The 72089-nt window shown below is 41.5% G+C and overlaps 3 protein-coding genes across 4 annotated transcripts; 1 reads left to right on the top strand and 2 right to left on the bottom strand.

Moving 5' to 3' along the window:
• The first annotated feature begins 14458 nt into the window (after positions 1–14458).
• On the top strand, positions 14459–22219 carry LOC127583638 (small integral membrane protein 35-like). 2 transcript variants are annotated; one of them, XM_052039828.1, is made up of 5 exons: positions 14459–14537; positions 15547–15781; positions 17616–17729; positions 18495–18528; positions 20459–22219. In XM_052039828.1, exons 1-5 carry the CDS (start codon positions 14475–14477, stop codon positions 20604–20606), a joined length of 594 nt encoding a protein of 197 aa, XP_051895788.1. In that variant the 5' UTR covers positions 14459–14474; the 3' UTR covers positions 20607–22219. The 2 variants fall into 2 exon arrangements, with proteins under 2 accessions (XP_051895788.1, XP_051895789.1); XM_052039829.1 differs by having other exon boundaries at positions 14465–14537; positions 15547–15648.
• On the bottom strand, positions 22220–37947 carry LOC127583634 (interleukin-10 receptor subunit alpha-like). The gene is made up of 7 exons (XM_052039814.1): positions 37739–37947; positions 34143–34269; positions 30311–30492; positions 29317–29483; positions 27591–27744; positions 25127–25257; positions 22220–22881 (listed from the first exon to the last, which is right to left on the bottom strand). Exons 1-7 carry the CDS (start codon positions 37785–37787, stop codon positions 22306–22308), a joined length of 1386 nt encoding a protein of 461 aa, XP_051895774.1. The 5' UTR covers positions 37788–37947; the 3' UTR covers positions 22220–22305.
• Positions 37948–49537: 11590 nt separating this feature from the next.
• LOC127583712 (marginal zone B- and B1-cell-specific protein-like) lies at positions 49538–55661 on the bottom strand. The gene is made up of 4 exons (XM_052039985.1): positions 55325–55661; positions 53713–53834; positions 50707–50811; positions 49538–50267 (listed from the first exon to the last, which is right to left on the bottom strand). Exons 1-4 carry the CDS (start codon positions 55547–55549, stop codon positions 50102–50104), a joined length of 618 nt encoding a protein of 205 aa, XP_051895945.1. The 5' UTR covers positions 55550–55661; the 3' UTR covers positions 49538–50101.
• Positions 55662–72089: the final 16428 nt, after the last annotated feature.

Raw genomic sequence — 72089 nt, 5'->3', positions numbered from 1 at the left:
CAATAACCTCACACTCAACATCCACAAGACCAAGGAATTGATTGGGCACTTCAGAAAAATGAATTTGGGAGAACACACACCAGTCTTCATTGAGGGGTCAGTGGTGGAAAGGGTGAGCAGCTTCAAGTTCCTGGGTGTCAACATCTCAGAGAATCTATCCTGGGCCCAACAAATTGATGCAATCACAAAGAAGTAGCCTATGGCTCTATTCATTAGGCGTTTGAGGAGATTTGGTATGTCACCAAAGACACTTTCAAATTTCTACAGATGTACAGTGGGGAGCATTCTGACTGGTTGCATCACTGCCTAGTATGGAGGCTTCAATGCACAGGATCGTAAGAGGCTGCAGAGGGTTGTAGACTCAGCCAGCTCCATCACGAGCACAACCCTCCCCACTGTCGAGGCCATCTTCACAAGGCAGTGCCTCAAGAAGGCGGCATCCATTACTACGGACCCTCGCCATCCGCAATATGCCCTCTTCTTGTTACTACCATCGGGGAGGAGGTACAGGAGCCTGAAGACCCACACTCAATGTTTTAGAAACAGCTTCTTCCCCTCCGCCATCAGATTTCTGAACAGTCCATGAACCCACGAACACTACCTCGTTATTCCTCTTTTGCACTATTTATTTATTTTTGCAACTTATAGTAATTTTTATGTCTTGCACTGTGCTGCTGCCACAAAACAACAAACTTCACGTCATATGTCAGTGATAGTAAACCTGATTCTGATTCTCCTGAAACTCTACTCCAGAATTTGAATAATCAACATCTTTCCCAGAATCAATGTCCACACCAACTCTTTACCAGTGCAATTCACTGATTCCATCCCCTGCCTCCCTCTTTGTAGCTTTGCAAATTTTTCATTGCCATGTTGTTACCCAATTCCTTCTGGAGCCAGCAACTACTACACTGGCAAGCACTGTATTCCAGATTCCAACCACACACTGTGTGCTTTTCCTCATTTTGCCATCAGTTCTCTTCTCTTTTATTTTATATTCTGACCTTTAGTCTTTGACTCCACCAACAGGAAGTGGCCAGATTCTCCATTAGTTTATATTCTTCTATCAGATCCCTCCTCGGCCTTCTCGTGAAAATAGTCTTGACCTCTCTAATCAGTCCTTATAACTGTAGTCTCTCATTCCAGGGACCATTTTAGTAAATCTTTTCTGGATTGTCTCTAATGCCTCCATTTCCTTCCTGTAATGTGGTGACCAGCATTGAACACGATACTCCAGATGAGGCCAGGCCAATGTTTTATGAAGGTTCTGTCTGACTTCTCTACTCAATGAAGCCCAGAGTTATGTTGGCCTTATCAACAGCTGTTTCAACCTGCCCTGCAATTTTCAATGATTTATATACCCATACCCCCAGGCTCCTCTTCTCATGCTCCCCTTTAGAACAGTATCCTCTCCTCATTCTTCCTACTAAAACACATCAACATTAAACTTCACCTGCCATGCAACTGCCTATTTGACCAGTCTATTGGTATCCTGTGGCAATGCATCACTATTCTCTTTACAATTCACAGTGCTGTCATGTTTTGTGTCATCTGCAAATTTGAAAAATGTGATTTGTACCTCAAGTCAAGGTCATTAATATAGAGTAAACAAAAAAGCAATGACTGTAACACTGATCCCAGGGAGCACCACAACATTGAAAGATTATGGTCAGTGCCCCTGCGATTTCCTCCTAAAATTCCCTCAAAATCCTGGTATGCAACCTTTCTAAAACCTCGGTGCTATCAATTTTTAAAACATCTAGTGCGTCAATTATCACCTCCATCACCGTTACTGCCGAAACGCCCTCTTCCCTGGCGAAGAGAGAAGCCAAGTACTCATTTTGTATTTTAAAACTGCCCTCGGCATCCATGTGCACACTTTGTCCTTCACTGGTCCTGCTACTCCGTGTACTACCCTAGTACCATTTAAATGCCTTAAGAAGATCTTTGGATTCCCAGTTATTTTGGCAGCTAACCTTTTCTCATTTGCTCTTTTTTATAAGATAAGATAAGATTTCTTTATTAGTCACATGTACGTCGAAACACACAGTGAAATACATCTTCTGTGCAGTGTGTTCTGGGGGCAGCTTTCACATCCTCCCAGATGCTTTTGGAAACAGCCTGGTTCTCACTGGTATTTACTGCCTGTTATAAACAGCCTTTTGTTTTTGCTCTGTACCACTGTACCCAGGGAGCTCTGGATTTGCTGCACCATCAAGGGGTGGATGTTATTGATCCCAGGACTGAGCTATCCAACATGCTTCCATTGATTTGAGAGGCTGTTTCTCTGATGGGAGTCCAGGGTTAGGGTTCATAGTCTTGGGATGCGTAGTTTGTTATTTTGGGCTGAGGTGAGGAGAAATCGATTCACTTATGGTTGTGGGTGTTTGGAATTCTCAACCTTCGGGCTATAGATGCTCAGACATGGAGTTTATTTAACACTGAGATGGAGAGATTTTTGAACACTGAAGGATACTTCTACAGCTGGAGTTGGTCCAAATGTTTAGCCACAGTCTTGTACAGGTCCTCCCTGGGTTATGGACACCCGACTTATGGACACCTTGTGCACATCATCAAGAGTTGGGAGATCAGCGGGATGCATTTGCCGACTGCTACAGGAATTTTCTGCTGGATGGGAATGGGGTATTTTCGTGTGTCTTCTCTCTTACCCCTCCCCGCCCCCCATCCCTTCACACCCAGGCTGCAACGATCGGGAGCTGGGAGCGCTGAGCAGACTCACTCGCTCACTCACAGTGAAGTCGGCTGGCGGCCGCTCTTCCCGCGCCTGCTCACTCTCCCATCACGGCTGTTTCTGTGATCCTCTCCCACGCACTGATTTTGCTTATTTCCAACTTGCGAGTGGTTTGGGTTATGAACAGTCCTCAGCAACAGGACCCTGCTGTAACCTGGGGACTACCTGTAGATTGGCAGAGCAAGCTCGAAGGGTCATAAGGCCTACTCCTGCTCCTATATTTTCTGTTTATCCCTCGATAAGCGCCTGAGTTTTCCAAAAACAAAATTCTTATTGTCTAAGGCATGAAGACATGGTGGCCAATAACACTTGAGATCACATTGTGATTCCTGTCTGTAATATTTCCTGTAAATCGCAAACAGAAACTGGGTGTGTGCCTTCTCAGGGAAACAGCTTCATACTGCATTGGACAATTTTGTTAATTCACCGTTGATTACGTACAATCACCTGTAAACACTGGGCATCAGAGGCGTACTTGAGTATGGTTTGTGTTCCCGTGAGACGTAGTCACCAACCCATCCCTGAAGCATTTCAGACTATTCAGGCAGAGATAAGATTCCACACCACAACTCAACCAAGAACATTCATCTTTCACCCTCAGTACATGTGATAATAATAAACCAATTCCAATTCCAATCTACCAGATAACCTGCTCAGTGATTCACCTGCCACTGGGATCTGACTATGCTAGTTGCCTGTCATTCACTTGCATTTCAACAACAGTGCCGAGAATGATTAGGTTGATTGAGTCACTTGGCCTGAGGGAGCTAAAACTTCTGAGGAAACGAAGGTTTTCATTTGAATTCACCTGAAACAACTGAGATAGTAAAGCAACATTCTAAAACTTGAAGAAACTTGGAGTTGAAAAGAAGAGAAATATATTCCCATAAAAATTGACTAATTTATAGGACAGAGTTTTAATTGGGAAGTTGAAGCTAAAAAAATTAAACTGCATATACTGGAAATCTAAAATGGAAACTGGAAATTCTGGAAATGCTCAGCAGGTCAGGCAGTCTCTGTAGAAACAGAAATAATGTTTTGGGTCTGGGACCCTTTGTCGGAATCTGACGAAGGATCCTGGTCATGAAATATTAACTGTTTCCCTTTCTAATGAAAGCAAAAGCCTGAATTCAGTTACAAATTAACTGTATATGCAATTGGGGTAATTTGGACTTTTTTTTACGGGCAAAACAATTTTTACACTGATATGAATGAACTTCCCTTATTTGTGTCAGTATCTGAACTAATTTTAGAATTTGTATCAATATCAGTAAATGTATCAGCAGTTCTATCTTTACCAGTATCCATAACTATTTGTGTACTTGGTATCAGTGTCTATGAATGTGACCATGGTTTGTAACTGGAAGTCAGCCTGTGTTAAAAACACCTACTAACAGATCTTGCAGTGCGGTATGTTTGGTACTATTTGTAGGAATTATCTGAATAGTATTTAATTCTCATAAAATATAATACTGGATGAAAAGTAGCCTGTTGCTACTCTAGTAAGGAATTTGACAACCACAATAGTACAGTAGTAGCTAATCCAAGCTTGGCTATTAGTTATTAGAGCAAGAAACTGCAGATATTGGAAATCCAAAATGAAACTGGAAAATGCCAGAGGCACTCAGCAGGTCGGACAACATGGCTGGAAAAAAGAAACAAAGTGAACTTTGAGGATGTTGGGGGAAATTGACGACTGAAGAATCACTTGAGACTCTGGTCTGTTTCAAGTGTCAAAGGTGATTGGTTATCACTGGTGGGGAGGAAGTCAGCAAAAACCTCAGGCAACCTCTCCACAGAACAAAGGGTAAATCTATTAATATATTTTCCAGTTCTTTGCTGTTTATTATAAATCAATAATAGTAATAATTGAATGTATGTATATACATACACATATGCTTACCCAGCCAGGTGTCTAATAAGTACAAGGAGATAGTTCTACCATCTCATAGACAGCTCTTAAGCCTGTCCCTGATGTTTATCAGACATCCTGTTCACTGTCTCTAAACCAGAATAATAAGCCTTGTTTATCCAGCTCAAACTGCCTCCGTATTGAAAAGGCAGGCTTAGCTAGTCAGTTCCACTTATGAAACCACAGAACTAAATTGTCCCCCACAATATCCAGTCGGTTCTCCATTTTGTAACATATCCTCCATTTTTGAACACATCTACTTGTGCATAGAACATTAGAACAGACTGGATAGGCCATTTGGCCCGTGATGTTGTGCCGGTCTTGATGCCAATTTATACTAAATGTCCTCCTCCTGTGTATCATCCATATCCCTCCATTCCCTTCACATTTATGTGTCTATCCAAAAGCTTCTTAAACTCCACCAAACTGCCTGCTTCCACAACTACCCCTGGTAACCCATTCCAAGCACCTACCATGCTCTGCATAAAAAAAACTTGCCCCTTATGTCACCTTTAAACATCCCCCCTGTAACCTTGAAAGCATGTACTCTGGTGTTTGACATTTCTACCCTGGGAAAAAGATTCTGTCTATCCTATCTATGCCTCTCATAATTTTAAAAACCTCTATCAGGTCTCCCCTCAGCCTCTGACACTCTAGGGAGAACAACCCAAGTTTGTCCAACATTTCCTTATAGCTCATACCCTCTAATCCAGGCAATATCCTGGTAAAGCTCCACTGCACCCTTTTCACAATCTCCACGTCCTTCATACAATGGGGTGACCAGAACGGCACACAATACTCCAGGTGTGGTCTCACTAAAGTTTTATATAGCTGCAGCATGACTTCCTTACTCTCATACTCAACACTCCTACCAATGAAGCCAAACATGCCATATGCCTTCTTTACCACCTTATCCACTTGTGCTTGTGTAGCCACTTTCAGTGAACTGTGCATTTTGTCCACTGTTGCAATGCTGCTTTTGCCCTGGCCACTTCGAACAAGATCAATGGCCCTTCATCACAACAGGAAAAGTGAGGAAAAATCATCTTTTAAGTTGCAGAAATGGGAGGGCTGGAGAGGTCTTTTAGTTAAATAGTGTTGAGTGCCAGCTGTGGTTAATGAGTTAGAAAACAGTGGGCTCATCACATTCAGAGTTTACACAAAATCTGAGTGATACTACAATGCAGTACCACTACAGGCAGTACTGTACTGATGGAGGAGACGTGTTTTGGATAATATATTGAACAATTGGTGTGGCCAGGTAGACACATTAGATTATATAGATTACAGGAAGCCAGGATGAGCTGAAAAATTCACCGGCAATATTGTAGACTGAGAGTTCCCCCAATGCCATAGTCAATGTCTGTCCTTTAAGTAACATTGCCATCCTTTGAAGAAAAGATTTATTCCTACTGAAAATGTTGGAAACACTCAACAGATCAGGCAGCATTTGTGGAGGGAGAAACAGTAAACATTTTGTATCTGGAACCCTTCATCAGAACTGGAACATTAACTCTTTCTCTTCCCACAGATGCTGCCTGACCTGGAATGTAGGAGATTCAGGGGTGACCTGATAGAGGTATATAAGACCATGAGGGTCATAGACAGGGTGAAAGCACATAGTCTTTTTCCCACAGAGGGAGTGCTAAAAACAAGAGGGCATAGGTTTAAGATCAGAGGCGAGAGATTTAAAAGGGACATCAGGAGCAGCTTCTTCACGCAAAGGGAGGTGCATATTTGGAATGAGCTGCCAGAAATAGTGGTTGAGGTGGGCACATTAGCAACATTTAAAAGCCATCTCGATAAGTACATGGATAGAAGGAGTTTAGAGGGCTACGGGCTAAATGTGGGCAAATGGGACTAGCTCGCAGGACAACACAGTCAGCATGGACGATTTGGGCTGAAGGGCCTGTTTCCATGCTCTACGACTCTATGAGTTACTGAGTGTTTCCAGCATTTTCTGTTCTCACTTCAGATTTCCAGCATCTACAATTTCCATTTCTATAACATCATTTGCAATCCCACAATCTGTAGAATGATAATGACCAGACCATTTGTTTTTAGTGATGTTGTTTGAGAGTTGAGTATAGTCCAGGACATCGGAAATATGCTGTACCGTATTGATACATTGTCATGGGATAGTTTAAGAAGCCTTTGTTAGACATCTCAGCTGAAAGATGGCTCCTCTGACAGTGCAACACCCCCCCCCCCAACTAAAAGCAGGACATTTGCTTCCACTGTTCCACCTTGGCCGAATTCAAAACAAACACAGCAGGTCAGTGTCATTAGCAGAATATGAAACAGCCCTGAAGCATTAGTGTGTGGAAGCCAATAATGGAGTGGTTTCTGAAGCACATGGGATTGTAGGAATTGCAACCACCATTGATAATGGATCAACAAGTCTGAAGAAATGGAGGAAAAGGTGGCAATGGAGGAACATAGAGTGATACAGGACAGAAATGGGCCCTTTAGCCCGCCACTAACCACCAACAATCCATTCACACTAATCTTGCACTAATCTCATTTTATCGTACTTTCCCATCAACACCCATCCCACTCCCCCCACTACCTACATTCCCACCTACACCCCTCGGGGTAATTTACAGTGGCCAATTAATCTACTAAACTGCATGTCTTTGGGAGGAAACCAGACCACCCAGAGGAAACCCACGCAGTCACAGGCAGAACATGCAATCTCCACAGAGGTGAGGATTGGATTTAGGTCACTGGAGCTGTGAGGCAGTGGTTCTACCTGTGGCTATGCCACTGTGCCACTCTTCTCTGAGAGGTGGGTGAGTCTTGTGTTGAATCCTCCCACCTGATTTCCCATTTCTGGGTCGTAAAATGAATTAACAGTTTGGGGCTTGTCCCTTGAGCCTATTCAGTCAATAATGTAACATTGATACTAATGATGTCATAGTTTCTGTCAGTACAGGGCTGCTGTGTATCCAGAGAACACAATAAGGTTTTTTCCTTTCTTGAGGATCCCTGACTGACTTTCTCTGCACTTCCTGCACTAAAGTCTGGGGGCTGAAAATCTCGAGTCACATCAATTCGTGAAGTGGGAGAACTGGTCTTGATGTAAACCCATTCTAGAGTCACAATACACCGCAGAAAGAGATAATTCTTTTCAGTGAGTTTGCATCAGTTTCTTTAAAGACAAATTTAATTAGTTTCATTCCTCTTCTCTCCCCCATATCCTTACATTATTTTTCTTAATTATTCACCCATTTTTCAAAGGCCCCTTTTGTATTTGCTATTCTATCAAGCCATGCACTCGAGAATTTAACCATATTTCCCTGCACTGAAACATCAGTTGAGCGTCACTAGGCAGCTACCAAGAAATCCTACAGGGGATTCAGAAAGGATTTCTTTACCCAGAATGGTGAGAAAGAGGAGGTTTCTGCCACAAGAGGTTGAAGTGTTACACTTAAGAAGAGGCTGGACAAGCACAACAAAGGAGAAGTAATAAGAGGGTTACATTGATAGATTTAGATGAGGAGAGATGGGGGAGGCTCACGGGGCAGTGTATAGGATCCAGCAATGAAGGAGAGAAATAATCACAGAGAAGCCTGCTCACTGCAGCCAAAGTGCATGGCTGTCCCTTGCCTGTTCATCTCCCTAATCTCTCAACTGGCTCTTTCTCCACAGCAGTGCCAACACTGGGGGGAGTGGTGGGGGGGGGGGGGGGGGGGGGTGGGAGGGGTGCAGCTGATGGAAAAATGAGGCTGGAATAAAGAAACACTGAGACAAGAGAAAGAAATTGAAAGGGTGGGGGGGGGAGAAATAACAGAAAAGTAGTTAGTACAAAGCAAGGTCTAGAAATAGATATTAAAAGTGAAACACAGACTGATAAAAACAGAGAGAGGAGGATGACAGAATGATATATTGACAAGAAAAGCACAAAATCGCCTGAAGGTGAGAATTGCGTAAACATTGGAGGAGAAACTAAAAACAAGGGGATAAGGCTGTCTGGTTCTGTGCCAGTCTGAGCCATTGTATCGCAGTCACAGCTTGGCCTTTATTGTTAAGGCGTTGGAATTTAGAAATAGGGAAGTTTTACAGCAATTGTTTAGGGTGCTGGTGACATCACACCTGGATTACTGCCCACAATTCTGGTGCCTTTACCTAAGAAAGGATATAGTAGCATTGGAGGTTGTTCAGCAGGCTAATTCCTGGGATGAGAGACTGTGCTATCAAGAGAGGTATTGATTGGAGGCTTGAGGGCTATGGGGAACTGGCACAAACAGCTGAGCCATTGCATAGATCAAATGTGATCATACGAATGGCAGGACAGGTTTGAATGGCCAAATGACCTACTTCCACCCTTTGTGTTCTCATGTAATGGTATCTCCATCTTCCAAAAAGGCTTGTCAGCACCTTGGTGCCTAGTGTGGAAGCAGCAAAGCATCACCCTCCAGGGTTCAGTTCTATCAAGGTTGCAGGGATCTTTGGTGCTGACACATGATGTGACACAGCGATTCAAAGCTCAAAGTCTTCTCGAACGGCTGGTGGAGGACAGAGGAGGATATTGGGACAGAGGGGATGGGGAGGGGAGTGGGAACAGAGATGGGGATGGGACTGAGTGGGGACAAGGAATCCAGACCAGTGGATATTGGCAGGAAAACAATGGGGACAGGAGTGGAGAAAAGGGATGGAAGTGGGGATGGAAAAAGGGGATTGGGAATAGGGAATGGAGGATGGAGAGGGTAGCGGGGAAGGAGAATGAATGTGGGCATGAGTGGCGCTGAAAAATAAATGAATAAAGAAGGGGACGAGATGGGGAATGTGTTGTCACGGGGAAGGGAGAGGGAAGGGAGTGAATGGGGCCAGAGTGGAGGGAACAAATGGGATTCGGGGAGGGGCTGAGGATGCAGACAACAAGTGGTGGAGATGGTCAGAGGAATTTGTGGCAATGGGCCAAGGATATGTGTGAGGAAATGAGGTGGGGGCACTGAAATTAATTATAATCACCATGATTGTGGGTTACATCATTCAGCTGAGCTGAGGCCAGAATGCCGTCTCTCCTCTCCTCTGCCAGTCCTTATCTCCAGGATGGTCAGCGTGACCCAAGGCACAGAATTCAACCTCAACCCATCACCGTCACCCTGTCGATGTGACTTGAGAACTCAACCTCAACCTCAACCTCAACCTCAACCAATCACCATCGCCCTGCCGATGTGACTTGCACCAGCACTTTCACTCAGGGACTGTCACTGTACAATCCATCTTGACCAACTATACCACTCTCATGCACTCAATTGTGCATGAGGATTCCTCAGAATGTCGAAGCATTTCAGTTACCGTTAGTCAAAAAACCAAACAGCCAGTGTCTGGTGTGGCTGTTTAACCCTTTCATGGATACCCAGCTACACACCTTTTCTTCTATACTTTCATAAAACATAGAACGAGACCATTTCAGCCCACAGAACCCCATTAATATTCCCTGTACTCTATGCTCCCCACATTCCCATCAACTGCTTCTAGATTCTACCACTCATCTACACACTCGGGGAATTTACAGTCACCAATTAACCTACCAACCCACACTTCTTTGGGAGGACTTGGGGGAAACCCCTGTGCCTTAGAGTTCCTTGTGGTCAAGGGTTACTTGCTTCTCCTCCAGTTCTGTAGGTGTCTGATAATGTGGGGAAGCAGCTGTTTTCTGGGGGAGGAGGGTGGGTTGTGACTAATGCACTCCTTCCACCATTTTCACTGGGCTCCCAACTAAGACTCCAGGTTCTCAGTGCCTTACTGGATGCACTTTCTTCATTTCTATAGGGCCTGAGACAGGGATTCCCACGAAATGGTGAGGACATTACAATTTTTTAAGCAGGCTTTGAGGGCATCCTTGAAATGTTTCCATTATCCAGCTAGAAATCCCTCGACGTGGCAGAGCTATGAATTAAGTGCCTGTTTCGGGAATCCATTATCCAGCATGTGAATGGTGCGGTGTGCCTATCAGCTGACTAATCATGGGTAATTCAAGCCTCAGTGCTGGGATGTTACCTGGGAGAGGGAACTGATGTTGGGCTTACCCTGCTAGTGGATTTGGATGGTTTTATGGAGACAGTGTTAGTGGTGCCTCTCAGCACCCCAAGGTGCCTTCTGTATTTAGTAAATATCTCAGAAGCATGCAGGGGGATGGAGATTTCTACTATCCAGTAGATTGTGAGCTTTGTGCTGAATCTGAGGTCTCAATCTTCAGATGCTCTTTTCCTCCGATGAGCATTCTCATGGGACTAGCTCAGAAGGACATCTTTGTCCGCATGGACCAGTTGGGCCAAAGGGCCTGGTTCCATGCTGTATGACTCTACGACTCTCTGACAAAGGCTGTGCTGGCACACAAGAGGCAATGGTAAATTCCACTATTACGCACCTCAGTGTTGGTGTTGGTTGATGTTATTTGCATTTGTTTGATTTTTAACTTGTCCCAGACAGTGAACTAAGTTGATGTTGTGGTAAGATGAAACACGATTAATGATTTCCCTGTTGCAACATCTAAGAAATAACTGGGTGTAACTAAAGAGTCAGAAGAGACATCTTTCTTTGTTTGGAATATTTGTTTTTCCCAGGAGTTACTGGAACCATATGAAACAGCAGACCTTAACTTGAAATGCAGCTCCCAAGCATTAATCAGGAGCAGTTAAACAGGCAGATTTGCAAAGCAATCATGGTGTACTTCAGCTAAGTGAGGCAATGAGGAGGGTTCATTTTATAAGATATCTTTATTAGTCATATGTACATTGAAACACATGGTGAAATACATCTTTTGCATAGAGTGTTCTGGGGGCAGCCTGCAAGTGTCGCCACGCTTCCAGCGCCAACATAGCATGCCCACAACTTCCTAACCTGTACGTCTGTGGAATGTGGGAGGAAACCACAGCACCCAGAGGAAACCCACGCAGACACAGGGAGAATGTACAAACTCCTTACAGATAACGGCTGGAATTGAACCCAGGTCGATGGCGCTGTAATAGCGTTATGCTAACCCCTACACTACCGTGCCATTAGACAAGATCCCAGGGCCTTGTTTGCGTTTGTCACGAAACCATCTCAGTTGTACATCCATGGAGCCATTCGTTCTCCAGAAGATTGGAATTATAGTCTGTTTCAGTATGCATTAACAATGGATTTTTCTGTGCCAATGACTGATGAGACTCTTGAAAACAACAGGAAGGTTTAGCAAAATGTGTGAAATCCTTTGTTATGCCAGGACCAAGCGAGGCACAAAGCCCTCCTCGACTATATAGCTGCGCCCCGCAGGAGAATCCTTTGGTGCTTCTCCACGGATTGGTTCACAGCCAACACCTGGTAACTGTCAACCCCTTCACATTTTGCTGATGTATCCAGGGGCTCTCCTTCGATGATAGACTGAGTGGCGGGCAAAGCAACATTGCTAAGTATTACTGTAAATTGTATGCAGTTTGAGCTCGATTTTACCAGGGAAGTGTTAAGTGAAAGAGTTGGGGTTTTTGGTCTTGTTTTTTTATTTTAGATTAGATTTGTAGCTGTGTTTTAGACGTTGAATGGGAGCTGCAGTTTCCTTTGTTTTTAGCTGTGCTAAATAAAGTTACTCGAACTTTCTGTGGAACTATAGTGTCTTTCATTACCAGAAGGAACCTGAAAGAACCTGAGTTCTGTTTTAATATAGAGGTTAGGGAAGGTTGGGTTCATGCATGAGAGGAAGTTAGACAATTAGTTGCTAGGGACTGTAAGAACAGGAGTAGTGGGCAGGATCAGGTATGGATTGGATTAATAATTGGATAGTCATGTAAGATTATTAATAACATCTGAAAATACAAAAGAATTCTCACGTAGATCTGTACAGGTAGAGTGGAAATTAATGGACCTTTCCTCAACTGCGTCTGATAGCTGGAATATTCAAAATGTGAGCTGCTCAAGGAATTGTATCAGTTCATGCTCAATTAAGAGCAGCCAATTTTAACACTGAACTGTATCAAAAGGTGTAATCTTAATTTCAGATGATCTGAGGAGGGACAGCGATTAAAAAGGAATAAAACTTAATTGGATTCCTCCTTGTAACCAGCACCTGGGTGTCTGTTGAACCATGTATAATCTACCTGCAGCCCTCAGTTAGATTTCAGACGGTAATTCACTCCTGGGTATCCCGTTATCTTTGTTGTTCTTGTCTCTCTTATTTAAAATCTGAGGCAGTGCACAAAATTTATTTGCTGAATCATTAATGAGTCAGAGCTGCAGAATAATGAGGAAGTCTAAACATGTGACCTTCTTCCTGTAGTTTCTGTTTCTCTGTAATGTTCAGTTTTTGGCTTTCCTCGACCTGATGTCAGTGATCAGTGCCATGGTCATACAGCATAGAAACAGGCCCTTCAGCCAACTGACATCATGCTGCTCGTCAGGCACCCATTTGTACTGATGCTACACTAATCCCATGTCGTTCTCCCCACCTTCTTGTCAACTCTTCTCTGATTCTACCGCTCACAATTTACAAGGGACAATTAACCTACCAAACAGGACATTGTTGGGATGTGGGAGAAAGCTGGATCACCAAAGGAAACCCACACGGTTGCAGATAGAACATGCAAACTCCACAGGGACAGCATCGGAGATTAGATTTGAACCAGAGACTCTGGAGCTGTGTGTTGAGAATCCCCCTGTTCTCTGGGGCTCCTTCATCTCAGACATCAGTTCAATGAGTTTGCACCATTATGAAGGGAATTTCATTCTTGCTGCATGAAGACTTAAGGAATGAACAGAAACATCACACATTTGTGGTAAATGGTGTATAAACCAGGGAGGTTGTTCAGTTCATTGGGCCTGCCCAAGGTTGCATCTCATGCCTGAATAATGACAGACAGAATTAACATATTTCATCTCCAAAAACAAAGGATGTGGCCGGAAACTGCCAATGTCCATTCCAGGACTAGATTTGTGGATCGTTGTGAATAAGGGAGCGTATTTGCCACTCATTCCCCAGAGTTGGAGGATCTGCCTTCACCCAGATGCAAAATCCAACTCTGATGCCAAAGATTCCACTGATTTATTTTGCTATCACTTTTAGGAAGTATGTTCCAATTTTTATTTTGTTTTACACTGTATCTAAATATTTTATTTATTTGGAGCAGTCTACTCTGGCTCCCCATTCTTAAATTGAAAATAGAACCTAATTTCACAAACAAGTAAAAAGGACACAAATTAAATTGTGCTCTCAGTTGCAGTCTGTCCCTGCAGTGCCCACTGTTCATAGTAGGTCTCAAGCATTGTAAGGAACTGTGTGCTCGCTCTCCAGGGATGCCCATGCACAAGCAAACCTTCAGAGGTAAAGCAGGCCATCAAGTCAGGCAGGTAGCCAATGGCCCATTGCCTGGATCTATGAATAGCCACAATGGCAAGGCCCAGGAGCAATCCAACAAAGTAGCCCCTTGACCAGCCCACCCAACTCTGCACCAGGTACTTAAAGGTCAGTAAAGCAGGGCTTCCTGTACAGGCCACTCTTGCAAACTCTCCAGTTCCTCCTGGAGAGAGAGAGAGGAAGTGGGAGAAGAATGAGAGCGGAAAGAAATGGTGGGAAGATAATGTATGGAAGGCGGGTGGGGGGGGGGGGGGGATGGAGAAAAGGGGAACAAAATACGAGATGGCCCTGGGGTAAGAAGGGAAATTAGGAGAGCTGAGGTGTGAATGAAAAAGGAGAGGAAGAGTCAGGCTAGAGAGGTTTGCTCTAATCTCACCTGTGCAACTCACCTGATCTCCCAGTTTATTTTGGGCACTGTTGTGCTTGACTTGTCAGGAATCAGGACAAACCAGTTTCAGTGGTAATTGGGTTTCATGGGAGCTCTGAATTTCGACAGCAAGGACTGCATTGGCCGCACACTCACAGGGAAACAATGGGTAAGAGGACCCTGTTTTCAGTTCTGGTGTATTGTATTCATTTCTCATATTTAAGTGGGTTAGTTCTTTTCTCCCCCTGTAGTATTGGGAGATAATGGAACTGTAAAATATGTATGAGTTGTGTGTGGTTTTGAAACATGAGATCGTATCTATCTCTGTAAATATATTCACTCCATATCTTAAAATCTGTCCTTTGTTCTGATTGAAAGGTCAGAGACTGTTTTAATCTGATATGTTGATGTTACTCCAATTATTAATAACATACAGGTAAGCAATCACCCAAAAGTCTAAAGGTCTCACTGAGACCAATTACAGACCTCTGTACATCAGCCCTGTGTAGTACAGCACACACCAGATAAAAGGTACAAACCTTCCTGTCTGGTCCATGTCTCGGTGTCAGGTTTTGTATGTGCACAGTGGATGGGGTGGATAAATCCTGGCTACATGCATCTCAGAGTCCTCCTGAATGTATCCTCCCCTAATAAGGGATGCTGCTTGCACAGCTTGTTAAGGAATCAAAGAGCAGTGTGGCTAATGTTGAACTGCAGGAAACACAGCAGTCATTTTTGTGTACAGCAAATATACACAGAGAGCAGAGCAAACCAGAGCAAAACAATATTTTGTTGTAGTTTGCTTAAGAAATGAATATGGTCAGAGAAATGCGTAGAGCTTCCCCTCTGATGTTTGTAGTAGTTCTGTGGGATCATTAACCACCATCTGCAAGAACAGACAGGACCCAGGTTTAAATTCTGATGTGAATGATGGCAGTTCTGGAATCATGGCACACTCCAGATTTTGTGCTCAAGTTTCTTAAGTGGGGTTTGGCTCACAGTCTTCTAGTTTAAAGGCAAGACTGCTATCCATTAAACCACGGCTGGCACCAGTGGGTCAGAGAACTGGATCCTTCCCACAAGCAAGGTGACAGCTCCAGGCATCACCAGACCTCAGCTTTGGCCACAGCAAGGCTCCCAACAAACCCTAAGCTAATCTCCCTCTCTTTATTTTGCAGATCATCCATTCCAGAAACTCGCTACAGTTGTTCCTTCTGGTGAAATCCTCCTCCGTGTCCAGAGACAGGTCTTGCCTACGAACCATACAGAGGCAGGAAACTGTAAGGAGAGACGTGCCAACATTCCATTCATTGTTGGATGACCTGAGTCTTAAATATTTAAGCAACACCCAAAATGAAAAGAAAGCAAGAACCTCCATTTATATAGTACCTTTCAGAGTCTCAATGATCCAAGGTGCTTTATAGCTGCAAAGTACCTTTTTGAAATGCTGCCATTGTTATAAGTAATTAGTGCAAAATATTCTTCCAGAAACCATAACATGATCAGATATTCTACTTCTAATGACATTGACTGAATGGGGGGAGGGCAGGAGAATGCAGGGAGACTTTAGCAGGATATAGACAAATGAAGTAAATGGCAAGAACATGGCAGCTGGGATTCAATGTGGAAAATATGATCCATTTTGATAGAAAAAATTTAAAAAGCAAAGTAACTTTAAATATTAAGAGATGATCATGTTCAAAGAGACCTGTGTGTCCTTGTACATGAATCACAAAGTTAATGACCAAGCAGTTAGGAAAGCAAATGTTGGCCGTCATTGCGAGAAGAGAGCACAAGAGGAAAATGTCTCACTGCAGTTGTATAGGGTTCTTGTGAAACAACAACTGGAATATTATTCCGACCTAAGGAATGTAACAAAGGTTCACCAGGTTGGTTGCTGGGATGGGGAGTTGCCATAAGAGGAGAAAGTAAGCAGACTAGGCCTACACTCTCTGGAGTTGAGAAGAACGAGAAATGATGTCACTGAAACATACAAAATTCTCACTGGACTTGACTGGGTACATGAAGGGATGATGTTTCCTCTGGCTGGGGTGCCTACAACCAAGCATCACAAGTTTCAGGTTGAGGTGAGAAACCTCTGCATCCAAAGGGTAGCAGTTAGGCTTCACATTTAGGGTTAGGATTTCTATCCCTCAGAGGGCTGTGGAGCCTCAAGACAGAGATTAACAGACTTTGGATATTAAGCAAATCAAAAGAGATGGGGTTTAATGTACTAAAGTGATGCTGAGGTAAAAGATCAGCCACAAACTTATTGACTGGCAGAACAAGCATCAAGGGCCAAATGGCCTGATCCTGCTTCCATTTCTTGAATCATAAATAGTTCACAGAATGTCCAGCTGAGGAGGCAGACAGGCTCTCTCAGCTTAACATTTCAGTGGCAGGTTTGGAATGAGTTTTAAAAGAGGACCTGAGGGGTATTTTTTTTAACACAGAGAATGGTTAATATCTGGAATGTGCTGCCACTGGAGGTGGAATCAGATACAATTTCTATGTTTAAGAGGCATTTAAACAGACACTTAAGTAGGCAAGGCACGGGAGGGTACAGTCCTAATGCAGGCAAATGGGATCATTGTAGATGGGCAAAAAGGTCAGCATGGACATGGTGGGCTGAAGGGCCTGTTTCTGTGCTGTATCGCTCTGTGATTCTAACTCAGTGGAGCAGCACAGAATCACTGGAGGTGTCTGCACTATTTGCTCAGATTTCTTGACTGAAGCAAACCAACCACCTGACCTGAAGGCAAAAATTCTACCCCACGAACACAGGTGACAACAAATAGAGAGTGGAGAACCACCGGAAATGAGTTTGGATCAAGATGTGGATCCGACACAAGGTTTAAGCAATGCTTTCCATTCACATCATGGATCATCGGTGGGAAGGGAATTGGAGACACATTCACAGCAATTAAAGGGCTCCAATTCACTGGAGGTGTCCTAAGACCAGGTCCCATAAAATCAAATAGGAAATTTGGAGAATTGTCTTTGTAATTTGGTAGGATGTGGAACTAGCCATAAGATGGATGATATCCATTTAAGGGGGAGATAAATAAGGATGTGAGGGAGAAAGGAATAGAAAGGTGAGTGATGGGGTGAGATGGAGGAAGCATGTGTGCAATGGCATGGATTGTTTGTTGATTGTAATTTAAGAGTTCCAGTCAGAGACTTAGTGTGCTGCAGGTAGTGCTGTGATGTGCTGATTCTGATTACTGTGCCTCTTTCTTGTTTCCAGATGGCAGTGTAAATACTCGAGGGGTCATCATTGCCATCTGCTTGCTGCTGCTGGTTATTGTTTCACTGGCTGTCCTCTTCACGCTGTACTACAGACGTGGACGCTGCTTTAAACGTATATATATTACATGTCAGAATATGTCTCAGAATATGTATCTACATAAGTGTTGCAAATCATGTGAGATTGTATGCCAGTATCATAGTTGTGGTGTCTTAGAGTTATATTTACAGGAAGAGGTCCTTTAGTCACCAAGTACCTATCTATATTAAGCCCATTTTCCAGCATTTGGCCCAGAATCTTCCATGCCTTGGTCATTCAAGCGCTCATCTAGATACTTCCTAAATGTTGTGAGGGTGTCTGTCTCCATCCCTCCTCAGGCAGTTCGTTCCAGATTTATCACCCACTGGATGAAGAAATTCTTCCTCGGAGCTCGCCTGCTAAATCTACCACCTCTTATCCTGAACTTATGCCTTTTTGCTTTGTACACTGTGCTATGGGAAAAGTTTCCTTTGATCTACCCTATCTATGCTGCTTATAATGTTGTACACCTCTATCAGGTCTCCGCTCAGCCTCTTCCACTCCAAGGCAAACTGCCTATCTAGTCTTTTCTCAAGTGAAGCACTCCATCCCAGACAACATCCTGGTGACTCACCTCTGCATCCTCTCTAGTGCAATCACATCCTTCCGATAATGTGGCAACCAATATGTGAGGGTATTTGAGAGTATTCCATGTGTGTCTGAGGATGAATGTGTGTACTTGACACTGTGTGCTGGGTATTTGTGAGGATGTGTCTTTGGGTGTGTTTCTTCTGTGTGCCTCTGAGACTGCTTGTTGCCTCAGAGCTTTATTAACCTTGTTCCTCTTTCTGTACTTCACAGGACCCAAGCTGAAGTTCAGTCAGAATATTCTGAGGTACAGATCACAATAAGCGCTGTGTGTCCCTGACCGCGGTTTGCTGTCAGCTGGCTGGTCAACCTAGGAAGTTAGTTACTTGAGTCACAGAACATGAGACCATGACTGGTCTGGCCAGAGTGGGGAAGTGTGGGAGGAAAAGGTGGGAGGATGTGCAGCGAAAGGGGCACAGTTTGGAAAATTGCAGGGGGAGGTTGCTGCAGGGGTAAGGGAGGGAAGAGACAGGGATATGGGAGGGACGGGTTGTAGTTGATGTACAGAAAATAAATTCACACAATAAGGTATATTAGAGCTTTTTCACCCAATGCACATCTAGTCCGGGAACTTGTTGGAAGGTCCTTTTTATCAGGATATTAAAAATCCCACTGCACAATTGGCAAAGAGCAGAGAATCTCTCTTTTCTGTCTGGTCATTAGAGATCTCTCTGTCAAGCCACTGGTATGACCAATATGTGATTCCAGAGCCATCAATGTGCTTCTTTGCTGCATCCTCTGTTCAGGAACAGTATGGATAAGCACTAAGTGCCTGTATTGCCGATGTGTCCAAATCTCATTGACAGATAAGTCACACCTTATCAATACATCCTTCTATTTCTTTCTCCCTTGCACTAGATTAGCTTTTAAACTGTTTCTAATGTTCAAATGCTTTCACCTGAATGGGGGCAATTGCTGTAGTTTCTGCAAGACTTCCTTGTCTCACCGCAACAACACACACAAAATGCTGGAGGAACTCAGCAGGTCAAGCAGCAGCTATGGAGGGAAGTAAACTGTCGACGTTCCAAGTCGAAACCCTTCATCAGGATCTCAACCTGCAACGTCGACTGCTTACTTCCCTCCGCAGATGCTGCCTGACCTGCTGAGTTCCTCCAGCACTTTGTCTGTGATGCTCCTGGTTCCAGCATCTGCAGAGTCTCTTGTGTCTTCATTGTCTCACTGTCCTGGTTTGAAGATCAAAACCAGCATTGCTTCCTGTATTTCAGTCTGGTGTTTAAAATTTCATGATAACCAGTCAGAATGGTCTATATACAGCTCCATGCAAGGAGGACTGAGCATTTCAAGAACGTGGCTCACGACCATCTTCTCAAGGGCAGCTAGGGATGGGTAATAAAAGCCAGCATTTCCAGTGACACACAGATCCTGGAAAGTGAATTAGTAAAAGATAATGTGATTCACTTACACACTGAATTATCACTGAGTCTTTGGAGAATCCTTTTTATAATTGATAACTGGACCTACATATGAAACAGAAGGAAATCAAAAACGTGCCATCCAGTGGAGTGTATCACTGTTCTGTTGTTGGGTCTTTCCCTGTAAAAGCACAACGTTTAATTGTTGTGAAGTAAAACTGACTCAAAATTGAGCAGGGTTAAGTTGCTGCATAGCAAGGGGATTGCAGGTCAGAAGAATCTTGCACTAAATGTGGTACCTTTTCTTCAACAATTGTGCCTTTCAATTTGTAACACCAAATAACCTCTGGAGGGTGACAAATGACTGTTACCTGTAATTGGTGATGTCACTGAGAGAGTGCAGTGTTGCACAATTAATGATCAATGGGCTGTAGCTAGGAAGTACTGCATTGTAAAATGAATCACAGGTTAATACCTGGTCGCAGTGGAAGGAGGCAGCTTTGATTCCAGATACTCTGGTGTTAGTCAAGGTATCCGTAAAGACCTTCATTTGTCTGTTGATGTTGGTCATTATTCAGGAACTTAGTGGAAGGCTTTATTTGTCAGGCACCCAAGTAGCTTCATCCACTTCCCGCTTGTAGATTGGCCTTGAACAAAGTTCTGCAAGTGCTTCTGGTTTCTGTACAACCAAACTGCAGCAAAAAATAGGGAAACGGGAGAGTGGCCAGGGGTAGGGATGGAGGCAGAGGGGATGTATGTGAAGAGAGGAGCTGGAAATACATTAACTGCTGGATTTTTCTACAGAGAGCTGACCTTGATCCAGTTGGAGTTTGACCCACCGTTTACTGTCAGTGGGATGATGAAGACTATGGGAAACCGTGGCTCAGATCAACAGTTCCAGTATCACAACATGAGGACTAGAGAAGAGGACTTCTCTCAAGCCAATGAATAGCATCCTTGCCTCAGGATGGCTGAAATGCACAGAGAAAGACTGCATCAGCAGAAACTCCTGGGGAAATAAGGGACCTTCTTCCTATGGTTTTCTTCTGGTCATTAGGAGCAGAAGTAGAAAAATGGTGCCAGGAGAAAGTACATCTCACCCCTTTGTATCTTATTTAGATCTTGCTAAGTTTTTGCTTTGTGTACAGTGGGTGTGATCCAGCCATATCTGCTTTCAATCCCGATCAACCGAATATGGAGTAACTCTTGGATGATATGTGAAGCGGGAGCAGTGGTCTCACAAATCACTTAACTGTTTTTAAAATAGAAGTCTTTTTTGTGTATTAATAAAATCCTGCCATTCATTCTGCACTTTTACAACCTCAAGGTTTTCTGACGTTCTTGATTAGTTGGAGTTCTTCATTTTCGGGCTTTGGTTTCGATGAACCTTCCTTGTCCAATTCTCTGGGTAATGCCAGCAATGGAGCCAACACTTTTATTTTGCCTTCAGCTACTGACTGTGCGGATGATGGCCAATTTTGCCTCAGTAATGGCTGGCTGTTGGCTGGGGCCCTGTACTACTTGAGGCCAGGGATGCTCCTCTAGGCTGACACTGCACTATAATAGAGAGAGCCTTGCACCAACTGTGCCATCTTCAAGAGATTAAATTGAAGCCCCCTCTTTCCTCTTGGGTGGAAATAAAATATCCCAGAGCAATTTTTAAAAGGGCAAAGAAAAGGGGTTACTTCTGGTATCCTGGTCAATATTTATTAATCAATCTATAGTGCAGAAATAGATCACCCAGTCAATTACTAGTAGGAGCTTGCTGGGCACAAATTGGCTGCTGCATTTCCTGCAACAGTGACTACTCTGCACTAGCTGCGAGGTCATTGAAGAAGTTATCAATTTGACATCGGTGCTTTGCATCCTCTTGATATCCAGCCTTCTCTCAGTGCTTTGTGAGAAAGATTTACCAGGTGCTTTACACAGAAGTACAATGTTTCCATTTTTAAGACTTGTTTGCCAGAGATTGCAAATGTTTTCAATTTGTTTTTTTTAAAGAATCAGTTGAATTTGAACAGAAAAACTGTAAAGACTTGCATTTATATAGCAGCTCTGGTAGCCACATCTGGCCAGAAAGTACTTTGCAACTAATTGTGTTTTTTGCAATGTAGCCATTGGTATGGATGTAGAAATGTTTGTGGGAACTTACTGTGTGCCATTTTGTGCATATCAAGTGCTTAGAGAAAATGCTCAGGTAATTGTTTTGCTGATATTGGTTAAGGATAAATATCAGCCAGGACAATAGGGAGGGAACTTCTCTGATCCAGGAGATCTGCTACATCCACCTTAGAGAGAAGGCAGGTCACCAGTGTACTGTCTACTCTCAGATGCAGGATGATCTTAAAGAATTTCAGGCTAGATTTTGTGGTTAAACCTCAGCAGTGGGAATCTGAAGTTTCTGAGCCTGTAGTAGCAAGGCTCTGATTATAATGTTTGTGTCCAGAATTGAACGAAGATTTTAATACTTTTGCCATCAATGAGCTGCCTTCTACTTCTGGTGCCACACTGAGATGCACTGTCTACTAGGAAGCTTCCAGAAAGAAAGCAAATTACAATGGATGGTAAAATTGAAGCTTTTTAATAAATAATTAAATTATAAAACACATTGTGATCTCCTTCACATGATGTTTGATGTGAACATCTTTTGCTTAAAATCCATTTTCCATTAACATGACATCACCCAAACTGAGGAATCCTCTTGTCAAGTCTTCTGTTATACTAATGTCTGATATTGAGATGAGGCAGGGAGGAGAGTCCTCGATAGTCTGCTCTGAAGTGCTGCTAGCTTCCTGTTCTGAGGCTGCATTAGTCCTTGGCATCTGCCTCTGATAACCCGAAATGGATATGCTTCCAGTGCTGTCACCCGGCTCGCTCGTTGCGTCGGGGATGTGTACTGAGCTGAAGCTGACAGGCTGACAACTGTTCTGCCCACACTCTGGGTTGGTGCTCTGGAGGCTGCTCGAATCTGGCGTCTGCTGCATGTAGCGGTTCAGAGGCTCACTGAGCAACATCATCCTGTCTGACAAGTGGCTTCCAATATCGATTCCACTATCCACGGAAGATGCTTCCTTGATTTTCTGGTCCAGCCATGGGTCATCCTGTTCCAGTGTCCTGGTGACACCGTGATGAGCATCATCAGCAAACACCTTCTGCACCACCACATCTTCTGTCAAACTCCGGTAATCCATGATGTTCAAAAACTTCTTGTTCTTTTCAAAGGATTTCTGTTGGAGGAAACAATAGTTTCATTGTAAATGCAAAAGCCAACCAGTAAGATGTAGAGCATAAGAAGGGAAAGGTTTTGAACCACAATAGACAGAGCTTGTGAGGGATCTAAAACCCTTTTTAAGCCCAGTTTCTAGCCAGAACTGAGGTGCCAGGCACACCTTTCAAAAGCCTAAAACTGAACCTCAGCATGACAAACGTGAATCCATTTGAACATTCCTGTTTCGAGGTGATGAATCCTGGGCACTGGGGGAATACCTGAAGGTACATCTTACAAGGATCAGGATGCGCATAAAGGATATTATGGCTCCTGAAAAACTCTGAGCAGAGCTGGCACAATCTTGGGTAGCTGGATATATTCTTGAAGAACTGTGACCCACAGGGCTACTACCTGGTGCTTGAAAGTGGGATAAGGTTAGGTAGCTCTTTCTCAACAGGCATGGGCACAATGGGCATCCTTCTATGATGCAAAATTTCCTCTGAGTCACTAATCCCTCTTCCTACACCATTCTCTGCTAGACAGCCTGAAACAGATGTGAGGGCCCTTTGTTTGCGACCAAATACCAGGAGACGGAATTTGGTGTAATTGATAGAAAAATTAAAAGACAGCTGAGGAACAATGTTTTGACCCAGATGGTGGTGGGCCTGCAACTCTGCCTGAAACCTGTCAATGAGGCATGAAGCTTCATAGCATTCAAATGCCCTGGGATACAGATGAGATTCTATAACCTAGAAGGACAGGCTAGTATAAATATGATGGACCCAACAGCCTCTATCTGTGGCATTAAATCCTAAGCTATTTCTCCTTAGGTAAGGATTGGTTCGAGTCGTCTCTAGGGTCACCTTAAAATCAGCCTGATTCAATATTGTTGGATGCTGTTAAATCATACTTTGGTCAATGAAATTGGCCTTCATTGCACTTGTTTTACTACAGGTGCAAAAAGGTGCAATTCCTGTAGTAAAACAAGATGGGGGCAGCACAGTAGCGTAGCGGTTAGTGCGACGCTATTACAGCGCCAGCGATCGGGGTTCAATTCCCGTCGCTGTCTGTAAGGAGTTTGTACGTTCTCCCGTGTCTGCGTGGGTTTCCTCCGGGTGCTCCGGTTTCCTCTCACATTTTAAAGACATACGGGTACGTTAATTTGGGTTTAAAATGGGCGGCGCGGACTCGTTGGGCCAGAAGGGCCTGTTACCATGCCGTAAATAAAATTTAAATTTAAATTTAAAGTTGGCTGAATAACTGAATGACCAAAGATCAAGGTGGAAAACAAGAGGTATAGCACATATTGATCCTGAAACTTCTGCCACTAAGAACAGGTAGTAAGTAGAGCGGCCTCACCAAAGATTTGTAACCGAAGAGTCCTCAATCTTTACTTATTTATTCAAGGGGAGTGGGCACTGCAGGAAGGCCAGTGTTTGTGTCCCCCTGATGGTGAGCTACATTCAACTACAGCAGTCAGACAATGAATGCCTTGCAGTTGTCCGATACAACTTGTCAGACCATGTCAGAGGGTAGCTCTGGGGCTGGAGTTGCTTACAAGCCCTGAATAGTTAAGCATGGCAAGATTCCTTCCCTAAAAGACTCTAATGACCCAGTTAAGTTTTTACTTTCCAATAGCTTTGTAGTAGTTTCCAATCCTACCTTTTTATTCCAGATGTAAATGTCTCAAAGGGAAGTAGAAATGAACATTACATGCAATGCTTGCCGATAATGCCCACATCCCATGTATGAATAAGACATGAGCGAATAATGAATTCAAATTTGAAAAGAGTTCATGGTCAGAATTGCAATCACTCATCTGGATAATTAATCATTAACACTACCATACTGAATGAGCAAATGAGGCCTCAGGATTAATAGAGCAGTAACATTATCATCCAATAACATTGTCATCCTGAAAGGGATGTGGAAAATGCTATATAAATGCAAGCTTCCTTATACTTTTAATATTACCATTATGCTAGTGTACTTGCATTGTTCACTCTATCCTGTTTAGTAACCTTGATAAGTGGAAACTAAATAGGATAGGGAAAAGATGCTTGTTGACCTACAGTCAGACAGCCAAGTTTAGGTTGTGGCATATGGCCAACAACAGGAGTAGGTCAGCAGGAAGTCTGGGCAAAGTTATACCACTGGGCTCATGCAAAGCCCTGACATGATATAATTCTGGAAAGAAGAGATTAGATCAGATTTCTCGGCTGCAATTATCTGATAAACTCTCAGCGTGTGAGAGCAGAACTTACCAAGACAGCTGGGGTTGTTCTTTGTTTCTTCAAGTAATTCTGGCAGATCATCACCAAGCAAAAGCAGACAACGATCAGTGCGATAACAGCACCAATGACGCCAAAGACAACATCAATCAGCCTCTCCAAATCTGAAAAAAAAGGTCACTAATTATCAGTAGAGGTAACAAAATAAATAAAAACTTAATTCTGTCCCTTGAGATTCATCTGCAAGACAATCAACACAAAAGATGCATTTCACTGTGTGTTTCAATAATCATGTGACTAATAAAGATATCTTATCTTATGAGATCAATACCTATCCAAATCTTAACTCCATGTACCTGGGTGCATTTTGCTCTTTGTGGATTAAAAATCTGTAAATCTCAGGATTAAAATTATTATCTGAGCAGGGGGTTCCGTTACCAAAATCCTTCATATGAGGAAGTCTTCTCTAACTCCTCTCCTAAATAGCCTGGCTCAAATTTTAATGTTAACACATGCACCCCTCCCCCACACCCTGCCCTCAATCCCACCTACAGTCAACTTCATGTTCTAGACTATCCTATTAAGATCTTTTCACAGTCCTCAAATCTGCCCTTAAACTTCCACATGTTGCAGGCAATAACAGTTTATATTTTTTCTCCAAGGAATTGGATAGGTTGGGTAAGTGGGCAGATACTTGGCAGATGAAGTTTAATGTGGATAAGTGTGAGGTTATCCACTTTGGGAGCAGGAACAGGAAGGCGGATTATTATCTGAATGGTGTGGAGTTAGGTAAGGGGGAAATACAAAGGGATCTAGGAGTCCTTGTTCATCAGTCACTGAAAGTGAATGAGCAAGTGCAGCAGGCAGTGATGAAGGCTAATGGAATGTTGGCCTGTATTACAAGAGGAATTGAGTACAAAAGCAAAGAGATTCTTTTGCATTTGTACAGGGCCCTGGTGAGACCACTCCTGGAGTATTGTGTACAGTTTTGGTCTCCAGGGTTAAGGAAGGATATCCTGGCTATAGAGGGCGTGCAGCGTAGGTTTACGAGGTTAATTCCGGGGATGTCGGGACTGTCTTATGCTGAGAGGTTGGAGAGACTGGGATTGTACATGCTGGAATTGAGAAGATTGAGAGGGGATCTGATTGAAACATACAGGATTATTAAGGGATTGGACAAGATAGAGACAGGAAATATGTTCCAGATGTTGGGGAAGTCCAGGACCAGGGGGCATGATTTAAGAATAAGGGCTAGGCCATTTAGGACAGAGGTGAGGAAAAACTTCTTCTCCCAGAGGGTTGTGAATTTGTGGAATGCACTGCCTCAGAGGGCAGTGGAGGCCAATTCTCTGGGCACTTTCAAGAAGGAGCTAGATAGGTTTCTTATAGATAGGGGAATCAAGGGATATGGGGACAAGGCAGGAACAGGATATTGATTGTTGAGGATCAGCCATGATCTCAAAATGGCGGTGCAGACTCGAAGGGCCAAATGGTCTACTTCTGCTCCTATTGTCTATTGTCTAATCTAGTGTTGCGATGTTGTTTTGTATGGATGGATCCATTCATTAATTCATAAATGGAGCAGCATCCTCATGATTGTTTTGTTTATCAAGCCAACATGAAAATATATTTTGCCCAAGAAATATTTATGGATCAAAATAATGCCCAATGGATCACCAGGTTCACAATGAAAATTACTTAAGCAAGAAGAGCTATATATTATCTGGTGCCTTTTATGCCACAGTGCTTTATCTGTCAGATTCCTACTGAGCTGGGGAATCTGTTGAATTGTAGATAAATGTACTGGCAAATCTGGCACTGCGACAAAGGACACGATAAAAGGCTTTTGATGTTGATTGAAGATTAACTGTTATGATCATTATCAAAGCTTAATAGTGGTTATTAAAGTGTTATCCAAAGAGACCATCCCAGGCAGTACAGCATTCCTTTGTGTTGAAGTAGGATCAGCCCTGGTCTGTGCTCAGATCCAGTTTTGCAGCTTGAAATTTCCAACTCCGAGCAGGAAGTGCAACTAACTGAGTCACAGCTAACAACTTCCTCGTTTCAAGTTTGTATTGTGCATACGGCTTCCCAGTGTTTATATTGCAATGTGCCATGCTGTGGAGGGGGCATGATGCCAATGTGCTTCAGACTTCCCACTCTGTGTATTCCATTCTTAGCCTTTCCACTGAGATATGGTGCCAAACAAAGTCCCATTGTTTCCCAACAAGGGTACTGGGAAAATTAGCAGGCCAATGAAAAGAACATTTTGAAGTGGGAAAAAGTTCAGGGAGTTTTTGAGAGGAAATGGATCAATTACAGACTTCTCAACTCAAGAACTACAGACCAGAATGGGAGGTAAAATCTTTCTCAATCTGGCTGGTCTCTATTCATGTGGGTTTGGTCTATCTGTTAGCCCAGATTAATCTTTTCAAACTAAACTAATAATAGATTCTATAAAGATGCCAATAATGTATAACTTGATATCCTACTTTACCTGGATTAGGAGTTGGGACATCTACACATTTCTCTTCTGTAAAGTTGCTTTTCCTTTCATCTCCGTTCACTTTTGCTCTGACTCTGATGCAATAGATATTTCCTGGTCGCACTTTAGTTGTGAATAGTTCTCCTGAACTCTGACTTTCCATAGACTGTTGGAACACAAACAGGAGAAACTTTAGAAAAGCAGACAATATGCTATTCATATCAAAACAGTACCCAAGAAGGTAGTTCCAACTAGCACTATTCACATTACAAAGAGCTTGCAAGCTACTTATAGCCGGTGAAAAGTAAGTTTGTAGATCTAACTGTGGAGTCATTTGATGTGGTAAACAGTTCAGATTCACCATCTGAGTCACCATGCTGATACTGGCATGTTCAACATGGGAAAGCTAAGCTTTGGACTTGAGATTCTCAAAACTCTCCATCCCTGGGGTTTCCATCACCATGTTGTGGGACTGTTGTAGGCTAAATTGTGAAAACTGCTTTCTATGATCTATTGACAACTTCCACTGCATCATGTGAGAACTGGAATGGCGAAAGGCAAGTTAGATTTACCTATCATTGTCATCTTAACAATTAGTATTTCATCCAAAGCTAGCCACATTGCTAGGTGGATTGCCACCTGGCAATACCATGCCCTGAACCACTCTTCCTCCATTGATAGTATGCTTCTCCTTGGTTGTTGGTGCAGTTACACAGACAACACACAACTAGGAATCTGCACCCTGGCCTAATATTCCATACCAAATCAATGTGAGAGGGAAAATAAGAAGATAATTGACTGTACTGCCCCATCAAGGGATGGTATCTGTGTCCCAAGTGTAACACTACATGTTCTTCTGAATTCACTTGTAAGAGATGAGAAGCAAGACAAGGCCACAAGGGAAGGAAAATATTTATCTAACATTCTTGTTTTGTTTTTCAAATCTTTCCATGACCTTGTCCCCTCCTTAGTTCCATAACTTTCTCTAGACCCATAACCCTCAAAGAACACTGCATTCCTCCAAGTCTGGCCTCTTCTGCATCCCGGATTCACAATGTTTCACCATTGGCTATTATTCCTTTGATAGTCTGAGTGCAAAGCTCACAAACTGCCTTCCTAAATCTATTTGCCTCTCTACTTCTCTCTCCTCCCTTAATGTGTTCCCTGGAAACCCCTCTCTGATTATACTTTTGGTCACTGGTCTTATTCTCTCATGAGGTTTGAGGTCAAACATTGCCCAATAATGTCTCTGTAAAATGCTGTAAGCTGTTTTGCTATGTTAAAGCCCTGTATAAATACATTTGATTAGTTTGGTCAAAGAAACCTTGGATACCAAACCAGTGTGGACCTAGCAATGCTCAGCTGGATATCATACAAGTGGCCTCTACACTTCTAAAACAGGAAAGAGAAAATTCAATCATGGGGTTTTCTGTTCGATGTCTGATAACTCCACCTTGCAAAACTTTGGTAGGATGAAGGATGCATTACTAACCATATACCCTGCTGTGTCTAGTACCTCTAGAATGGCTCACACTTGAAAAACATTCATTTGAGAGGAGCAACAGGAGATGTTTGGTCCTGTCCTCTCAGGAAGGAATAGGAAGATGTAGGTGGCAGTTGAGCTGGGAGGGTGGACATGAGTCACTAATGTCCAAATTTGCCATCAGCAATTGCCAATTTTATAAAAATTACCAACATCATCAGGAATTGCAACTGTCAGAAATCCACAAGCACTTACCCTTTCGGTGTCATTTGCACGGATATAAATGATGTACTTCAGTGAGTCTGGGTACAGCTCCTCCATTGACCTGTTTCTTTTTGCTGTGTGCAAGGTGGGCGGGAATATTCTGACTGTAATCTCATTACGGTCTGCTTTGGTATCAAAGGATGGCAAACCCAAAGAGGCTGAAAGGAAGTGAAACCCAAAATTAGATTTTGATATGCAAACAAAATGAAAATGAATTAATCTGCCAATATTAATAGGTGTGGAAATACATGGTGAATGTCTTAATAGGTGTGCAATAATGAGCAAATATATCAGTGTGAGCATGTCGGTAAGTGAGTTTGCCAGTGTCTGTATTAATAAGCATGTAAATCAGTGGCTATGAGTGTTCAGTGTTGGTGTTTGAGTAAATATGAATATGTGTGCTGGTCTGAACATGTCATTGAGTGTGAATATACCTGTGAGTTTGTAAGACTGAGCCTGTCCCTGAGTATAAGTGAGTCAGTCAGGATGTGAATGTTATTATAAGTATATAGTTCTTGCTGTCTGTTGGTTCTGGACTGGTCCAGATCTGTTGTGGTGATGTCACACAAACAAGATTGTCCCAGGATAAACCTATGTCATGGTAGCTGAACGCATAGCCTGCGGTTCGATCGGTGTCAGTGGCTAGCAAGGAATTACATCAGCCAGACTTTCAGCTTCTAAATGTAAACCTTTTGGTTAGGATGGAGTTGATCAAGGGCTGGAACCTAGGGGGGAAACTTTTTCACCTGGAGGGTTGTCAGTATACGGAATGAGCTGCCAGAGGAAGTGGTTGAGGCAGGTATCTTAACAACATTTAAAGGACACTTGGACAGGTACATGGATAGGAAAGGTTGAGAGGGATATGGGCCAAACACGAGCAAATGGGACTAGCTTAGATGGGCATCACGGTCAGCATAGACCACATGGGCTGAAGGGCCGGTTTCCCATGATATATGACTCTATGATTCTATAAGAAATCACTTACTGGAATCAAAGGGTTTAAAATGATTAGTTCTTTCCCATTTGGAGGTTGTGTTGCCAATCACACTTCTGACACCAGCAATAAAGCTAATGTTGAAGTCCCAGGTCTCCTCGGTGAGGTCACAGTAATGGTGGGAAGTCCCTGTACAGTGCGGCACGGGGATACAGTCTTCATCATATCCATACCTGCGAGTTAATAAAGAGACTGATCAGTACCTTCACATTATTATGCAAGCTGACACTCTTCAAAAAACAGCCGCCTATGTACTTTTCCTATTGCTAACTCTTGTTGGCCATATTCCTGAAGGATCTATCACATGACCTTCTGCCTTCAACCCCATCTGCACACCCACCCCACCCTGATTCTGTAAAAAAGATACAGGGGAGTGCTCCAAACCAATCTTTGTACCTCCACCAATATGTAAAACACATTATCTGCTCATTACTACATTGCTGTTTGTGTGATCTTGCAGCACACTGTTGTGTGTTTTCTGTATTAACGAGTAACTACACTTCAAAGTGCTTTCACCATCCCGAAAGGGAATTTGAAAGGTACTAGTGAAATGCTGCTTTAGATGCCATGTCAAAATTATTCTCTGATATCTGTTACATGTTTGAAAAAAGTGCTGTGTTGAGATGTGTCCATTATTACAAAACACAAGACCTTGTCGGCACTCTGGGATGATCTTAAACATTTACACTTTGGACACACAAAATATTGAGTGTTGGTATTAATATGTTGACACAACATCACTTGGCAGAAACATTAATCAACACTATCTTCACAACAGGGGACAGAGTATTGTTGTCCAATTACCCTGACCCACTGTGCACTGAACTTCTTGGCTCTCCATGGTCAGGCTGAATGGAGGACTGAGACAACCTGTAACCTTTTCAACAAACCTGCAAATAGACTCAGTAAGAATATTGGGAGTTCCAGGCTTACAGATAACCAATTTCATTTGCGTTTTTTATAATAAACTTGTGGGCAGACATAGTAAGAATGGGTTTTTTTTCAGAGGAATGTGAATTGTCTTTACATGTAAATAAACTGGATGATTCATAACCAAACTAGTAGCAAGAAAGGTTTTTGAAAAAGAGGCAATGCTCTTGATATTCAGCCTCATGCAGCTAATTGCACTCTCTTGAAACATGGCTATGCCTGCACAATAACACTTTTCCCAAGGACTGCACACCCAAATGCATCTCGATGCCCCCAGTGACAAGATCAGGGAAATGAACATCAGCATTATTGCTAAGGTTATGCAGGGGTCCCTTCTCAATACAGGCTCCTGAGGGGTGAACCAACATGCGTGTAACATACCACTGGACAACATTCAGATCTATGTTTTGTAGAGTATAAATAAGCTGTATTTAAAAGCTGTTTTTGGCCTTACAGTTCTGAGACATCTCAAGGTTCAAGTAGGGTCACCAGCACCTGCTCAGGCAATTAGGGAAGAGTGATAATATGTCGGCCTTCCTAGTGACAATAAAAGGTCCTTAAAGCTTCCCTGTTGTAGCTTATGAGGCTGGTATATGGTGTTCTGGTTTGAATGCTGTGTTGAAATTGTTCTTTACGTCACAGTTTATTTCTTGGTTTAAAGCACTTTGCTGAGATGAATCCGTAATTGCAACACACAAGAAATCGTCATTACTGTGCATAGTTTTTAAACATTTCCACAACTGGACACAGGACATCCCCAATGTTGCAACATCACTGATATAGAACACAATGTTAGTGAAAGTCAGTATTAAACAAAACATTTATAAATCAGGAAGTCAGCTGTAAAATACTGGTATCTGAAATACTGAGCGCATTGAACTTCTTGAAATCTTTTGATACTAGTTATTTCTGTGAGTCATTATGTTAGTCCCCACGTAAAGCTATTTAAATTCTTTCACCAACCCAAACCCCCACTAAATCTATGCTTGAATTTGATGTGGATGTTCTTTCTGTTAACTTACAACCCCCAACTTCCCCAGCTTCCTGTTCAATGTTAGTGACCTGGTCTTGGTTATATGGGGAATTATTTCATACTTTGCTAATGATGCATAACTCAAATGTGGTTTTAAAAAAATTGAGGGGGGTTCAGCAATAGAATTCAAGAGGACATTGACTAAACTTTCCTCTCCTGTTATCCACCACCTCATTCACTAACTTTCAAAAAAACAATTACATATCTTCGCTTCATCCTAGATCATGAATTTACAGAAATTAAGACCTAAACTTATCATCTCACCTCACTTACTTGCGCAAGTTTATCCCTGACAGAATAAGTTTAATACCTCTTAAAAAGACTTACATGACTCATCTTCTACTATCTATCTTGGAATTATCCACCACTTTAGTCCTTGGGCTAGCTCATTTGGCGTCACCCTTGGGTCAGATTGTGGGATCAAGTTCCACTTTGGGGGTGACACAATAGCACAGCTAGTAGAGCTCCTGGTTTACAGCCCCAGTGACTCATATGCGCAGCTTAAATTAGCATCATGGTTGGCACGGATATTGTGGACTGAAGGGCCTGTTCCTGTGCTGAATTTTTCTATTTTCTCAATGTTCAGGCATTGCCTGTGTGGATTTTGCATGTTTTCCCTGTGACCACATGGGTTTCCACTGGGAGATCTGGTTTCCTCCCACATCCCAAAGACAAGCGGGAATGAGGGGAGAATAAAATGGGATTAGTTATGATTAGTGTAAATGGTTGCTTAATGGTCAGCACACACTCAGTGGGCTGAAGGGCCTGTTTCTGTTCTGTATGACTTCTAAAACAATATGCAGAAATTCTAGGCTGAAGCAAGTACAGAGATATCAGTAGTGCCATTCAATGAATGCAATTAATGCCACTCTCCTGCTATTTGCCTGTGGCACTCTTTTGCTTTGTGTAATGATTAATTGATTCATGGTGACTGTGTCTGACCTTTCTAAGAGATTATACATCACCATTCAGCCTACACAGGAAATGTTGGGAGGATAATTAATGAGGTGAAAGACTTGCATTTAACTAGCATTTTACAAACCCTAAAGAGACCTCAAAACATTTTATATCCAACTGAAGTTTTCTTTGTAATGTCGTCATGGTACGGTAGTGTATTGGTCAGCATAACGCTATTACAGCCCCAGCGATTCGGGTTCAATTCCGGCCACTGTCTGTAAGGAACTTATACGTTCTCCCCATGTCTGCGTGGGTTTCCTCCGGGTGCTCCGGTTTCCTCCCACATTCCAAAAAAGACGTATGAGTTAGGAAGTTGTGGGCATGCTATGTTGGCACCAGAAGTGTGGCGACACTTGCGGGCTGCCCCCAAAACATTCTATGCAAAAGATGCATTTCACTGTGTGTTTCGATGTACATGTGACTAATAAAGATATCTTAAATATAGGAAACAAGATTCCATAAACTGCTTTGAGATAAATAAATAGATAATCTTTTTTATTTAGTAACATTGGCTGTAAAGTAATACGTACTGATCAGAAAATGTAGGAAAATTCGTCTGTTCTTCAAATTCTGCTCTAAAATTTTGAGATGCAACCAATTTAACATTTGAAATAAAAAAAAACATCTCCAATGGTTGGGCAATCCCTCAATACCACCCTGCAAATTCCAAATTTTTTTTTGTCCTCAAGTCTCTGGCATGGGGATTGAACTCATGGTCCTTATAATGCAGCAACCATCACCACCCCCACCACCCAGCCACATAACCCCACCACACATGTCCACCCCAACCCTCCGGCCATGCCCAAGATTCACTGAGGTTAACTGTAGTTGATGGACAAAATCTTCAACTCTCCTCAATGCTCACCAGCTGTATTTTGGTAATGAGAAATGAGACCCCTTTACCTGCAATACTGCACGTCATATCGAACTTGTTGTGAATCATTCCGGGCTGGACTCCAATGAAATATGTTTTCAGTATTCACAGAAACGAAATGAGGATTTTCCGGGGGCCATAGGGTGGTTTCAGCTCCTGTAAAAATAAATCCCAGTGTATAGCAATCAAAACAATGCTCTACAAGTTGATCTGTCAGTTGCGTTTTGCAATTAGTAATCCTCTGAACTTCTGCACATTATCTGAACTCATATTTCTCTTATGGGAATTGAAAGTTGGGGAACATAATGGGGAATTATGATGGGATTACGAGGAGCAGGGAATAACAGTAAAAGTATGCAGACAACCGGGGTGACTGGAATTGTAATCAAATTGTAAACTGTGTTAGTTATGCTTGTATGAATCAGGTCTCCTATGTAATTCCTACCATAATTCATATAAAAGAATTACATCCCATTTACATGAACAAAATACAGCCCCATTGAAACCAAAGAAATACAACCTACTACGCTGAGAATGTTGTCAATGCACAATAGGATTACGCGGACCAGAAGACAAAGTTTGACTCCACCTGGTTCACTTTGCAATTCTCAAGGCAAATGCTTTAAAAAAAATACCCTATAATTCAACAATAGCTTAAGTCTATACAAAAGGAGACAGACAAACATGCTGGGATCAGTCCCTGGTGTGTTCTGGCTTGGCTTGAAGGAGATGGGGTGGGATAATGTGAGAACTGGAAATGGAACAGGTCTAGATGGCATTCACAGCTTTATTTGTTTTGCCTATATTGCCTATGCAAGTTTTGCATATGGACACAAATGATTGCGTGTATCTTGTACAGTAGACCATGGGACACATGGACTGCAGTACTGATCATTTATGTAGAATATATAAAAAATTACAGCTCGGGAAAATATCTTTTATCCCAACAATCCATGTCAATACTTATACTCTATCACCAGAAAACCTAATCATTTCTTATGTACATATCTGGAATGTACTCATGAATGTACCAGTGTTACATTCACTTCCTATACCCCACATGGTAGTAAGTTTGACAATCTAATCACTCTTCAGGTAAAGTCTTTGATTTATTAATAACTATCTAGTAATTATTGATCCTTAGTTTTAGAGCTTTTCTGAAATGGAAACATCTTTTCTGCATGTTCCCTATTAAACCCCATCATAATATTACAGATCTCTATCAGGTCGTCTCAGAGTTTTGTGATTTGTGACCTCAGTACCCACTGTGGCAAGTAGATCTGCTCATTAGTGACTGCTGCATTGTCATGAAAACCAACCCCAATCAGTTCATAAACGACCAAGTCTGACCTTTTGTGATTATTTACCACCAAAAGTCCCTACTTTTTGCATAGGGGAATACCAAAGATCTTCAGGATTATGCAGATTAGAGTTGACTTCACCCTAGCAAAAAATTGGAAAACATGGATCTGTTGCAGTGCTCTCTGAGTTTGAGTGTGGGAGGGGAAGGTCACGGAAACACAGTCAGTGCTCCTGGTTCTCACAGCTATTCAGCTACACTTTCCAGATATATTTTGCATTCACTGTTAGAATTTTTTGAGGATGTAACTGGTAGATAAGGGAAAACCAGTAGATGTGGCGTTTGATTTTCAGGAAGTCTTTGATAAAGATCCACATAAAAGGTTAGTGCGTAAAATTAAAGTGCATGGTCCTGGGGTAACATAATGGCATAGACTGAAGATTAGTTGAGGAGAGACAGGAGAGAGAAAATGAGAATAAACGGTCTTTCTTTGGGTGGAAGGTGATAACTGGTGGGATCATTGCTTTTTCATAAAGCAATTCATAACACACAGCAATGAATTGGATGAGAGAATGAAACATGAAATTTCAAAGTTTGCTGACAATACTAAACTGGGTGAGATTGTAAATTGTGTGAAGGATGCAAAGAAGCTTCAAGGCAACTTAGATGGCTCGGGGAAAAGCACGGCAGAGACAGTACAATGTGGATCAATGTGAAGTTATCCACTTCAGTAGGAAAAACAGACAGGTAGTGTATCATGTGAATGGACTTAGATCAGGACATGCTGATGTGCAAAGAGACTTAGGTGTTCTTGCACTGTCACTGAAAGCAAAGATACAGTTACGGCAAGCAGTTGAGAAGTCAAATGGTATTCTGTCCTTTTAAGAGCAGGAGCAACGATTTTCTGCTACAATGATACAGGGTTTAGACGAGGCCACACCTGCAGCATGGCGTGCACTTTTGTTCTCCCTTACCTAAGTAAGGATATACTTGCCATTGGGTGTGTAAATCAGATTGATTTCTGGGTCAGCAGAACTGCTGTATGAGGAGAGATTCAAAGAATGAGGGTGTATCTGATTGAAAGTTACAAAACTGTATGAGGGAGGATGTTTCTCCTGGGTGGGGTGTGTAGAACGGGGGCGGGGGAGGGGGGGAGGGTCAAAGTTTCAGAATACTGGTTAGGAGATTTAAGACTGAGATGAGGAGCGATTTCTTTACTCACAGTGGTGAAGCTGTGGAATTCACTAGCACAAAAGGCTGCAGAGGCCAAATTGTTGAATATATTTAAGAAGGAGATCGATCACTTTCTAGATGCAAAAGGCACCAAGCACACAGGGAGAGAGCAAGAGTATGGTATTGAGACAGGTGACCAGCAAGCTCAAAAGGCCCACTGCTCCTCTTTACTGTGTTTCTATGACGGATTATTATCTACGCCAAAAAGCAACCATTTGACCGTACAGAGATCCTCGGTATTGCACGGCACAGCACAGACAATGCGCTCAAGTCCTTCTTGAGGGATCTTAAACCACAATCATCTGATCGAAGAGTGATAACCAGTCACAGAACCATGGCTGCTTTCACATATCTCACAAACTTTGATGTTCATCTACAATTATTATTGTGTGACCCCCCCCCATAACAAAATGCACAGCATCTTAATTTAATTCAGAAATACTAACATTAGAACAGTAACGCCAAGAGTCTCCCAACAAGCTTGCAAACTCAGTTGAATTGTCACGTCTGTAATTTAAAAAAAACTCCTTCCTTCGGCAAAAATTTTCAGCTTCAAGGCCTGAGCTCCCAGTCCGGCTGACGCTCCCGGTGTAGAGCTCAAGATGTGCAGTCTGTGGGATGTGATCCTAAACCAACACGACCACTCGGAGAACAGGGGACTTGTCCCCAGTGAGCGCGCCAATATTCCCCCCTCATTAAACATTAATTTAAAAAATCCGATTGGTAACATAACTGCTTTCCCTGCAGAACGTTGTGTGTGCAATGGATCGCTACGCGAGTGTATTTCAGAAAATATTTCAATGGCTGAAAGGCGCTTTGTGAATCCCGCGCTGGTAGAATATTGGTCTTGTCTTGAGTCGTAGTCTGAGACCAGGATCAACTACACCCAAGAAACAACAAAACAAGCACGGCTCCTCAAATTCTCTCATTGCAACATATTGAGAGTTATTGATCGAGAAGACAGAATCACACACAACAGCAAATGGAAAGTTTTAACTTTTACATATATATATATATGCGATTGTTTTTGCAGATTAAAAGTAAGTTTGCTTTAAAAATATTTTCGCTATTCTTCTAACATAGCAGACCTACCAGAGAGAGTGATCCACAGTAACAGGTGAGTTGTAATCTGAAGTTCCATTGCCGTTTGCTGTTACAGTATTTAGATCTCTCCAGAGCATGCAGACCGTTTCTTCAGCCGTACTGAACTAATCCAACCTTCTGCAGGGCAGGGCCAGGTATAAGCGTGGGAGGGTCGGAGTAAGTTTCAGCTTCCGCCAGACAACTACAGTCAGAAATCAGCAGTGGCGGGGAATTTCCTTCAAACTGTCCCAAAAGCTGACGCACTGACCTCACAAACGTGGGAGTCCGCAGAGGGGAAGTGGACTGTCAGACCCAGTCTGAGCTCCTGAAGCTGAAAGTCAACAGTTAAAGGATCGAAACCAAAATCTGGACTGGGCGCTAATTCTCAACAATGATCACGAACGCATTTCAAATTCTACATTTATGGTGCTAAAATTGTAAAAAATATATAAATTTTGTGCATTTTTGAATGGAGACACGAGAGACCTGCAGATGCTGGAGCCTGGACTAAAACACAAAGTGCTTGAGGAACTCGGCGGGTCAGGCAGCATCCGTGCAGGCAAAGGCATGGTCGACGTTTTAGGTCGAGACCCCCCATCAACCTCATTAATTAACCTACGTATTCATAAAATGAAATCTGCCCAATAACTTTCGCAAATATTTTCGTAAATATTGATATTTATGTTACAATTTCTGTGAAAACACGACTAAACTCTGATTATTTAATAGGGATTCATTGCCCCAAAATTGCACCCAATTTCATCAGCCCCATAGGAAAAGTAAGTCGAAACTTCTACTTTGGTTTGTTTCCAGCTTTACATTTTATATTAAAAATCCACTCTATTAATCACCATACTTATCAGAGCTGGTGAACATCGGTAGTAGAAGGGATATAATCCAGAATAATTTTGCTCTTCATTAATGTTGTACATCTGGAGGTAGGAAGGGAAAATACCAGATTGTCCCCATCCCTCCCGCAAGTCGATGTTGTGTAATACAGGCGAACAAGATGTCATGTTCTCTAACTGGTCTATGTTGAAATAGCTACCTTCTGCTTGGGAAGCACTGTGATAGCCCGAATAGAGCAATTGGATGAGGGGTGGGTGCAAAATCTCATGCTCATTCCTTATCTGTTGGTGGCTTTCAAAACATCTATGAATGGAAATGATGGATGAGTACAGGATTATGTTTCACTGTTGCACCGCACCATGGCCAAACACTCCTCTGACACTTACTGTTTGCCCCTGCATGGTCTTATGTTAGAAGACTATCAGGAGAGGTATTTTGGATAGATTGTGCTATGGAAGCAAAAAGAGGAGCTCGAGAGCTCTAAGAGAAGAGAAAAATCGTCTATTTTGTTATTGAAGCCTCTCTTTCTTATGTTCTTACTTAAGTTGGAGCTAAAATTAAGGGAACCAACTCTAAGTTTGCTTCTATCCTGCTGAAAACACTCAGCAGGTCAGGCAGCATCTGTGGGAAAAGAAAGAGAGTTAATGTTTCAGGTCAAAGACCCTTCCTCCATGCTGACAAAAGGACTTTGTCCTAAAATGTTAATTCTGATTTTTTTTCTTTCCACGGATGTTGCATGATTTGGTGAGTTTTCCCAACATTTTCTGTTTTTATTTCAGATTTTCAGCAAATGCATTTTGCTTTGATTTTCCCTTCTGTCCTGACTTGGATATTAGGATTTCATTGCTACAGTGTATCCTGAAACTCACTAATTAACAACATTTTAGCAGTTGCAGAAAGGCATTTCCAGCAGACACATGTTCTCAAAGTGTCCTTGAAAAAGTGTTAACATCCTCACCAATTTAATTGGAAACCCTGGCCTAATCAAATGGAGAAGAATCATCCAGGAATGCACTATGCACCTTCAACTGGTTTGGAGAATTCAGCCGGGAGAATACTGAAGCCACCAAAAATGGTAGAAGCAAAGTACTAACTCCTATACCACTTGTCCATCCATCCCGCAATCCTGGCTGCTGTCTGTAAGGAATTTGTATGTTCTCCCTGGATCTGCGTGGGTTTCCTCCGTGTGCTCCAGTTTCCTCCCACATTCCAAAGACATACGGGTTAGGAAGTTGTGGGCAAGCTACGTTGGCGCTGGAAGCGTGGCGACACTTGCGGGCTGCCCCCAGAACACTCTACGCAAAAAGATGCATTTCACTGTGTGTTTCAATGTACGTGTGACTAATAAAGATATCTTATCTTATCTTATCTTACTTCTGGCCCCATTTAAGAGAGAGAATAGTGGGTCCCACAAGTGCTTATCAGGCACCTCAGAACTCACAGAACTGGAGTAGAAATAAGTCGTCCTCAACTCCAAGGGACTGCCTAGGTGAAGGGGAACCCCTTCATCACATAAGAGTGCAGCATTTGAAGAAAGTAATTCACTGCCACCTTCCCAAGGAAAAGTTGGCATGGGCAATAAATGTTGCCATCCTGAAAATTAACAAGCTGCATGGTTTTGATGGCAAATGAAAATTATTCACCTATTTCTCATTTTCAATATAACAGAAAATGATTAACTACCAGGTAACAATTTGTTTTTTTTTGTTGTATCCTGGAGAACAACCTGGAGATTCACCAGCATGTTGCCTGGGATGGAGTGTTTCAGTTATGAGGAGAGACTGGTGAGACTAGGTCTAGTTTCTCTGGAGCGGAGGAGGTTTAGAGGGGCATAACTGAGGTGTATAAAATTATGAGGGGTAGACTGCAGGAAACATTTTCCCATATCAGAGGGAGATAAAACTAGAGGACATAGATTTAGGGAAAGGGGTAAGAGATTTAGAGGGGATCTGAGGGAGACCATTTTCATCCAAAGAGTGGAGAGTATCTGGAATGCTCTGCCTGAGAGTGTGGTAGAAGCAGAGTTGCTGACAGCATCTAAGAAGTGTCCAGACAAGCGCTTGAATCGCCTGGGCTATGGGCCAGGTACTGGAAGATGGGATTATATAAATGTGTGCCCATATAAATGTGGTTGCCATGGATGGTGGTAGGCCAAATGGCCTGTTTCCATGCTGTATGAGCCTATGACTTTCTCATGTCAGAGAGGGGTGAGAGAAGCTAACCCAGATCTATGAGTTCAATTCCAGTCCTGCTTGGACTTTATAAAGAGTTAAGGGTTGTTTATGGGGAAAATGTTTTGTGTTTCGTTTCTGGTTTCTTCTGCATTAACTGAAAGTTGTTTTGAGATTATGGGAACAGGGGCCTGTGCACGGTAGGATTGTACTTCTTCCTTTCACAAAGTCAAATTGAGCAGAATGCTAGTGAAATTATTTTGTATTTTCTCAGAAAAATGAATTAAAATCATTTGTAATATTCAGAGTGACACTGGTTTGTTCCAAATTATTCAGTTTCTTATCTTCATATAATGTTGCTATTCTGAGTAAATAAACTAATTTCATAAGTCCTGAAGCTCAAACCAAAACACTTTGAAAGTTGTGGTTGAGTCTCGAGTTCCTGTTTCCCTCCATGGCCTCGTCCTATCACTGCAACCTCCTCAAACGCTACAACCCTCAGAGTTCTGCTTTTGTCCAGTTCCGACATTGTTCAACCCTGAATTTAATTACTCCAGCACCAGCTTATAGTTTACTAGGCCCTGAATCTTTCCATCTCTGTAGCTTTCCTTTTGTTGAAGATAAAATTTATCTCTTACCAAACTTTTGGTTATTTATTCTAATACCCCGTTATGGGGCTCAGTGTCAAATTTTATTTGATACTACTCCTCTGAAGTGTCTTGGGAAATGTTGCTTTATTATGGGTGCTACATCCATGCAAGTTGTTGTTGTTCAAAATCCTATTTCACAAATGATTAAATACATTGATCCTTTTCTCTTTGGTCACTTCTGTTTGGTTATCTATTTTGTTTTCATACTTTTTTTTTCTAGGATGTAGACATCCATGACATTACCAGCAGTTATTGCCTTCCTTAATTGCCCTTGAAAAGGCAGTGGGGAGCTGCCTTCTTCAACCGTTGCAGTCCTTCTGTTGAAGGTACTCCCAAAATGCTGCTGGGTAGGGAGCTCCAGGATTCTGATGAAGAAATAGCAATGTACTTCCAAGCTGGGTGTGTGTCCTGGAGGGGAATCTGAAGGGGTGGTAATGTGTCCATATGCCTGCTGCCCTTGTACGTCTTGAGGGTAAATATTTAGGAGGTACTGGTGGAGTAGCTCAGATGATTGACGGCAGCACTTTTTGAAGATGGCACTGCCATTGTGCTCTAGCGGTGGAGGGAAAGGATGTTTATGATGGTGTGAAGGATGCCAATCAAATTGGCTGCTTTGTTCTCAATAGCGTTGAGCTTCTTTAGAGTTGTTGAGCTGCAATCATGCAGACAAGTGGAGAATATCCCATTATATTTGATTCTGTGTGCAGAACAGAAAGACACATGGTGGCACGGAGTGGTACACACTGACAATTGCAGACTGACATAGAGAAACACAAGCTCAGATACAGATACAGTCACACATCAGACAGAAATATGGACATTGCAGACTAATAACACCACACGAGGTTATAGATATAGTGGTTATGGTACTGGGGAAATACTCAGATGTCATGAGTTTTGATTCCGCAGTAAAAAACAGTGAAACTGAAGTCAAAAAGAAACAACAATGTAAGCTGTTTGATTGTCACAGATGGGTTCATTAATGTACTAGACTCACCTACCTTGGATTTTACATCCATGTTATGATAATGTTCTATTGTGAAATCACTTAGTATTACCTTCAAACTTTTTTACTCTTCATAAATAATTATTGTGTCTATATGTCCATACACATTTCAACTCCATTCCCTATAACCTCTCTCTGTTAACAAGCCATCTTTTGGATAAATGTTGAAGCAAATTCAACATTTCTGTACTGTTCTATGTTCAATAGTTTAATTTGGCATTGTGTTCGGCACAGACATTGTGCTCTGAAGGGCCTGTTCCTGTGTTCTAAATTCCTGCCTGTGGATCAGAAAGAGCTCAAGGCATTATTTGAAGAACAAGAGAGCTTTCCTGGTGTCCTGTTGAATATTTCCAGCATCTTCAGTAATTATTTTTGATTTCTATTATCCACAGTATTTTGCTATATGAATGCTTGGAATCAGAGGTACACAAGACTGCTCTTTCTGTCAACACATGGAATCAAAGCTTTCAGCATAACAAATGGATAAAAGGGTAGGGCAAGGTTGGAAAATGTTAATCATTGTCAGGGGCTGTTGAGTCCCAGGTGATCAAAGAAACTGAGTGTTGGAATGGTTTTTTTTATTGATAATGCACTTTTTTAAAATTCACTTATAGAATGTGTTGGTATCTCTGGCAAGGTCAGCATTTATTGACCAAGCCTGATTGTCCTCAACAACAGGTGTTGAACCACCTCCCTACACTGTTACGGTTTCTGTTGGGCTGGTGTTCCAGGACTTAGACCCGGCAACAATGAATGAGTGGTGATATGTTTCCATGTGAGGACACTGTGTAACTGGGAGAGAATTTGTAAATGGTGGTGTAGCAGGGTGGCCCTGTACCTTCTCTCCTTGTTCTTGATGGTAGAGGTCTTGTGTTTGGGAGATGCTGTCAGAAGAGGCTTGGCAAATTGCCACAATGTATTTTGAGGATGATGCAGACTGCAGTTATAATGCACCAGTGATGGAGGTGTGAATACTTAGAATAGAGGTTTGAGTACACACTGAGCAGACTGCTTTTTCCTTGACGGTGTCAAGCTTCATGACAGTTTTGGAGCTGAACTCATACAGGCAAGTGGGGAGTATTCCATTCTACTCCTAATTTGTGTTTTACAGATGGTACATGTGCTTTGGGGAGTTAGAAGGTCAATTACTTGCCCTTGTATTCCCAACCTCTGACAAGCTTTTGCAGTCACAGTATTTACATAGTTGATCTTATAGACTCATAGAATCATACAGCACGGAAACAGGCCCTTCAGCCCAACTGGTCCATGCTGACCAAGATTCCCATCTAAGCTAGTCGCATTTGCCTGCATTTGGCCCATATCCCTCTAGACCTTTCCTATCGATCTATCTGTCCAAGTATCTTTTAAATGTTGTTAATGTACCTGCCTCGACCACTTCCTCTGGCAGCTCATTCCATATTCTGACCACCCTCTGGGTGAAAAAGTTGCCCCTTGGGTTCCTATTAAATCTCTCCCCTCTCACCTTAAACCTATGCCCTCATTCTTGATTCCCCAACCCAGGGAAGAAGTGTGCACATTGACCCTATCTATGCCCCTCATGATTTTATGCACCTCTATAAGCTCACCCGTTATTCTCCTCCACTCCAATAAAAACAGTCCCAACCTGCTCAACCTCTGTCCATAACTCAGTCCCTCGAATCCCAGCAACATCCTCGTAAATCTTCCTCTGCACTCTTTCCAGCTTAATGACATCTTTCCCATAGCGGGGTGACCAAAACTGAACACAATATTCCAAATGCAGCCTCACCAACATCTTGTACAACTGAGTACACTTCTATACTCAGTGCCCCGACTAATGAAGACCAGTGTACCAAAAGCCTTCTTCACCACCCTACCTGTGATGCCACTATCAGGGAATCACGTACTTCTAGATCCCTCTGCTCTACAACACTACCCAGGGCCCTACTGTTGACTGTGAATGTCCTACCCTGACTTGTCTTCCAAAAATGCAACACTTCGCACTTAGCTGAATTAAACTCCACTTGCCACTCCTCAGCCCACTTACCCAGCTGATCAAGATCTTATTAATTTCTTGGTCAATAGTAACCTCTAGGACGTTAATATTAGAGAATTGTGATGGCAATGTCATTGAATAGCAAGGGTAGGCTCTACCTTGTTGGAGATGGTCATTGCCTGGCACTTGCGCAGCATGAATTTTACTGGCCTGAATGTTGCCCAGGTCTTTCTTGCTACAAGCAAGCATAGAATGTTTCATGGCATGAAGAGTTGTGAATGGAATTAAATATAGAAAACTTTAATATTTCTGATCTTATGTGGGAGGGAAGATCATTGATGAAGCAGGTGAAGATGGTTGGGCCTAGGATCTTCTTCCGAAAAACTCCTGCAGTGATGTCCTGGGGTTGAAATGATTGATCCCTACAACCATGTTCATCTTCTTTTGTGCTAAGTATGATTCCAGCTAATGGAAATAAAAGTTCCTTTAGTTACCCATTGGAACTAATTTTACTAGAGCTCCTTAATGGTCCACTCTGTCAAATGTTTCCTTGATGTCAAGGAATCAAAGAAACATTAATCCTTGCTTCAGCTCTGAAACTATGATCTTTGGGTCAAGGCTGTTATGAGGAACCAAGTGTTCACGGCATAGCTAAACTGAGCCTCAGAGAGCAGGTTAGTGGTATGTAAAAGCTGTTGGACAGTACTGTCAAAAATTTTTATTACCCTGCTCATGGATCTGTTCTCTTGAAGAAACGTGTAAAGGATGAAACGTTGCTAATCTACTGCTCTGTGGAAGAGTTAGTGATTGTAAGAAGCTGATTTAAAGAAAAATATTTACATTTATACAGCACCTTTCACAACCATGGGATGTTGCAAAGGAGTTTTCAGCCAATTGTACATTTGAATTATAGTGTAATGTAAGAAATACAGTAACTAATCTGTGCATAGCAAAATCCACAGCCTCCAAAGTCATAATGATCAGATAACCAGTTTGCTTGATGATTGAGGATAAATATTGTCCAGGATATAACTTCCCTGTCCCTCTTCAAATAACGCCATGAGGTATTTTGCATCCACTTGGGAGGGCAGGTGGAACCTTGGTTTATGAAATTATTTGAAAGATGGCATCTTCAACTGTGTGGCTCTGTCAGTAGGGTATGGGTATATTTGTGCTCAAGTCGGTAGAAAAATTGAGTTAGATTTACAACCTCTGATTCAGAGATGAGAATGCTATATACAGACTGCAGCTGACGCATGTATCTGACAACTCTAGAACCCTGTACTGTGCAATTCTCTACTGACTACTATATAAAATCCCTATTTGATTCAATGGGCAGGGTGAGAATGAAGATACGGCAGTAAAGGGCAAGCAGTGATGTTTGTTCATATCTACCACTGGTGGTGCTGTGAAGGAAAAATAAATTCAGGTGCTAAGTTTTAGGGCTGTTGAAATATATATACTATAGCTTTGATATTAGTGATGTTAAGATATATGGTGAAAGCAGCTTTAAAGAACTACTACAAAGATTTTAAAAAACTAGGCATGAGCTATCTACCTGATATAATGGATACAATACCCTAATTGGGACTGAGGTTCTGCCCAAGTGTTCATTAGTAGGGCTGTGTAATTATTCCAGTTGTTGGCTCTGCTTATTTATCCAAATTTCCTCAATAACCCAGGGAAATTGACAGCTGTGGAGATAATAAACTAGAAAAAATATTAGAAATGCACAATGGGTCTCTGAACATCTAAGTTAAATATTGATTGATGTTCTATGGATAGCTCAGGGCTTATATCACATTCTACAGAGGACAAAAGTCCAGGAAGGCAACTTGAACAATTCTGAAGTGCAGCAATGTTGTAGAGCAGTCTTTCAGAGGAGGACAAACCTAGACACTATTGCTCATTTTCTGTGGTAATGTGGGAACAGAAGTCAGTTGACCTCCTTGGTTAGTTCCACTATTCAATGAGGTCATGGCTGATCCAGGACAGCTTGGATCAGCCATGACCTCAGCTTGGTTCCTTATCCCTGAATACCTTTACTCAGAAACTGGAAAGCCATTCTCAGTTGCAGCTGTGGCACTTATTAAGCTCAGCCACTCAGCCACTGAGAAGATGTCATTAGGAAAATGTCTCTGAAATATATTGCCATGCATCTGGTACAATGTTAAAAGTAACTTTAAGAATAACTCAATTTCTGAATTTCAATAGCAACCTACAAATTCCAGCAATAGTTTTAGTTTTACTGTTTGGAGAATTTTGTTGTTTTTTTTAAAGAAATTGCAGAAATAGAAAACAAACAGAAGTCAAACAGCTGAATGGGAAAGGCAAAATGCAAGTTGCACATTTCCCAAGGATTATGAAAAGCTTGCAAAAAAGCACATTTAATAAACCAACCAATCAGATGGCTAAAAGAAGTCATAAAAATAATGTTTTGAATTATATCCAAAAAGCTTGCATTCATTAAGTCCATCAATGGGGAAGGGGAGGGGGTGGAGGGGTTGCAACTTCCTGCAATTTCCCAGTAGTTATACTGGAGAATAACTAAGAGTGGAGATGCCGAAATCTGAAACGAAAACAGAAATGCTGGAAGAACTCAGCCAGTCAGATCTGTGGAAAGAGAAAGCAGTCAATGCTTCGGTTTGGTAACCCTTCTTCAGAACTGGGGAAAGAGTGGAAGGTTTACAGTTTCCAAAGCAGAGCTCAGGGGAAGAGTGAGGTGTAAGAAAAAAGACTGGAGAGAGGTTAAAACAGATTAGGTGATAAGGAGCATGCGAACTGACCGTTAGCAAGGGGTTTTAAAGAAACAGGGTGGGAAGGGATAAAAGCATGACAATGGGAAAAGATGAGAGAGCAGTTTACCTGAAACTGGGTAATTCAATGTTCATTCCAGAAGGTTTCAAAGTGTCAAGACAGAAGATAACACGTTGTTCTTCAACCTTACATTGCGCCTCATTACGGCTATGATAGGTCAGAATGGGATTGGGGGTGCAAATTAAAGCAGCATGTAACAGGAAGCTCAGGATCATCCCTGCAGATTGAGCGCAGTGCTCTGCAGACAATCTGTTTGGTTTCTCCAATATAGAGGAGGCTGCATTGCGAACAGCAAATGCAGTAGACTAGATTGGAAGTGTAGTCTAATCTGGTCTGTTCAATCAATCTGTAGTCAGTACACTAGATTGGACTAAATTTACAATCATTAGAATTGGCAAACTAGGATAAGTGGAAAGGGTGAGCAGCTTTAATTTCCTGGGTGTCAACATCCCAGAGGATCTGTCCTGGGCCTAACACATTGATGCAGTCACAAAGAAGGCACGCCAGCAGCTCTACTTCATTAGGAGCTTGAGGAGATTTGGTATCTCACCAAAGAGTCTTGCAAATTTCTATAGGTGTATGGTGGAGAGCATTCTGACTGGTTGCATCACTGCCTAGTACGGAGGCTCCAATGCACAGGATTGTAAGAGGCTGCAGAGGGTTGTAAACTCAGCCAGTTCTATCACAGGCACAACCCTCCCCACCATCAGAGTCATCTTCAAGAGGCGGTGCCTCAAGAAAGTGGCATCCATCACTAAGGTTCCTCACCATCCAGGACATGCCCTCTTCTCATTACTACCATCAGGGAGGAGGTACAGGAGCCTGAAGACCCACACCCAACAATTCAAAAACAGCTCCTTCCCTTCTGCCATCAGATTTCTGAACAGTCCATGAACCCATGAACACTACGTCATTATTCCATTTTTTCGCACTTTATTTATTTTGTGATTCATAGTAATTTTATGTCTTTGCACTGTACCGCTGCCGCAAAACAACAAATTTCACGTCCTAAGACAGTGATAATATATCTGACTCTGAACTAAAGCACTATCTGCTCTCTGTCAGATGCAAAAGAGCACATGGTATCTTTTACTGCCACGTACCTGGATGGCAGCAAGGCAGCAAAAGATCTGGCATGCTTCACCCGGAAAGGCTGCTTGGGTCCCTGGATGGTGGGAAGGGAAGAGGTAAAGAGACAGATGTTGCATCTCCTCTGGTTGCAGGGGATAGTGCCATGGGACAGGGATGGTAGGCAGGGATGGAAAAGCAGACCAGGGAGTCAGATCATGCAACACTTGTCCATTCATTTCTCTAAATTTATTTAGAGAATAATCACTTATGTATGAAATAGTGCAAACAGCATTTATTTTCAAGAAATATACCATGTGGTGAAATGATGCTAATTGGAACAAACACAAGCATAGAGAAGAAATTTTAAACCACCAGGTTTTCTGGGGGGAATTTTAAAAAGTGCTAGACAGGAATTTTTCAAATTCTATTTCAAAGAAATGTAAACCAAGTGGAAGTCAAGGGAAAGCTTATTTATAAAACAAAATTTCACAGCCAACCATATAGCTAAATATTAGGACAGATGATAAAAAGCTTGATCAAATAGAAATGTTTTAAAGTGGCTTAACATCAAAAATATGCAAAGAGACAAAATCATTTTGTGGGAGAAATTCCAGGCCTGGCTGCCAACACTGAAGTGATTAACATCCAGAGAGAAACAACAGGTCAGAATTGGAGGATCCGGAGACAACAGAGGTTACCCAGGGGACACAAGAGACTGCAGAAGTTGTAATCTGGAACAAAAAACTGCCTGATGAACTCAATGGGTTGAGCAGCATCTGAGGAGGCAGAGGGATAATCAACATTTCGGGTTCAAGACCCTGCGTCAGGACTGAGAGTGTAGAGGCAAGATAGCCGGTAAGGGTCACTCATTCAAGACAGATTAAATAAAGGGAATTACAATGGAATGAGAACAGAAGGTTCTCTCAGTGAGTTGCGAGTCTTTGGAACTCCTTGGCAGACAGCTTAGAAAGCAGACTCCTTGTGCATATTTAAGGCTGAGATAGACATCTAATCAGTAAGAGAGTCAAGAGTCATAGGGTAAGGGCACAAAAGTGGATGAGAAATATTGGATGAGATATGATCCTGTTGAAAGGCAGAGCAGGCTCGTGGGGCTGAATAGCATACTCTTGTTCCTATTTCTTATGGCCATATGTGTATTTGCTGGAAATTCCCACTGGTGGAGCAAATCCCATAAAATTCTCATTCAGTGTAACATAAATTAGTCATTATCTCTAAAATGCCTTGTCCTAAAATAATGTAATTTCAAAGTTTGATATTAAGACAAATATGTTTATTTGCATTTGTTTCAGCTTCAGAATTTTGGAACATAGAAAAAAACTGCAGCTCTGACATCAATCATTGGAACAATTTCCAATAAAACACCGGTCTCCAGTTGTTTCTGCCCATAATGAATGGAAATGCTATACTGGTAACTCTATAACTGGTAACTCTGAATTTAACTTCAATGCAAATAATTAACTTTATCCACTTTTTGGTCAATATAATCAATCGCCCATTTTAAACATGGACTGTATGTTTTGGGATATAATTGGTTTACGTGCATCCAAAATATTTGTATGCCAGAATACCATGGAATGTGAAGTTTTGAGAACAAAACTAATAATCAATTTAAATAATATTTTGCTGAATGGATGAATTTATTATGTGACTTTTCACAAGATCTGGATTGGTGTAAATTGTGCCTGACTCATCGTTTTCAGTTTCACCACTTTAATAAATGGAAACTCCTTGTACATTGCCTTCACTGCCACTCTTCATCTTTTCCCAATCATCCACCTGCACCCCATACCCAATATGTACCATCTTCAATGTTTAGATTTCATCCTTAAACTGTGTTTGGAACTTTGTGTGCTTGGTGCAAGCTCCATTTTCACCATAGCAGAGAAAATCTTCTAAATAATCCCGGTTATTTCTGTACTCCTTGTAAATTTCCTCTTCAGTAAACTCTCCCAGGTAAGCCTGGCACATTTTGAACAACCTGTACGAATTACACAGAAATGTTAATCTACACAAGGGAAGTCTAAAGTAATTTCTTTTTTCTTTTGCATAAAATGACACCAAAGACATTTTCAATTTCAGGTTTTATGATGAATATCAATAGGGAGTTTAAAAATCTCTTAAAAATGATTACAGACTTGTGCATTTAAAGTGATTTACATCAAAAAGACAACTTTAAACCAAATTGTTGCTCTAAAGTGAGATTTGAACAGACATTAAAGCTACAAACTCACTGTTTCAAAACTATCCAAAACAGCTGATCAACCAATCCAGCAATCCTTCCACTTTAATGCCTTGACATATTCAACTGCAATTGACATACTTACGGGAATGTTGTAGTAAAAGAGCTTAGTGAAGACTTCACAAATAATGAATGTAGTCAATCACTACATACCACCTTTTCCGGTATTTTTAGTTACCTTCCAGGCCATGGTCCACTCAACATCATCACTCCTGTAAAGTCTTCTGTTTCAAGGCCTGGGCCCGACAGGCGCTTAACACCATCCACCTCTATTACACCATGCCTATAAGGCATATCAAATAAAGCAAAAATATCATTGATACATAGGGCTTTAGGATCAAATAACAATGAGATGCTTACTTATTGATGTATTACCAAAACATAATTATGCAATAAAAGCCTTTGAATATATGTTGAAACTCTGGCAAACTGACCAGGGTGTGATCCTAGTTTATTGAGCCATACATTACAGTACAAAAAATAACAAAGTTGACAATCTACAGATTATTACTTGGCCACATACAAATTGGTAAAGGGTAAAGATTAGAGTGGTAAATGCGTGGCTCAAAGCGTGGCGTGGTAGAAATGAGTTCCGATTAACAGCACACTGGCATCAGTGCTGGGGAAGGAGAGAGCTGTTTTGTTGGGATGAGCTTCACCTGAATCTTGCTGGGACCGGTGTCATGGCAAATTGCATAAAATGAGTTGTTGATAGGGCTTTAAATTAAATGGGGGGGGGGGGGGGAGGGCTCCAAATGGGATGTTTAATAATCAAGAGGAAATGAGAAAGTGGTGGCACATGAGGGGGAAATTAACAAGCAAACTGTGATAAGCAAACATTGGTCAGGGTACTCTAAAGACCCCCAAAATGGGACCTCTCAAAAGGGCAGAGCATAAATGACGAAACATCTAAGGCATATTTGAAGGGAACTACAATTGCAATGGTAGATTTTAATTTACATATTGATTGGACAAACCAAACTGCCAAAGGTACCATAGAAGAATTTGTGGAGTGCATCAGAGATTGCTTCTTAGAACAGAATGTCATGGAACCTAACCAGGTACAGTCTATTTGAGATTTGGTTATGAGCAATGAAGAAGGAATAATAAGAAATCTTGTGGTTAAAAATCCCCTAGGAGGGACCAAAACCACTATCTTCAACCTAAATAAGGGCAATTATAATGGTATGAGGTGCAGTTGTCGAAGATAGACTAGGAAAATAAGCTAAGAGTTGGGTCAGTGGATGAACTGTGACAGATATTCAAACACTGGTCCCTAACACTCAGCAGGAATTTATTCCAATTAGATAGAGGGATTCCATGAACATGAAAGCACAATTTGTGGTTAACAAATGAAGTCAAGGATAATGTTAAATTGAAAAGTAGGGCATTCAAAGTGGCAAAGGCAGGCAACAGGCCAGAGGACTGGGAAGTTTTTAGGTTCCAAAAGAAAAAGACAAAAAGCTCATAAGAAGGGAGAAAATTGATTGAGAGAAAACTTTTGTATAATATCTAAACAGTTAAGAGTTTATATGGATATATAAGTAGGAAGAAGGTGACTAAGATGGGACCTCTGGAGAATGAGGCAGATGAATTAATATCAGGAAACAAAGAAATGGCAGACATGTTAAATCATTTTTTTGAGGGGAACCTGCTGATGTAGTGTATTTAGATTTCCCAAAAGCATTTGACAAAGTGCCACTTAAGAGGCTTCTGGAGGAATTTAAAATAGGGGGATATGTGGGAGGAAGGGGTTAGATAGTATTAGGCTTGGTTTAAAGGTCGGCACAACATGATGGGCCGAAGGGCCTGTATTGTGCTGTATTGTTCTATGGTTCTATGGTGCATAAAGAAAGAGCTCAAGGTATTGGAAGAAGTGTGTTAGCATGGATTGAAAATTGGCTGTCACATAAAAAAAAAGTTGCAACAGGAGACACGAGATTCTGCAGATGCTGGAATCTGGGGCAACACACGCAAAATGATGGAGGAACTCAGCAGGTCAGGCAGCATCTATGGAGGGAAATAAACAGTCGCCGTTTCAGGTCGAGACCCTTCATTAGTCCTGATGAAGGGTCTCCACCCAAAATGTCGACCGTTTATTTCCCTCCATAGATGCTGCCTGACCTGCTGAGTTCATCCAGCATTTTGTGTGTGTTGAAAAAGTTCCAACAAATGGGTCCTTTTCTGCAATTAGTGGAGTACCCCAGGGATCAGTACTTGGCCCCAAATTACTATTTACATTAATGATCTGGAAGAGGGTATGAAATGTAAGGTTTCCAAGTTTGCCAATGATAGGAAAATAAGGTGGAAGGGCATGCTGTGATGAGGAAATTGTAATTGTGCTAAGGGATACAGACAGGTCGAGTGATTGGGTGAAAACCTGGCAATTGGAGTTTAATATGGGGAAGTGCAAGGTCGTGCACTTCGGAAAAGGAATCAAAAGGCGAATTATCTAAGTGGAGACAAATTGCAAATTACCTTAGACAGGAAATTACCTTATCTATCATCATGGGTAGTGGGATACCAAATTGCAACTGTCGACAATGGACTGTTATTTTTATATATTCAGTAAGTGTATTTTACCATGGAAAGTAAATCCTTCCTGCAAGGAGTTCAGGAAAATTTCTGCAATAACCCTAATGGATTTAGTAAATATATTACACACCACACAATCTTATGGAAATGAACTTTCTAGGTAACACTGCGAATTCTGGTTAAAGACACTAGACAAGGATAAAAATAATTGTAGTGTGGTTATAGGCTCCATTTATACTTTTGCTCCATTAGATGATGCTCATAAACCTCACCAGATACATGACCTGAGCAACAATTCCTTTTGGTCTGTGATATTAATTGAAAAAATTTAATCAGATGTTTTAAACCACAAATCATGGTGCTGTCTGAGAAATACACACTTGAGGCATTTGTCATTCTCTGTACTGTCATTTAAACCACTCCTGGATATTTCCAAATATTTATATAAATGATATATGTAAGTGATTATTGATGTATAAAAATGCACATAGCAATGGATTAATTATTCATCAATGCCAAGCTATCACGTACAATCTCATCTGAGTGTTTATTTTAAACACTTACTTACTCATTTATCTATATCACTATCCATGGCAAAGAAGGGAGATATTTCATTTTACATAAAAGATGAACTTACCAGCAAACTCACCTTTCCCAACTTTGAGAGCAGCACTTCTCCAAAGCGTCAGTGTAATCAGATTCACTCAGTATCGTTTTCCCCTCTTTCACTGCAGAGATCTGCGATTCCCTCTTGGAAAGATATTCCTGCATCTTTTTCAGTTGAGGTTGAACAATGATGGAAAATAGTTTGGCAAAATATCAATACATTTCAAAGAAGTAAAACCATTATCTTTAAATGTTTATTATAATCCAATTTCTAGATTTTCTCTACTGGAACAGTAATACTGATTCCTCACTCAAACCTCTTCACTCAGAATACATACATAGAAGACAGAATACAGCACAGGCACAGGCCCTTTGGCCCACAATGTCTGTGCCGACCATGATGCCAATTAAACTGCACATCTGCCTGCTATGGGCTATATCCTTCCATTCCTTGCTTGTTCATGTGTCTGTCTAAATGCCTTTTAAATGTTGCTATCTTTATAATACACATTTCCTTATTTCCCCTATTTCCAAAATCCCATAATATTCTTCAAAATTTTGAACAAATGAAAATCAGAAGGACTTTTTTTGCTATACTTTCATTATCGTTGACATTCTGTCCACTGAAATTGACAGCAGCGTGTGAAGGACTGGCTTCACCTAATTTGATTAGTCTGCCTCGATTAGTGATTCCCAGTATATATTAAAAAATGCATGCAAAAATTCAATGAATGATAGCTAGCAATGAATGTGTACTTATCAGATAGCAGAATGCCACACACCATAAATAGAAATTTTCAGTACTTCTTGAATGCATTCATTCTAAATTTAGTCATGATTGTTTTTGCCAATTCAAATTTGGTTGCAAGTTCTGCTATGAGCCATCCCCATTCTCCTTCCGCAATCCAATTCCTGAGAATGATAACTGAATCAATCAGTTACTTTTGTCATTTCCAGAAATAAGCAAAACTCCTGATGCTTCCCAAAAAAAACCTAGTTTGAGGATCTGAATGCCAATGCTTTGTTTGTACACAAATAAATATTCCTTCTAGATCCATTCACCAAGCACAAACAGATACAAGAACATAGAACAAAGAATAGTACAGCACAGGAACAGGCCCAAGATGTTGTGCCAAACTAATTAAACTAATAATTAAATGCCTAACTAATCTCATCTCTTCTGCTTGCACAATGTCAATATCCCTCCATTCTCTGCACATTCACGTGCCTTTCTAAGAACATCTTAAATGCCTCTATCGCATTTGCCTTCACTACCATACAAATATAATGAACTCCTGTTAGTGAAATTAACTAAGAAATAAATTATATTTGCATAACATCTACACAATATTGCATAGCTATAAAAGTATTTTTGAATTGTAGTTACCATTACAATAGAGGGATTTTTGGTTATCAATTTATTATTTTTCTTTTTATTATTAAGATGACTAATGTCACTGAATTAATAGTTTGTTAATTGGATAAATGTTCAACTTTGACTTAGAAGCTTGATAAACCTTGTTTAAAAAAATAAAGGAAATGATAGAGCAAAGATAGAAATAGTACCAGATAGGTCAAGAAGAAAAGATAATTGCATCTCTACATGAATATATACCAAAACATAGCACTAGTATATAATAGAAAACTGAACCTACCTGATAAGAAATAGCTCTGCAAGAATCACATTTCAAATGATCAGGCATATGGCTGGAGTGAAACTCTTCATCATTTAGATTTGGCGATTTCATCTCAATTGTCCCTGATTTTTGAAATTGCCCTATACTTTGAGAATCAGACAATTTCTTACTAGCTTTCTGACTGACTCCAATGACCATGTTGTACAAGCATAAGGATAGAATTGCCAGAACAAGAATCTTCATGATAGCCAGTGTGTTAGTGACTGGCGATATAGTCAATCAGTGTAATTGAATGTTCTAGATCAGAGGCTGGTGTTAAAAAATTCCGATGCTTACGTGGAACGATGCTTAGTTTCCTTTTGCTGCACCAATGAGGAAATGAAAAGTTGCAGCTGTCTGATTTTACAATATAAAAGGGGGAGGAGAGAAGAAAAATGGTTTTTTAATATAGCTTCTCAGACAAAACCCAACGTGTCTTTTAGCTCCCCACACAAGCATCTGAAAATCAAAACAACTAATTATAGTTCAGAAGGGCCCTGAGAATATTTGTCACTCTTTCATAGTTCCAATCCTCTTCTCTTTATGTTTTGTAGTCACCTTCATACAGAAATCATCTGGCCTCCATTTGGTGTTTATCTAAACCAGCTAAAAAGTTCTCTGCTCATTTTCATTGCCTACAAATGAGAAATATCTGGTCTCCACTCAGTGCTTTGTCACAACATACAAAGATACAAATTAGAAACAGGAGTAGGTCATTCACCCCTCAAGTTATAGGGGCGGCACGGTAGCGTAGCGGTTAGCGCGACACTATTACAGTGCCAGAGATCGGGGTTCGATTCCCGTCGCTGTCTGTAAGAAGTTTCTACGTTCTCCCGTGTCTGCGTGGGTTTCCTCCGGGTGCTCCTGTTTCCTCCCACATTGCAAAGATGTATGGGGAGGTTAATTTGGGTTTAAAATCGGCGGTGTGGACTCGTTGGGCCGGAAGGGCCTGTTACCACACTATAAGATTAAAAAAAAGTCTGCTCTGATATTCAACAAGATCATGGCCCATCTGATTGTGACCTCAGCTCCACATTTCTGCCAATTCCCAGTAACTCTTCACTCCCTTGTTTATGAAAAACATATATACCTTTGTCTAAAAATATTCAAATATTCTGCTTCCACCACCCTTTGAGAGAAAAAAAAGGCATTTCATCTTTGTCTTGAATGAACGACCACTTATTTTTAAACAGAGATCTCCAGTGATAGATTGCTTCACATAAGGAAAGATCCACATCCACCCTGTCAAGGCCCCTCAGGATCTTATATGTTTCGATTGTCCCCTGTCACTCTTCTAAACTCCAGTGAATACAAGCAGAGCTTGTACAACCTTTCCTCCCAAGACAACCCACCCTTTCCTGACATTGGTCTAGTAAACCTTCTCCGAACAGTTTCCAACACATATGCATCCTTCCTCGATTAAGGAGGCCAATACTATACACAGAACTCCAGATGTGGTCCTACCAATGCTCTATGTAACTGAAGTATAACCACACTACTTCTCTTCCCCTAGCAATAAATGATAAGATTGTTAACTTTCTTAATTACCTGCTGCACCTGCACACTAACCATTTACGAATGATGCACTCAGATACCAAGATCCGTTTACCTCTCAAAGCTTCCTGCACCATTTAGATAACATGCTTCATTTATCCTGCCAAATGGACAATTTTATATTTTCCCACACTATATTCCACTTGCCAGTCCTCTGCCCAATCATTCAACCAATCAATCTCTTTATAGACATCTTGTGTCCCCTTCACAACTTACTTTGGCAGCAATCTTTGTGTAATCAACAAATTTAACAAACATACCTTCAGTGCCTTCACCCAAGTCATTTATATAAATTGAAAAAAGCTGAGACTCCTGAACCAATCCCTGTGGCACAGCAACCATTTCACCTTGTCAAGCAGAAAAAAATTATGCCTCCTGTTTTCTGTTAGCTAGCCAATATCCTATCCACACCAATATTTCTTCCAACCCAATGAGCTTTTATTTTCTACAATAATCTTTGATGAGGCACCTTATCAAATGCCTTCTGGAAATCTAACTATTGTACATCCACTGATTCCTCTTTATGCATAGCATGTTACTTTTTTTTAAAGAACTCCAATAACTTGGTCAAAAATGATCTTTCACAAAGTCACATTGGCCTTTCCTGATTATTTTGAATTTTTCCCCTTGCCCTGCTAAAATGTCATTAATGATACCTGCTAACATTTTCTGTGACAGATGTTAGGTTAACTGGCCTGCATTTTACTGTGTTCCATCTACCTTCGTTTTTGAATGAAGAGGATTACACTTGCGACTTTCCAATCTAAACAAACCTTCCACAAATCTAGGGAATTTTCAAGAATTAAGACCAATGCATCAACTATATCACTAGTCACTTTTTTTTTAAAAAAAGGCCCTAGTGATGAAATCCATCAGCATACAAGGGTTTGCTCAATAACAGTTCTTCAATTTCCCTGAGTTGCTTCCTCCCTCTTTCTAATTCCCAAATTCAAGCTATTTTATTCGTCCAATCCCACCAATACCCATTCTCCTTCCCACAGGAGACACAGCTGCCCTTTTACCTCTTCCCACCTCACCATCCAGGTCTCCAAATACACCTTCCACATGCATCAGCAGTTTCCTTGTATTTCTTTCTGTTTAATATACTATATTTACTGCTCACAGCTCACTCCTACTCAGCCACCTACAGCATTCTAACAAAGCTTGACACAGTATGAGAAATAGCACCTCATCTTCTGACTAAGTACATCACAGCTCTCTGGACATCAATGAGTTCAACAATTTCAGATAATCAACATTTCTAACTTTTTTTTAAAAATTTCAAATTTTCAGCATTTGCTCCATATTCCTTCCATAATTTCACACACTCTTTCTGCATTTACAACACTCCAGACTGCTCTTTTGTTCCCTATCACAACCATTTTACATCTTGTATTTTCACCTCCTCCAGACTGACCTTTTGTTCCCTATTGCCACTTTCTTCATCTTGCATTCACACCTCCTCCAGACTGACCTTTTGGTCAAAATTTCTTCTACCTTGCACTGTCATTCTTCAGTTATTTTATCTCTTCTGCCTTTCAGCCCATTACAGATATTCCCCATTTCTCAATCTCACTACCTACTATGCATCTACATGCCAGTTTTATCTAATTATTCACAGTTCTGATGAAAGGTAATTGGTCTGAAATGTTAATTCTGTTTCTATCTCCACAGACGTTGCCTAACCTACTGAGCATTCATGGTGTTTTCCATTTTTACCTGTCATCTGGATTACCAAGAGCCTAAATGCTTTGATCTCAACTGGCAGCCATTTTAAAGCTCACTTGAATTTTATTTCACTAATCTGCACATTAATTCCATTAATCTGCACATATTTCAACCTGCAAGTACTAAAGAAGCTGGGAGTTCTGAATTAAAGTTTCCCTAATATTGAAAAGAGATTTTTCAGACCCTTTTAAAACAGGTTTTAAAAGAAATACAAATACAAATGAAGTCCATTGTCTGAGGGGCCAAGTAGCCTACTCCTGCTCCTGTTTCTTTGTGTGATATTATAACTATCATTTGTGGGCAAGTTTCATGAGTCCAGCAGATTGCTAGTGACTGGGCTGCTTGTGCTCACACTGCCTAAAGGTGCTTCCGAATATTCATCTACATACAATTATTTGGCTGCAAACCTGACCCTGCCTTAGTGATACGGAAAATCATATGTCGCCTGTTGGTCATCAGAAGTTTGCGTTAACCTCCAAACTACCACTTCCCCCAAAACCCACTCCAAAGCAGAGACTTATATGCTTCACTCTTGAAGCTATTAAAACAAATCAAGAAAAAAAAGATTATTTTTTTCTTTAAGATGGTGAGAAGGGAAAGGATTCATGTTCAAAAGGTGCCTGGGTGTACTTGTACACAAGTCACTTAAATCTAACATGTAGCTTCAGCGTGCAATTAGGAAGAAAAATGGTCTGTTTGCCCTTAGTGCAAGAGGATGTGGTGGAGAGTAAAGTGGCCTTAGTGAGACCACATCTGGAATATTGTGTACAGTTTTGCTCTCCTTTGCAACAAAGGTTCAACAAACTAGTTCCTAGGAACAGAGATTGAGTTGATATGTGGCCTCATTGAAATGGCAAAATTCTTAAAGGGCTTGACAAGGTGAGTAGTGATAGAGTTCTTCCCCTAGCTAAGAATTCTAGAATGACAAATCACAAACTTAAAATAAGGGATAGGCCATGCAGGACTAAAGTTAGGAGAAATTTCTCCACTCAACAGGTTGTGAGTCTTTGGAATTGTTTGCCCTAGAGGGCTATGAAGGCTCAGCCTGATTGGTTTCAATACATGAAGTTATGGATTTTTAGATATTAAAGAAATCAAGGGATATGAAGATAGGGCATGAAATGCAACAAAAACCCAGAGTGGCATAAATAAATTGAAAAGGTTTTGGGCTGTAGATATAGGACCAGATGACCATGAGGTAAATCAGCCATGTTCTTGGTGAATGGCAGAGCAGACATGAAGAGCCAAATGGCCTACAGCCAGGAGAGGTGATGGAAGCAGATACAATTGCAACATTTAAGGGGCATTTAGACAGGCTGGGGATGTAGGGATATAGACCACGTACAGGTAGATAGGATTAGCTTAAATTGGCATCATGGTCAACACAGACAGCACGGGCCAAAGGGTCTGTTCCTATGCTGTACTGTTCTTTGTTCCTGCTCCTTGTTCTTAGCCCCTTCTTTTGAGGACATTCTGTTTCAGGGAGGGTGAAAAGGGTCCTTCAAGTCTCCACCCTATTTATCCTTTTTAAGTCTATCTGGTCCTATACCTACAGCCCAAAACATTTTCACTTTATTTATGCCACTCTGGGTTTTAAGTGGAGCTGGAAAGTAGAACATTCTAAGTAAACTCTGGAAAAAATATTTGAATTTGTGGCCCTGTTATCATTTTTTTTTTATCTTGTGTGATGTCAGAGATTCAAACACAGCAACTGGTTATAACACGTCCTGTTGGTCTTCTGATAAGACTCTTGTTTTGTTGCCTTTTCACGCAAGTGTGATTAGCATTCATTTTTCTGTCTGATTCTGCCTGCAGTCGCTCTGACTGATTCTGAAGTAGATACTTTACTGAAAATAACCCTTATCTATCTTTAACTTCTTTCTCTCAATTTCTAGAAGTGTGTTGTGGATGATATCTGTACAGGGAAGAGCAAACTGCAGCTGCACCCACTTATACAACAGGTGCCAAATGTTTGGCAGCTGTAATGGTTAACTTGAAATTTCAAGATCAATATTTTTTCCTCTTTTGATAATGGACAGGCATCCATTTTAATCAAATATGCAGATTTCTTGGGGATAATACTTTATAATGTCTAAAATCCATCTGATCAGCTGTCAGATTACAACCAAAAACAAGACAGAGTTCATATCTTATATACCCCACAAAATATCAACCACATCTCGATAGTTCTGCTTTTGACCAGATTGTTCCAAATCTTTTAATTACGCTTTCAAAAATAAACTAAAATGCTTTTTTATTTGCATTCAGATATCTGTGTTCCGGTTCTGTCACTCTAACTTGCATTTCAGTAATATTCTCATTTTTTCTAACCTGAACCATTTAAATATTTATATAACTTAACTGGGGCACTCGTTTTACTATCTGAAATCCAGATCATTTTTTTGATGAACCCATTTGTTGCTTTTCATATAATGTTTGTCATTTTTTAAGTGGTCATATGCATTTCCCTTTTGAACTGCCATCAGCACTGATTAATAATCAAGAGATTCAAAAATCTCTTGGACATTCCGATAAGAAAATATCAAGTTAAAGAATCGCTCATCAGAAGCCTAACAAAACTTTTATTTTCCTGGAGACAAGTTATAAAGGCAAAGTTATAAAGAAAAGGTGACAACAGACTTAAAACACTAAATGCTGGTCTTCACCAAAAGAGCCAAATGAATATCCTGTCCTGTCAAAGCTAGTGTGTTATTTACATCACACTGACATTGGACCTAAAGCAAGATAATCCACTACATGCTCAAAAAATGTGTCTTTGTGGTACATGAGCTATCAAATGAGCAACCAAGCCACAAAAGGTCCCATTTTCAATTTTCAGTGCTGAGTAAGCTAAGTACAGGTTGGGTGGCAATAATAGTCCTTACCTCAAAATCTCCAATTAGGGAAGAGTAAAATTTAATCTGAGTTCACAATATATCCCAATACATTGTCTTCTGCTGGAAATTGCGTTGCCACGTGAAGTAATGTGTACTATATGGTAACTCTGTACCTTATCTCACAATGAAAAATGGTCCATTAAGTCACAAGAAGGAAGCAGCTAGAGGGCAAAGAGAAAAATGCAGTCAAATCTGGGACCAAAAGGGAAATCTATCTGTGGAACCAGAGACTATAAGTGGGATCCTAAATGAATACTTCTCATTGGTATTCACCATGGAGAAGGATGTGGAGGATGGAGAGTTAAGGGAGAGTGTTATGCTGATATTCTGCAACATGTCTGTGACAGGAAGGAGGAAGTGTTAGAGATACTGGCACACATTAAGGTGGATAAATCCCCGGAGCCTGATGGGATCCATCCTAGGACTCTATGGGAAGCAAGGGAAGAGATTGCTGGGGCTCTAATGGACAAGAACACTGGAGGAAAGCAAATGTTTTTCCCTTATTCCAAAAAAGGCAGTAGGATAGGCCAGGAAACTACAGGCCAGTGAGCCTTACATCAATAGTAGGGAAGTTATTTTAAAAATTCTGAAAGACAGGATTTATTTTCACTTGGACAGGCATAAATGGATTAGGTGTCACCAACATGGTTCTGTGCAAGGAAATCGTGTCTCACAAATCTGACTTAGTGTTTTGTTTGAGTAGATAACTAGGAAAATTGATGATGGCAGTTTAGTAAAGTGGTTTACATGGATCTTAGCAAGGCTTTTGACAAGGTCCTGCACTGTAGGTTGGTCCAGAAGGTTACGGCACATGGGATCAAAGGTGTGTTGGCAAACGGGATCCAATTATTGACACATGCGCAGATGAAATGGCTTTGTGTTACAGAAAATCATGATATGGAACATCGTCTAGTAACCCAATCCCCCATCCTCCCCCTCACCCCCCGATAATGCAGGGGTTGCCTGTAAATAAGTGAATTGGATGAGAATGCAGGTGGACTGATTAATAGGTTTGCTGATGACATAAATGTTGGTGTAGTAGATAATGAAGAAGGTTGCAAAGGGATAGAGGGACAGGTAAATCATTTGGAAAGATGGGCGAAGCAGTAGTAGATGGAATTTAATCCAGACAAGGGTGAGGGAATGTAATTTGGGATGTCATGTACTAACAGGACATATACAGGAAATGGCAGAGATCTCAAGAGTGTTGACGTACAGAGGAACCTTGGGGTTCAATTACATAGTTCCTAGAAAATGGCAACACAAATGGACAGGGTCGTGAAGAAGGCACTCGGCATGCTTGCCTTCATAGGCCAAGGCACTGAGTACAAGAGTTGGAATGTCATGTTGCAGCTGTACAAATCATAGGTCAAGCCACACTTGGAGTATTGTGTACTGGTCTTCACAATACAAGAAGGATGTGGTAGCAATAGGAAGAGTGCAGAAGAAATTCATCAGGATGTTGCCTGGAATGGAGGGCTGTAGTTACATGCAGAGATCAGACAGGCAGGGTTTATTCTCACTGGAATGTAGGAGGCTGAGGGGCGACCTTATAGAGGTTTGTAAAATTATGAAGGAAATAGGGTAAATAGTCAGTCTTCACACCCCCCCCCCCCCCAAGGGTAGGGGAATCTAAAACTAGAGGGCATAGGTTTAAGATGAGAGGGGAGGGATTTAAAGGAGATCTCAGGGGCATATTTTCCACACAGATGGTGGTGGTGGTTATCTGGAATGAATGCCAGGGTAAGTGGTAGAGGCAGATACAGTTACAACATTTAAAAGGCATTTGAACAGGTACTTAGTTAGGAAAGTAGAGGGATATGGGCCTAATGGAAGCAAATGTGTATAGGCATCATGGTCAGCATGGAAGATTTGTGCCGAAGGGTTCATCTCTGTTTTGTACAATTCTACGTCAATGTGGTTCTTTCCAAACAACCTTCCAATGTTCCAGTGGGTGAGAGGATCTTAGAAAGACGACTTTACATTTTTTATAGCATCTTTCACAATCTCAGGACCTCCTCATGCAATTTAAAGACAAAGAAGCAATATTGAAGTTTAATGCCTATTGTAATGTAAGAAATGCAGAAAACATGTTCCCACAAACAACAATTACCTTCACACAGGCTGTTTTATGCATTGATTGAAACAGCTAGGATACTGGACAGAACTCCTCAAGGGCAATCACTCACAGCTCACCTCTGGAATTCGGCTTTTTGGACCACATCTGGACCAAATTGTGATGAGATCTAAAGTCAAGTACTCCTGGTAAGCATTGTGATTGGGCGTTTAGTGCCAGTGAATAGCACTTAACAGAACTGAATAAGTGATCTTGGAGAGTTGTAGTATTGAAAAAGATTACAGAGGTGATTGGTTTGATGGGCAATAGAAGGCAGGTACCAGTTGCTCAGTAACATGAAGTGGAGGTATGGGCCAGTTAGTTTCTTGTGTGGTGAACAGAAAAAGCAATAAGACAACCACCCTCAAGAGAATCGCTCTCCACAAATACACTGCAGTTCAAAACTCGATAGAAATACAACCACGCCTGCACTAATATTCTATAAAACGAAATTCCAAACACACCCCAGTCTCATTTTAAATATTATTTTGTAAATAAAGCACAAAATACCAGAGTGCCTCAGAAAGCTTCACTATAAACTCTTCCAGCTGAAAAATATACAAATAGTTGATTAGACACCTAATTCGTCCAATCTTTGCACCATTCAATTCTCACCACCTCCAATTCCCGCGCTCACCATGAAGGATACGCCCCCGCCCATTGCAATTGGCTGAAATGTTCCCGAGCTGCCTCCCGATAGGATGAAACCTACCCCGTGCCCCAACCACAACACCAGCATGAGACAGTTGTGGGAGGGGAGTCGCTCCAACGGACAATTTCCGCACTCTGATTGGCCAACATCTGAATTAAGTTGAAAATTGACAGTTCATCGACCTATTAAGAAAAAGGTCGCGCGGACGCTCGGCGCAGAGTCACGTGGAGCAGCCAACGGTTTAGATCTGGCTGAACAGCCAAGCCTGGTGTTGATGACGTACTCAGATCAAAGTTAGGTTGAGATGGTCAATGGGTTTGACATGGGAGCTACCCAGTATAAAGAGATGAGGAGGGATGGGGTGAGAACTGGCAAGTAATATGTGGATCTAGGTGTGGAGGGGTTGATTAGTAGAGGGTGTCAGGTGGGAGGGGAGGGGAGGGGAGGGTGGAAACAGAGGCTGGGAGGTGGTAAGTGGAGGCAACAAAGGGCTGCAGATGATGTTATCTGATGGGAAAGGGAGTATGGAGGGTAGGTAGAAAGTGAAGCACCAAATGCAGTTGTTGGGTATCTGAAATGAGGGGGATGTTGGAAATACTCGCAGATCTAGTAACATCTGTGGTGAGAAAGTTAATGTTGCAGGAGTATAACCTTGAACGTGAATTGGCTGATTCTGACTCAAACAGGGAAAATTGGTTATCTGAAACTGTTAAATTTGTATTTATTCCCAAATGCTACAACATGTCAAGGTGGAAGATGGGGTACTTTTTCTTGAGCTCAGTGAGTATGACTGGCATTCTTATTTCAAATTTCCAGCATTTCTCAGTTCTAGCTTGTTTCTCCTTTCTAACCTCCTTTACTCATCTTCCTCTATTTACATTTCTCTAGACTAACTAGTGTTCATTCCTTTCTCTTAGATGGTGCAGAAAGTGCCACCTGGATTAGTGACCTTGCTCTCTGTGGGTGATTGCAAGTAAATTGAACTTGAGAGTGGCAACCATTGTGGGTCAGGGTTACTGTGTAGTGCTAGTAATGCCATTTGAGTCCAGTGAGTTGCTCTGAGTCATGGGGAAGTCTGGTCTCTGGGGAAGTTTGTATACTCACACCACCAACTGCCCCTGTTCAGAGATGAATTCCTCTCTTAAGCAGTTGGCCATCTTGCAGATGAAAATGCAATGTTATATTACAAACTGGAGTAATTATCATGTATTGTTGCCTGAAATAATATGGAGGCTAAGATGTTCAGGGCCACTGTAACCTTTACAGCCTTGAACAGAGCTATCTAGCCATATCTGTATAGTTGGTTTGTTGCCTGAGCAGATGACAAATGTCACTTCTGTTTTTGGAAATCTTAGCCTCTGGGTGTATTGAACATTGTTCACAAAAGAAGCTCGGGGGTGGGTGGGAATGAGCCCTTTTTCTCCTCCCAAGGATGCCTGGCTTTTGAGCCTCTGTTTCTGCTTCTGATCATGTTGGAGGCTCAGTGAGTCAACAATTGAAGCCTCCACATTCCTTTTTATGGGAAAGCAAGCTGTACTCAGCTTTGACCAAAATTATCAACATGTACACCTCCTATTATGAGGTCTCGTTTTATTTGGTCCTCAAAGCAACCATGTAATTGAGGATACTTTTAAATAACGCGAGTGTTCTTCTGTTGCTCAGATCTGGTTTCCTGCGTGCGATTCACTGTGCTTTAGGTGCATACCTGGGCTGATTTCCCAGTGCTGTCGTCAAACCATTGCATGAGGATTAGTATCACTGCTGCCTACTGTGTACATTGGCATGTGTGCATAGCATACATTCAGTGACAGAATTCAATTTGTGAAATGTCACAGGCATGCTACTATGTTCTCACTGTAATGTATGATCAAAATTGTAAACCAGTAGGGGTTTTTCATCTGGGCATATTGCAGCCTGTAGGATTAGATACTGAATTTTCCAATTTTGGTTAAATTGCTCTTGTCTTTCTGTTTGTATCCTGTTCTTTGTCTCCTACTTTCATCTCCTTCACACAGATCAGCCTGGATTATTAGCAAGCTTTAACTGATGTCAGCTGATAGCACCATTCAATCCCCCTTGGTCTTCAGTTTAGTATGGACATTCCCTCTACACTGCAGCTCCCCCTCCCCACCGCACCTCCTTCCTACAGGTTAAAATATTTGATTTGTAACTTTTCAAAATTCTGGTGCAAGTTCTTTGAATGAAAACCAACTTCTCTCTCCATAAGTGCTGCCTGACTTGTTGAATGTTTCCAGCATTTTCTGTTCTTATTTCAGATTTACAGCATCTGCAGATTTTTTTGCTTTTCTAATTCTTTAGCTGAGTAATTTCCTTCCTCAGAGCATTGTGAATTTTAGAATTGTTTTAAGCTGGAGAACTGTGAATGCTGTGCAGTTGTGTATGTTCAGTGCAGAGACTGATTTGCAAATCTCAGAATAAGTTATAGGGAGCAGGAAGAAAAATAGTATTGAGGCCAATGACCAGATCATCCATGATCATATTGAATAACAGGTTAGGCTTGTATCCACTAGAGTTTAGAAGAGTGTGGGGATGTGATTGAAACAAGATCCTGAGGAGTCTTGACAGGGTGGATTAGAGGAGCATATTTCCTCTTGGACAATTTAGAACTTTGGAACACTCTTCCTCAAAGGGCACTGGAAGCAGAGTTGTTTAGACAGTGACTGATACACAAGTGGGTGAAGAGTTACTGTGGGTAGTCTGGATGCAGAGCTGAGCCTGCAATCAGATCTGCCATGACTTTAAATGGTGGAGCTGGCTTGAGTGGCCAATTGGCCTTGCCCCTTCTTATTTGCAAGCATTTTATTTGATCATTCCTGTATTTCGATGGTTAAGATTTTGACCTTAATCCTCTGCTTATCTTGTTGTAGATACTAAACTCATGTATCCCAGAATGGTGGGGTTTCTAGATATGCCATCCAGTGATTATGATTCTGGAGCAGTATAATGATTATATAATCTTTCAATTATATAGCATCTTTCACAGCCTTGAGGCATCCTGGTGATTTACAGCCAACTAAATACTATAGAACTGCAGTTACTGCTATATGGTAGGAAAAACAAGAGCCAGATTGAAAACACAGTGATAATTACTGTGCTCTTTTAGTCTCATCTGAAAGAGACAACCTCCAAATGGGGCAGTGATACTTCACTATAATTTTGTAGTCAAGCCTCTGGAGAGGGACTTGAATCCATAACTATTGACACAGATAAGGCTCTTACCCACATCCAACAGTGACCAGACTAAACTGAAATCTAGTACCTCTTGCAGAGTCTTTCTAGATCCCGAGAAGTGTGGGTGAGGTGGAAGGTGAATCAAGGATTTCCATGCAGCTAAGGAAAAAACTACACACTTTTGGAAAATTAGAAGACAAAGGAGAAGCATTACTTTTAACATTTTGTGAAAGCTATATTTTATCTACCAAGATTTTCTGGGTTTTGCTGAAGCAAAGTATTCATGGTATGTCCTGTCAATTATTTTTTTACACAGTAAATTGCTGGTTATGTGGACTGATAATAAGACGTCAGGAGTTTTGACTGCTGATAGATTAGCAGCAATAACATGCCTTCTAAACTAGTGGATTCAAGAATAGTGAAAAGAAATCAAAGGAGGAAGAAAATGGATTAAATGGGTGCAGAAAGAGGGAAGGAATTTGTTAGGTTAAAAAAAAGAGAAATTAGAATATTTATTTGTGGAAATTAGCCCACAGTTTGCAGCAATCACAAATTTAATAATAAATTCACCTTGAATGCTGACATTTTAGTTCTGTTAAAACCAGACTTCAGAAGCAAAGTTCACCTTGTATAAATTACTACATGCTTAGTGCACAAAATAGACAAATTTATATCACTTTTGATTTTTAAAGTTATGAACATCTGTGGGACCAAATTACTTGCTGAATGAACAAGTTCTGGTAATTGTGACCTTGAAGGAATGTAAATTCCTTCATTTAAAAACTGCCCTTGCATCATTATATATCAGACTTTCTTTTTGCAATGTTTAATTGGCTTTTACAGCAAAATGGAGGAATGCTTTGAAAGTCAAAGGTGGGTGGGGGGCTTGCTACAAAGCTTCCTCTTTCATGCAGATAACAGTGAGACAGTGCAAACTGTCCACCTGTAGTGGTGATTTACAATTTATGGGATTTTTTCATTATAATGGTTTGCTGTGTAATTTACTCAATACCAAGTGCCATTACACTCAACATTATCTTTCCAGAAAGTTTTGGGCCAATGTCCTTCACTGCTTCTCCATACCTTGATGTCTTCAACACTAGTTCCTGGTATTCTCTTCCTTGGCTGAAACTCATACATGTTTTAATTTTCTCTGTTCACTCCAGAAACTTGTTGGGAAAAATTTGCAAGTTAAATTTGGAGCTGAGCCCACAATGGATTTTTTCTTCACAGCTGTAAGAATAATAGGGTTGTAATATTAGGGGATTTTAACTATGCAGACATTGACTGGGAATGCTATAGTGTTAGGGGCTTGGATGATGAGGAATTTTAAGTGTTTAGGAAAAATTTCTCAATCGATATATAGATGGCCCTAGTAGAGAAGGGGCAAAACTTGACCTCTTGGGGAAATGGGGCAGGACAAGTGACTGAAGTGTTAGTGGGGGAGTACTTTGCGACCAGTGACCATGATTCTTAGTTCTAAAATTATAGGACTGGTCCACAAGATAAAAGTCCTCAATTGGGGTAAGGCCAATTTAGATTGTATTGGATGGGATCTTTCAAAAGTTGAGGGAAGTAAAGGGATGTCTGGCAAGTGGGAGGCTTTCAAAAATGAAATAGCAAGAGTTCAAGGACAGCATGTTCCTGTCAGTGAAGGGCAAAGCTGGCAGGTGTGGGGAACTTGAGCTGACAAGAGGTATTGAAGCTCCGTTGAAGAAAGGAGGCATATGTCATGTAGGCAGCTGGGATCAAGTGAATTCCTTGAGTATGGGGGGGCGGGAGTGCAATGTAGGAGTACATGAGAAATTAGGAGTGCAAAGTGGGGACTTGAGATAGCTTTGGCAGAAAAAGTAAAGGAGAATCCAAAGAGCTTCTACATATATATTGAGAGCAACTAGGAAGAGAATGGGTCCTCTTAACGATCAACAAGTCAGCTGTGTGGAGCCACAGGAGATGGACAAGGTCCATAATGATTATTGCTTGTCTGTATTTACCATGGAGAAAGATTTAGATGTTAGAAGTTGGGGAAAGTTGATGATGATGTCTTAGAGTCCACATTACAGACAAGCAGGTGCTGGAAGTGTTAAGATGCATAAAAGATAGATAAATCCATGGGTCTGATCAAGTGTATCCTAGGAAGCTAGGGAAGAAATTGCAGGGCCCTTTGTCGCGATTTGTATCATTGACAAACAGGTGAGGTGCCAGAAGACTAGAGAGTGGCTAATGTAATGCTTTATTTAACAAAGGCTGCAAGGAAAAGCCTGGGAACTATAGACTGAGCCTAGCATCAGTGGTGGTAAGTTATTGGAGGGGTTTCTGAGGTACAAGGATCTACATGCCCTTGCAAAGGCAAGGACTAATTAGGAACAAGCATAGCTTTGTGCGTGGGAAATCATGTCCGAGTCTGGTTAAGATTTTTTTTTTGAAGAGGTCACCAAGAAGGTAGATGAGGGAAGTGTAGAAGATGTTGTCTGCATGGACTTTAGCAAGGCCTTTGACAAGGTGCCACATGGTAGGTGAGTCCAGAAAGTTAGATCATGTGGGATCCAGGGTGAGCTAGTCAGTTGGATACAAAATTGGCTTGACAGGAGGAGACAAGGTTGTTCTTCAGACTGGAGACCTGTGATCAACAGTGTGCTGCAGGGATTAGTGTTGGGTTCACTGTCATTCGTCATTTAATTAACTATTTGGATGAGAATGTAGGTGGCAAGTTTGTGGATGATACTAAAATTGGTGGTATAGCAGACAGTAAAGGTTATCTAAGATTACAACAGGGTTTTGATCAACTGGGCCAGTAGGTTGAGGAATGGTAGATGGCATTTAATTAGGATCAGATTAGTTTGTCATATACACCAGGGTGTAATAAAGTTCCTTGTCTGGCATCTGCATGGTTGAATTGAGCCTCTAGGCTGTCCTCGAATTCTCTCTCGGCATCCTTGATAGCTTTACAGAGATCATATTTGGCTTTCTTGTACAATATGGGGTCATTCATCCTGAAAGCCTCATCTCCCTGTTCATCCAAGGTTTTTAGTTAGGATAGTCCCTGATTGTCTTCATCAGAACACAAGTCATCAACGCATCTTGAAAATAGTGACAACTGAGGTATACTTATTCAGGCTGGATGAAGTGGTCTTGAACATGTTCCAGTCCACTGACTCAAGGCAGTCCTGAAGTAGATCCTCAGACCACTGCTGTACTATTTTTTTTTGTTGGTGTCTTGTGCTGCAATTTGTAAGCTGGCAGGAGCAACACCAACAGGTGATCCAGCTGACTGAACTAAGGGTACAGGATAGTGATGCTGTGCTTTACTGGTATAGTAGTGGTCTCGAGTGTTAATCCCTGGGTGGGGCAAGAGATGTACTGTTTGAATTTGTGGAGTACTTTCCCAAAGTTAGCATGATTGAAGTCCCCAGCAATGATGAATAGGACATCAGGGTTTGTTGTCTCGAGTTGATGGCTGAGTGTAATTTGCCCAATGCCACCTTGAAGTTGGCTTGAGGTGATATACAGACCATCAAGATAGTAGAGGTGAATTCCCTTGGTAGATGAAAGGACTACGTTTTATGAACAGGTATTCTATGTCAGGGAAGCAGAATTGAGCTAAGACTTCAATGCAGCATTGATCATAAAGCAGATGCTACCACCTTTCATCTTGCCTGAGGATATTGTTTGGTCTATGCGATACATAGAGGAAACCTTCAGGTTGTATTGCAGAGTCAGGTGATACATGGGTGAGCCATCTTTCAGTTCCTCATCTCCCTTTGATACTGCAGCCTTGCTCTAAACTCTTCAAGCTTGCTTTCAAGTGATTTGAATGTTAGCTAGAAGTGTGCTTGAGGGTGCGGGGGAGGGGCAAATCTCCATAGTTTCAGCTGCACCTGGAGCCCCCATCCCCAACTGCCATGCTTCTGTGGTTGTAAGTGTGAGGTGTTGCATTTTGGTAAGACAAACCAGGGCATAACTTGCACAGTAAATGGTAGGGCCCTGTAGAGTGTTGTAGAACAAAAATCTAGGGATGCAGGTACACAATTACATGAAAGTGGCAACACGGTGGTGAAGTAGGTGTTTGGCACACTTCATCAGTCAGAATACTGAGTACAAGATGTTGGCCTGGCCATATTTGGAGTGCTGTGTCATTAAACTGGAGAAGGTGCAGAAAAGATTTACAAGCATGTTACTCTGACTGGAGGACTTGGGTAATAAGGATAAGCATAGGTTTAAAATAAGGGGGAAAAGATCTAAAAGGAACCAAGGGGTAAGTTTTTGACATGGTGAGTATATGGAAGGAGTTGCCAGAGGAAGTGGTGGGTACAATTATGAAATTTAAAAGACATTTGGACAGTTACATGGATAGGAAAGGTTTGGAGGGATATGGGCCAAATGCAGACAAATGGGTCCAGCTCAGTTAGGCAACTTGATCAGCACATGAGTTGGGCTGAAGAGCCTGTTTCTGTGCTGTATAGCTCTGACTCAATGAGCATGCTAGAACTTTCATTTGTTTAAATGGCTTTTGTAGTAAATTGCCAACACTCTAGTCTACTACTGAGTCTGGTAAGGATCTTTGGGTCCTCGTTGTCCATGGGGATGGTGCCAGAGGATTGGAGG

This window comes from Pristis pectinata, chromosome 27 (genome assembly GCF_009764475.1).
Source record: "Pristis pectinata isolate sPriPec2 chromosome 27, sPriPec2.1.pri, whole genome shotgun sequence".
Lineage (NCBI taxonomy): Eukaryota > Metazoa > Chordata > Chondrichthyes > Rhinopristiformes > Pristidae > Pristis > Pristis pectinata.
Note: the sequence above shows the minus strand (reverse complement) of the source record. Positions and strands in the feature narration are given on the sequence as shown.

Coding starts and splice junctions, on each gene's coding strand:
- LOC127583712 (XM_052039985.1), bottom strand. CDS start 55,549: ATGAAGATTCTTGTTCTGGCAATTCTATCCTTATGCTTGTACAACATG. Junction 53,835..55,324: donor GCAGAGCTATTTCTTATCAG/GTAGGTTCAGTT, acceptor CAACTGAAAAAG/ATGCAGGAATATCTTTCCAA. Junction 50,268..50,706: donor AGTGGACCATGGCCTGGAAG/GTAACTAAAAAT, acceptor TAATTCGTACAG/GTTGTTCAAAATGTGCCAGG.
- LOC127583638 (XM_052039828.1), top strand. CDS start 14,475: ATGGGAGCTCTGAATTTCGACAGCAAGGACTGCATTGGCCGCACACTC. Junction 14,538..15,546: donor CACTCACAGGGAAACAATGG/GTAAGAGGACCC, acceptor TTTATTTTGCAG/ATCATCCATTCCAGAAACTC. Junction 17,730..18,494: donor ACGTGGACGCTGCTTTAAAC/GTATATATATTA, acceptor TGTACTTCACAG/GACCCAAGCTGAAGTTCAGT.
- LOC127583634 (XM_052039814.1), bottom strand. CDS start 37,787: ATGGAACTTCAGATTACAACTCACCTGTTACTGTGGATCACTCTCTCT. Junction 29,484..30,310: donor TTTTAAACCCTTTGATTCCA/GTAAGTGATTTC, acceptor ACTTCCTTTCAG/CCTCTTTGGGTTTGCCATCC. Junction 25,258..27,590: donor TGTCCCAACTCCTAATCCAG/GTAAAGTAGGAT, acceptor CTTTTTTTTCAG/ATTTGGAGAGGCTGATTGAT.